Source organism: Staurois parvus, unplaced genomic scaffold (assembly GCF_062004578.1).
Source record: "Staurois parvus isolate SC_StPar_1 unplaced genomic scaffold, SC_StPar_1.0 ptg000204l, whole genome shotgun sequence".
Classification (NCBI taxonomy): Eukaryota; Metazoa; Chordata; class Amphibia; order Anura; family Ranidae; genus Staurois; species Staurois parvus.
In genome coordinates, this window is record NW_028318000.1 from 5,232,701 (window position 1) to 5,293,648 (window position 60,948).

A 60,948-nucleotide genomic window follows, 5' to 3' on the forward strand; every position below is an offset into this window, starting at 1 on the left:
GCTGTCAGGTGGTCCATTACAGATTAATTACTGGAACTGATCCCTTGTATGACTCTCTCTGCAGCACCCTCCCAGTGCATCATACATTTCCCCATGCTGCCCAAGCCCCCCTGTGTGTCCTCCCCCACACCCCTGCAGTGCTGCCGGCTTCCCTCCTCTCCTTCCCACCACCAGATGCAAGAATACAATAAGATCAATAGGATGGAGAGTGTGGGAAGGGTCCGTAAATATGTCACATTTACCAGACCTTCGTCCCCAAATGAACACAATGGTGATCGGTAGAGAATAACTCACTGTGTTCATTCATAACTGAAGCATAATAAACTGTGTTTATTTGGGGACCCTATTACATTGGCTGTACGGGGCCCCGTGGTTTCTAACAGCAGCCCTGATTATTCAGTATGTCTACATAAACAGTACATAGCATCTATATATTATTACGTGTGAGTGCGTGTAGGTGTACACATAAACACACACAGACTTTATAAACAGATTTTTTTAATGTGTAAAAGGTGGGCTGTGATTTGTTTCTGTGGGTCACAGTGAGTTCTGCAGAAAACTAGTTAAATGGATTTCAAGGACTAAAAATATTCTCTTTAGGCCCTCTTAATAAATATGGAGAGGTGAAAACACTCTGCGGAGTAGGCTCCTTCTCAGAAAATAGATACTACATTAACAATAATTTAAACAAGAGGCTAAATACTGTCCATATAATAGATGCTGCATACAGAATGCTGGGAAGAGAAAACAGGTCCAACACTGCTACAGGGAGCAGGCTAAAGTAACTCAAGATCTCCACCTAGGGACTGCCAGTGCAAACAGCACCCTGTGACATTTTTTTTTTTTTTTTTCTTTGACCTTTCATCTGTTTTAAAAAAGAACATACAGACTTTGTCAGCCGAGTGTGAAGACTTGCTTTAAGTTAAAATCCATCTATTCCCATCGCCCTCCCGTCCTCATTACAAACTCTCGAAGATGCAGGCGTGCCTTGACTTTGTGCACGCTAAAAACCAACTTGAATCATCTAAAGAGTGAAGTCAGCCGAATTCACTAAATAATTCATGGCATTAACAGACTTGTTGATAGGCGATAAAACCCTGGAGTGTAAATAAGGAAACCGCTTATACTGTATCCATTTAAGCAGGTAATACACGGCGGCAGCTGTGGTTGTCTAATTGGTCAGTGGCCAGAAGTAGTGTTAAACATCTGCTTAGAATAGTAGAACGTAGTCGCTCCGGGGGGAATAACGACGGGAAATGAGTCTTTTTTTTTAATGTAAATATTGGCATATTTTCTATTTGCCAAATCAGCCTTTTCATAACACAAATTTGTTGTTCCTCCAGCCAAGCCAAATCAGGTTATAAGTGATATGTAACACTTTCTATGGAAGTAGATGTGAACCCTCACCTTGTAAAACAACCATCCCCTTGTAAAACAGCTCATTCAGTCTAAAATAGAAAGGAAAGGCAAAACATTTGTGCGCATGTATAAAAAAACACAGTATAAATGCCGTTTTTTAATCTCTTTTTTGTTTTATAAGTGATAGCATATTCTCTGTTCTCAGCTGAATAGGAGGCTTAGAGAGCTGGAGGTGTAAGTCTGTTATTTTTCATCTTCCTTTAACACCTAAGTTGTCCAGATAAAGTGTCAGTTAGAGTGTTGAGACAAACCATGTAACACTGATAGGGGTGCTTACAATGGAAAGCTTTTATGCATTTATGAAAAACTTTTATCCAAAAAGAAAAAAAAACAATATTTGCTTAAAAAGTCTTAGCTGGAATTCAACTTTAACACTAGATCTGCTAATGCATCTAAAGCAGCCCATAGATTGTTAGCTCTAATGAGTAGGAATTGAATTTTATAGCAACTGTACTGTCTGCCCTCGTGTACGCAAACTGTTGGTGCTATATAAATCCTGTATTATAATAATAATAATAGATTATTCTTTTTTTTTGCTCAACCAGCAGGTTGAAAAAAAAAAAAGACTTGATTCCCCCATCCACACGTTTATGGTAGATGGGGGAATTCTCCCTACTGAGCCTTTGTGTTCTGACAGTGGGGAGACTTCCCTGCCATCAGAATATACTGATCAGCACCGCCAACTATCTAGAGGCAAAAATCGGTAGATCGACTTCTATACAACCATCCTGTCCATCAGAGGTGTATTTACCACAAGGTAAACAAGGCATTTGCCTAGGGAGGCATTTTTCAGGGGGGCAGCACCCTCCCAAGAAGAAGGGACATATGTGGGGACCAGGTGGGATCCGACAGAGGCTGCGGGCTGCTTATTGGTGTATGCAGAGCCTGACTCTTGTTCCCGGGGAAGCCTGTAGCTGTGAAGGTGATTGTCTTTCACTCTGTTGTCAGGGGACGGGGTGGGTGGGTGTTAGTGGACGGCTCTCTCGGGGGGGAGCAGGGGTGTTGTTCACTGTCAGGGTCTCTCCACTGGGGTAGTGGGTGGGGGGGGGGTCTGATGTTGGTCGGTGTCAGGCTCTCTCTGACGGGGGGGGGGGGCTCTCTGAATTTTGTGTTGCCTGGGGCAGCAGAAAACCTAAATACACCACTGCTGTCCATACATGGATCAAAATTTGGCCAGTCCTTGCTGAACAAGCTGAATTTTGATCCATGCATGGCGGACTTAACACCAGCTCCTCAGATTGACAATGCTGCTGTCCGAAGGGGTCTCCATTGCTCCTCCATACAGTGAAGACTCCCTAAGAGGTTGTTTCTGGCTGGATGAGTAGGTAAAAAGAAAAGGAAAAATATAAAACAAAAAGAAAACAAATGTAGCCAACACATTTAGGGATTGATAAGCTCTAATATATTACATTTTGGTTTTATGGTTTAATAGCACTTGATGTTTCGGCACAAAGAAAATCCCTACAGCTTCAGTCACATCCCTTAACTGCCCCCTTAGTACTGACACCATTTGTCTTTACACATTTCCTGTTTTTCATTTCTATTTAATAATATTTTGCCTATCACAGCAAAATACTGTAAACCAAAGCAACCAATCAGATATCTGCTATTTATTTCTTTAAAGCTGAAGTTTATTTTTCCATTTTTTTTCTCTTCCTGATTCTTCCATTCTGTCCTCGTCTACTTGTTAAATGTGACTGTGTTAAATAAACCTTTTCTGTTTTGATTACATAGCTTATTTTAAACCCAAATGTGTTATCACTGGGTCCTTGTGCTTCTCTTGGCAATGCAGGCAAATAGATGATACTAAGGCAGGGTGCTGTACATAGCTTCCTGAAATCCTCACAGTACCCTGCCCTAGTATGCCTCTCTTGAGCCCTGAGCCAAGGATTGGGCTGGCTGTTGGGATGAGCTATTATTATTATTATTATACAGTATTTATAAAGCGCCAATAGTTCGCTCAGCGCTGTACATTACAAAGGGGGACAGAACATGTGACAGAACAATACCAATACAGTGCAAAACATGAAGGGATCGAGGGCCCTGTTCTTTCGAGCTTACAATCTAGGAGGGAAATATCCATGTGCCTTGATGGGTGAATGTCAGTCTGGAGGAGTAAGAGTTTCTAAGCAGACTGTGATGATGAGCCTCTATCAGGGGCAGACTGACAACTCATGGGGCCCCCGGGCAATTGGGGATCATGGGGCCCCTGTGTCCTTGCCCACACTCAAAACACACCCAAAAAAGCCTATAAAAAAGGTACCAGGGACATTTTATGTGGCCCCCTACTGACCCTGGGCTCTCGGGCAGTGCCCGAGCGCTCGAATGGTCAGTCCGCCCCTGGCCTCTATCATTGAGAGAACTGAAAGGAGAGGACCAGGGACAGTCAGGCTGAGGGGAAAAGGCCTAGATATCATCCAGTAAGGAAATAAGGTGGACCCTCTCTGACTTGTTGCAGCTTCTAGAGCACACTGTGAGAAACTCACTGTCTGCAGAGAAATCAGAGTAAGCAATTTCAGTTAAAGAGCCTGTCCAACTGGGCAAGACTGAATGCATGGCTGGAGTTCAGACCAAATTATTTTGGTGGACAGACATTTACTCTGTGTCTGCTGTTTGTTTTTAAAAGTTCTTTTCAAAATATAAAACCCTCCGCCACAGCCCTAAACATACTATTAGGCCCCTTTCACAGGGGGAAAACTCTGTCCCGATTGGCAGGGTATCAGCTCAAAGATCCCCTGCTGAGCAGAGATGGAAGAGTACGGATCCCCTTCCATTTCTCTTTTAGTGGATTGGCTTGGAGTTAAGCAGGTGTAAATGGATACATATCAGTGTCAATCCACTGGTCCATAGGAATGCATGGACCGTCTGATCAAGTCCACCTGGAAAACTGACAATTGGACCTGATTGGAACAGTTGTGTGAAAGGGGCCTTATTGTTTTTAATTTATTACAGAGATAACTGGCATATATTCAAATCCCTATCTTTCATCTTACTCTGAATAACACTCTCCAGATCCTCATGAACCAGCGCTGACCAATCAGAACCACTCTGATCCATCCCTAGGGAAAACACTGGAAGAACAGAGCAGTTCTTAAACTCCAGGAGCATTGCACCAGGCTGCGCAGGCCGTGAAACTGTATCACCCATGGAGGCAAGTCCAGACACTTTCACCCCCTTCCAGTCCAGGCCAATTTTTAGCTTTCAGCGCTGTCACACTCTGAGTGACAATTAATTAGTCATGCAACACTGTACCCATATTAAATTTTTATCTTTTTTGAGACAGCTAGAACTTTTTTTTTTTGTGGGTTTTTTATTTTTTTCTATATACTTGAAAAAATACCAAAAATTTTGAAAAGAAACATTTTTTGCTTATTTTTTGTTATAAAATTTTGCAAATAAATAATTTTTCTGCTTAAATTTATACCAAAATCTATTCTGCTACATATTTGGGGTAAGAATAACCCAAAACAATGTGTATTGTGTAGTCTGTGTGAAAGTCTACAAACTATGGGATATATAACTTAAAATTGATCAGTTGAGAGCTAAAATGCCGGACGCTGATATGGGGCATGGAAGTGATCAGGATGCTTGTATGGGATATACCAGTGATCTGGATGCTGATATGGTGGTGATCAGGACGTTGGTATGGGGTATGGCAGTAATCAGGATGCTGGTATGGGGTATGGCAGTAATCAGGATGCTGGTATGGGGTATGGCAGTAATCAGGATGCTGGTATGGGGTATAGCAGAGATCAGGACGCTGGTATGGGGTTTTGCAATGATCAGGATGCTGGTATGGGGTATGGCATTGATCAGGATGCTGGTATTGTGTATGTTGGTGATCAGGACGCTGGTATGGGGTGTGGCAGTGATCTGGATGCTAGTATGGGGTGTGGCAGTGATCTGGATGCTAGTATGGCATACAGGGTGATCAGAACGCTGGTATGGCATATGACGGTGATTAGGATGCTGTTGTGGGGTATGGCAGTGATCAGGATGCTGGTATGGTGTATGGCAGTGATCAGGATGCTGATATGGCATATGGGGTGATCATAACACAGGTATGAGGTATGGCAGTGGTCAGGATGATGGTTTGTCATAAAGGGTGATCAGAATGCTGTTATGGGGTATGACAGTGATCATGGCGCTGCTATGGTGTATGGTGAAGATCAGGGTGCTGGTGGCATATGGCAGTGATCATGGTGTTTGTATGTTATTGTGAGCACTGGGTCAGGTGACAGGTGCTGGCTGCATTATTTATTATGACTACACTGGGGCAGTGATCAGGGAGACAGGGGCAGGCTGGTACTGCAGTCTGGGGGTATGCATGCAGTCTGACATGCTTCTGTAAACTCACAGGCTGCAGCATCATAGCAAGTACATAGAGAACTGATACTTACTTTCACTTTGCATTGTTTCCTATATGATTGCTGTGATCGGACACAGCAATCACATGGTAAAACACCATGTGACCACCCAGGCACAATGGTAATGTGATCTGCTGTGTCTGGGTGACACAAGGATTGCTGGGCTCCAAGGTGCATGCTCTATGAGTGTGCAGGAGATGCCGATGCAGTTTAATGTACAGGGACTTTAGGTTGCTTCAGTACTGCTTCCTGTCCGCCGTTTATAGGCTATGGGCAGACGGAAAGCGGTTAAAGCAGAAACAGATTACAATAAAAATGTTCCTATTTAACCCATTATTAACCATTAGTAATGCTTATTTGTTTTGGTAGCCTCAAATAAAAAAGTACTGAAACTTTTTTTTTTAATGGCTTTTTTAATTGGAAATAGGTTTGATATGCTTTGCACTAGACAATTTTAGTGTCATTACAAATGGGACAAAGGTTGGTTTTTGAAGCACACATTAGTCCAAAGAGCATCTTACCAAATAATGATTTAAAAGAGAACCATTTTTTATTTGTACAATCTTGTAAAAGACATAATTACAATTACAAAATATGGCAGTATCACCAGACATAATTTTACAATAAATATGTGAAGATGAGTCAAGCGTGTATTTGCACTTGACATGTTTTGAGACCGATCACAATCTCTTCTTCAGAAGTCCTCAAAGAGCATGATGCATGGCCCCATTCAGGGGCGGAGAGCATAGGAAGGACCGCCAGTGGGTTAAAATAATTATTTACGTGAATGCAGCCAATAATTCCATAATCTTCTAATGACAGAAGTGGAAAAGAGGGGAGAAACAGGGAAAAACAACCGCCACTTCGTCGTCTCCTGGAGTGGCCTTGCCACAACCACCCAGGAGCGGATGAAAAGTCTGTCTGGTCACCAATATTATTACAGATGGTATGGGGGTGCAAAAGGTGACAAGAGGTGCTTGGAGTAAATCGATGATGACTTGGTATCAAAAAATCCAATAAGGAAAAGATCTCTCTAGGATTGTATGCCAGGTATGGTGAGATACGGTGTCACCATGGCTGCATCCAGGGGCGGACTGACATCTCATGTGGCCCCCAGGCAATAGGGGATCATGGGGCCCCTGTGTCCTTGCCCAAACTCAAAAAAGCCTATGAAAAGGTACCAGGGACATCTCATGGGGCCCCCTACTGACCCCGGGCCCTCGGGCAGTGCCCGAGTTTCCATATGGTCAGTCCGCCCCTGGCTGCATCCATTCAGCTGCTCACACAGACATCTTGGTAAATTAGGTCAATGTAATGTGTGTGCTCTATTAAATCAGACACACACACACACACACACACACACACACACACACACACACGCACTCTTCCCTTTGATGCTGTTTCTGCATAGCTTTTTCCTGGGTTTATGGTCTCTTTTCTTAAGGAACAACTCTGTCTGCAGTCGCTTACTGAAGAAGACATACAATACAACACAGAGTTAACCTGAATCATGAATTCCAAGCCATCCTTATCAGATCTCTCCCATTCTGCTGCCTACCTTTATAAGCTAACAATTCATAAAACTGAAAGAAACATCCATTTGTGCTAACACATGGTGTTTGAGGGGCCCCTTAGCTACCTACAGTACTTTCAAAGCTGTATACTAAGACATTGTGCAGTAACCACAATAATTTGACCAACAGCAGCAACCCAGAAATAGATTTTCAGTGAATGGAGTAAAATGTTCCTAAGTACAAACACCATCTGCTAATTAAAAATAAAGAGAACAGTTGGAACATCATGAAAAATTGAAGAGTGCTTCCTGCTTTTTACCTGCTCAGGTCAGGTTCAGGTCCTTAAATACTAGAGGGCCCTTGTTCAGCTGCATAGTCGGCACAAACGGTGTGTCTGCTCCTGGCACTTTTATTCTGCACAAATTGTGCATCTATCCTTGGCTTTATAAGTCTTCACAAATAGTGCATCTACTACTGGCAGCTTGATCTTTTACAAATGGCGCATCTGCAACTGGTACTATAAGCTGTCACAAGTAGGGCATGCTCCTAATTGCATTTTTAATTTTCACAAATGGTGAATCTGCTATAAGCACTATGGGTCTGCACAAGTGGAGTGTCTACCAAATGGCACTTTGAATCTTCACAAATAGTGCATCTCCCTAATACAACTTTGAGTCTTTACAAACGGTACATCTACCTAATTGCATTTTGAGTTTTCAATGGTGCATCTGTCACCAGCACTATAGTTCTTCACTAATGGTGCATCTATTCAATGGCACATTGAATCTTCACAAATGGTGCATCTACCCAATGGTACTTTGAATCTTCACAAATGGTGCAGCTACCTAATAGAACTTTGAGTCTTTACAAAAAGTGCATTTCCCTAATTCCACTTTGAGTTTTCACAAATGATGCATCTGCTGAATGGAACGTTGAATCTTCACAAATGGTGCATATACCCATTGGCACTTTGAATCTTTACAATTGGTGCTTCTACCCCATGACACTTTGAATCTTCACAAACAGTGCAAATACCCAATGGCTCTTTAAGTCTTCACAAATGGTGCATCTGCCCTTTGCACATTATCATGCCCTCATGCCCCTTTGCAGTACATAATCAAATAACCATAACTGCGATCTTGACAGACATTGTCTAAAATTAAGATGGTCAGAGGTGTGTGTGTGTGTGTCTGTGTTGAAGCCTTACTGCCTGCTGACTCCATGACAGCTGTGTATGCTCTCATACTTAAACTTATATCTAAAATATCACTTATCTGCTATTTTGAAAATGTTCAGTTTGTGTTCACCGATGTAAACTAGAGTTGTTCCCTCTACAGCATATTATAAATATGTGGGTACATTTTAAGGATATTATATATCCCTAATAATAATAATGTGGGAAACAAAAGAAAAAGAAATACCTTGAAGCATAAGATGTAACTGTAATTCTAATAGGAAATGACTGTATGATATGAATGTGGTTAGAACTTTTAACATCAGCTCTCATTCTCATTGACAAGAGAATGCATAGGTGATTATTATATAGCACAGTACGTGTCACTCATGTATTATGCATTTGGATGGGTGTCATAGCATGATGAATAATTATTTATGAGAAGGTTATGACATTTTCTAAGGTGAGAATTGTCTGATTTAGTAGCTCAGTGGTGTATTGGCAGTAATAACATCTTTAGAGAATGTGCGTACCTTTTTTTTTTTGTAAGTTCTTTTACCATTCCACATGGCAATTTCCAGACAAGTGACATCATACACAATTGGGTACTGTACAGCATAAATATAAGAAGTAGTCCATGCAAATTTTAGATGTTATACGAATATTACCAAATAATTAAAGGGAACTCTGGAAGAACCCACTAACTCCATTTTTTTTTTATATTAACAATTTTTATTGGTTTTCAAGTAAATCAAGTGTTACAGAAAACAAAGGGAAAATAAAACAAGCAAAACATAGAGGTACATCGATGGCTAAGATTACATTTGGTCAAGACCAGTGGAGTCATATAGTAACAATGCAAGAAAAATAATGGCCTTACAATTTGGGCTGGCATAGAGGAAGAGAAGGTATCCCACGGGAGCCAAATCATCTCAAATACAGCAAACGAACCACTATGTGAAGCAGTCAAACACTCCATCTGTCTTACATCGGTAATAAGTTTATACAAAGTTGGCAATGAAGGTGGGGTAGAGGATAACCAACACATAGGAATACTTCTCCTGGCCGTGGTTAGCACATGTGCAGCAAGTTTTCTGGCTAGTTTAGATAGACCCGGGAATGGCAAGCCCAGCAAAAAATGCAGTGGGTCAAACTTGCAACAATGATTGCAACAAGGAGCGGACCTCTTCCCAAAAAGGAGCAATGGAGCTGCAGGTCCAAAAAATATGATAAAGAGAGCCAGAAGCTCTACTACAGTGCCAGCAGGCAGGAGAAGCACTCGGATTATAAACATGAAGAACTTCCGGTGTTTTGTACCACAACATCATAATCTTGTATATGTTTTCCTTAAAAACCACACAAATAGAGGATTTAGATGCATTATCCCATATTTTCTTCCACGTTAATAAGTCAATATCACGTTGTATAAATTGAGACCACCTACGCATATAAAGGTGAGCGGCACTGGACAAAGGGGGGGCCTCCATAAGAAGTTTATAGGTGCTAGAGATAATACCCCTTTGATGGGGACCTTCCATACATAGACGTTCGAAGGGGGTAGGTTTCCCCAAGCTCAATGAGGGTGATGGAGTAGAGAAAAAGTGGCGTATTTGAAGGTATATATATATATAGATGACGAGAGGGTAGAGAGGCTTTCCTCTGGAGATCCGAGAATGAATGTAACTTACGAGTCACCGGGTGTACCAGGTGACGTAGTTGAAAAAGGTTAGATACTACCCAGAGAGACATCCGGGACATGGCCATATTGTCTGGAAGATTAGGGTTATAAAGGATATTTGTCAGTGGGGAGCATTGAGAAGCCAATGTGAATTTAGCCTTACATTTCTGCCAAACTGTCAGGAATGGACTCAGCACTGGTGGTGGGACTCACCTGCCGTATGGGCTGCAGTACCAGGGCTGACCAGCGGGTGCTCTCAGCAGCCAGAAGCTCACTTCTGCAATCAGACAAACCTGGGGCTGATTGCAGAAAGGTGTATTTAAGGCATGACCAGGCCTGTGATCTGGGCCTTGGTGTATGTTTTCCCATGAGCCTCTGTACCTAGTATCCTGTGTTCCTGCTTCGTTGCTGACCCTGCTTGATCCTGACCTCTGCTGAACATCTCCTGTTGAACCCCTGGCTTGCCTGACCATCCTTCTGCCTGATCCCCTGTACCGTGCTGCCCGTGAGTTACTGAACCCGGCTTGTGACCTTGACCATTCTCTGCCTGCTCCTTTGGTACCTTGCTGCCCGCACATTGCTGACCTGGCCCGTCTGACCACGCTAACTACTCTGCCATCCATCCATCCTGCACGGATCCAGCCGTCCCTGCTCACACCTTCTGCCTCTTCACATCAGGCTTTCTACCTGCACATACCTCTGGCGGATCCCTCTACCACTAGCAGGTGTACTCAGGGGCCACGACCTGGTTCCTGTCTGCTCCAAGTCCATCCCCACCATCAGGGGCCCTGGTGAATAAGCAGACTGGGACTTAGACTCCGCACCCTGGGGAATCCTGTCCTGAGGACCGCTAGAGGTACCACCAAACGGTCATTACAGAACCCTACGGCCGGCCTGACCGTTCCACCTCTCCAGCCCTGACTATGTCTGTGTTCCTGCACCTCCTAAGATTAGTGGAAGGTTGGTTTGCTCACTGTGCGTTTACATATATATATATATATCTGGGTGGCTAATAATAAATTGTATTATACTGTACCTGAGGCCTGCGTTTCCCTGTGTCAGTACACACCTTTCTGGTCACTCCTAGATTCCTGACATCACACCAAGGCCTTTCCTGACCAGAAGTGGCTGCACAGGGAAGCCATATTGACTTGTTGTGAAGGATGCATCCTGATGAGGTTATATATTTGTCTATGCTAGTCTTTGATGACAGAGAATATGCCTATCAGACTCTGCGGGAGTATACCCGGGATCAACTACTAGAGTGCATACGGGTCGCTCATTCCCTAGTAGGTCAGGACCTAGAGCTCTCTGAGGTGCAACATTAATTCAGGCTTGTGTTGAGTTGGCTTCATCTAGTACCCCTGAAAGCAGGGATGAATTCCTTCCTCCATTCAGGGTGAGTCAAATAATATCACTGGTATGGTTGTTGGAGGATGATCCGGATTGCTTCTTGGAGCATTATTCAGCATGTTCACCACATGTGCTAAAGAAGTGTATAAACGCAGTGCAATCTTTGACCAGACAGGCCTTGCGTAAGCTGAGCATTGTCCAACCCTTACTGCAGACATGGTCAGACTTGTTACACCCAGCCTCAATCAGCTTGCAACAAACCAGTCCTGTTTCTCATCATTCTTCTGCTCAAAGCTCTTTTCCTGCATTCCTGACAGCACCCCCAGTGACAGCCCAGTATATCCTGCTATCTACCACATGTCAGTACCCTGCTCCCACTCGCTGTACCATCGTGCCAGTTGACTCGGTGCCAGTTGACTCGGTGCCCGCTGTCGAGCCAGTTGACTTGGTGCCCGCTATCGTACCAGTTGACTCGGTGCCAGTTGACTCGGTGCCCACTGTCGTGCCAGTTGACTTGGTGCCCGCTGTCGTACCAGTTGACTCGGTGCCAGTTGACTCGGTGCCCACTGTCGTGCCAGTTGACTCGGTGCCCGCTGTTGAGCTGGATGACTTGATGCCTGATGACTCGGTGCCCACTGTCGTGCCAGTTGACTCGGTGCCCGCTGTCGAGCCAGATGACCTGATGCCTGAGGACCCAGTACCCGCTGTTGAGCCACATGACCTGATGCCTGATGACTTGGTGCCCGCTGTCGTGCCAGTTGATTCAGTGCCCACTGTTGTGCCAGTTAATTTGGTGCCTGCTGTAGAGCTTGGTGACCCAGTACCCGCGGTTCTGCTAGATGGCTCGGTGCCCGCTGACATGCCCGGTGACTCGGTGCCCGCTGACTTGCCAGGTGACTCTGTGCCCGCGGTTCTGCTAGATGGCTCGGGGCCCGCTGTCGGGCCAGATGACTCGGTGCCCGCTGACGTGCCTCTGCCCGCTGCACTGCCCGACATGCCAGCCCCTGATGTCCAGCTAAACTGGCCAATAACTGATTCCCAGCCTGCTCCTGGAAATCCTGTGCCCAGTGACCTGCCTTCCTGGGTTCTCCTACACAAAGAGAAGTCTACCAGCAGGAAACCTAGCCAGCTGGTTTACTCCGGCAGTAGGATATTCAGCCAGTTACCTGACCCGGGCGGTGGAACATTTGGCCCACTATGGACTGTTTGGAGCATCCTGAGGCCGCTCCTTGAGGGGGGGGGTACTGTCAGGAATGGACTCAGCACTGGTGATGGGACTCACCTGCCGTATGGGCTGCAGTACCAGGGCTGACCAGCGGGTGCTCTCAGCAGCCAGAAGCTCACTTCTGCAATCAGACAAACCTGGGGCTGATTGCAGAAATGTGTATTTAAGGCATGACCAGGCCTGTGATCTGGGCCTTGGTGTATGTTTTCCCATGAGCCTCTGTACCTGGTATCCTGTGTTCCTGCTTCGTTGCTGACCCTGCTTGATCCTGACTTCTGCTGACCGTCTCCTGTTGAACCCCTGGCTTGCCTGACCATCCTTCTGCCTGATCCCCTGTACCGTGCTGCCCGTGAGTTACTGAACCCGGCTTGTGACCTTGACCATTCTCTGCCTGCTCCTTTGGTACCTTGCTGCCCGCACATTTCTGACCTGGCCCGTCTGACCACGCTAACTACTCTGCCATCCATCCATCCTGCACGGATCCAACCGTCCCTGCTCACACCTTCTGCCTCTTCACATCAGGCTTTCTACCTGCACATACCTCTGGCGGATCCCTCTACCACTAGCAGGTGTACTCAGGGGCCGCGACCTGGTTCCTGTCTGCTCCAAGTCCATCCCCACCATCAGGGGCCCTGGTGAATAAGCAGACTGGGACTTAGACTCCGCGCCCTGGGGAATCCTGTCCTGAGGACCGCTAGAGGTACCACCAAACGGTCATTACAGAACCCTACGGCCGGCCTGACCGTTCCACCTCTCCAGCCCTAACTACGCCTGTGTTCCTGCACCTCCTAAGATTAGTGGAAGGTTGGTTTGCTCACTGTGCGTTTTTATATATATATCTGGGTGGCTAATAATAAACTGTATTATACTGTACCTGAGGCCTGCGTTTCCCTGTGTCAGTCCACACCTTTCTGGTCACTCCTAGATTCCTGACACAAACAGTCAATGAAAAAAGCATGGGGCCTAGGAGTAAGTGGCGAAAAGAATGGACATCCACCGCCGAGGTCGACCAGAGAAGGGAACACAGATGAACTGGGGACAATTGTAAAGACTCGATCTCAGTCCATGTATTGGGAGGGTAGTGAATGGACCATGACATAAGAAAGCGAAGGTGGGTTGCAAAATAGTATGTTATTATATCCGGTGCTCCCAAGCCTCCCCTAGAACATGGGGAAAGCAGAACAGAACGAGCAATCCTGTCCCGCCCGTTGTGCCAAATAAAATGTAAGAAAGATTTCTGAAGGGAGTGAAGCTTGGACATAGGAACGGGTACGGGGGGGGTTGCAAACAGATATAAAAGTTTGGGTAGCACGGTCATTTTTAAGACATTAATACGACCGAGGAAAGAGATAGGCAAGGCATCCCAGTGTTTCAGGGAGCGAGAAATTGCTATAAACAGTGGGGGGAAAATTGGCCTCGTATATGGATTGGTAAGAGGAAGTAAGGTTGGTGCCTAAATATTTTAAAGAGTGGGTGCACCACCGGTAGGGAAAAGCTGCCTGAAGGGAGGAAAGAACAACAGGAGAAACATGTATTGGAAGTGCCTCAGTTTTGGACGTGTTGACCTTATAACCTGATAAAGCCCCAAATTGTTTCAAAATTTTGTGCAAAATCGGTAAAGAGGTGTGGGGACTCGTAAGTGTGAGGAGGATGTCATCTGCAAATAATGATAATTTGTACTCATGAGAATGGGATTGTATCCCCCGGATATCAGGATTCGACCTGATGGCAACAGCCAATGGCTCCAGACAGAGAATGAACAGCAGGGGAGAGAGTGGACATCCCTGACGAGTGCCATTTGACATCTGAAAGGGGGGGTGAAAGAAAGGAAGCTAATCTGACCTGTGAGAAAGGGGATGAATAAAGGGCCTTCAAAGCTGCTACAAATGAACCCCTAAAACCAAATCTCTCCAAAACCATGAACATGTAAGGCCAGCTTAAATGGTCAAAGGCTTTTTGGGCATCCAAGCTCAATAACACAGTAGGGGTAGAGGAACGGTTGACCAGATCAACCAGATCAATAGATCTCCTGGTGTTATCTGCAGCCTGTCTGGCAGGTACAAAGCCCACCTGATCTCTGTGTATGAGCTTGGAAATAATACCGGATAGTCGATTGGCCAAGATTTTAGTAAAAATCTTATAATCGGAATTAAGTAGGGCAATAGGGCGATAGTTATCTACGATAGAGTGATCCTTATCAGGCTTAGGAATAACCGAGATATATGCACGGGAGAAGTCAGTCTGGGGTATGATTCCCTTAAATAGATCTCGGTAAAGGGAGAGGAGATGAGGGGCCAGAGTACCAATAAAAGATTTATAGTAGGAGTAGGGCAGTCCGTCCGGTCCCGGGGCTTTACGAGAAGGGAGGTGTTTAATTGTATCCATTAATGTCCGCATTAAGAGCGTCAATGTCTGAGGGTGATACTCTCGGAAGTAGCAAGGGGTCAAAAAAATTATCAAACGATGGTTGTGTGAGAGAAGGGTGAAGGTCTGGGGTCAAACAGTTATACAATTTCCTATAGAATGAGCCAAAAAGGGTTGCCATGGCCCAAGGATCATAAGTAGGGCTTCCATCTGGCTGTATTAGAAGGTCGGGCATCGTGGAGGGGGACTGGGCTTTGAGATGGTTGACTAACATACGGTGTGGCTTGTTAGAAAATTCATAAAATTACTGTTTAACCCAAAGGAGGGATTGTGCAGTCTTACTGGAGTCAAGGGCTTTAATTCGGTCACGTAGAAATGTTACCCTCTGAAGCCCTGAAATAGATGGCTTATTCAGTAACTGACGTTCCGCCAACGAGAGCTGTTGTATGAGAGAGGCCCTAGCACTCACCGAGGACTTTTTTAAACGAAAACCCATGGAGATACAGAGTCCACGAAAAACTGCCTTGTGGGCCTCCCACAGAGATGAGGAAGAAGTTACGGAACCGACATTAAGAGTAAAGTATGTATCGAGTCCCCGTGACAATTCATCCCTAAGATGGTCTGTGGAAAGAAATGTCTCATTAAGGCGCCAGTGACACGGTTTGGGCATAGCAGGGGGAAAAAAAAGATTTAAGGTCAAAGAGGCATGATCAGACCAAGTGATGGGATTGATTTCAGAGGAAACCAGAAGTGGGAGCAAAAAGGCAGAGATGAAAAAATGATCTAGGCGGGAATAACTACGGTGAGGGTTGGAGTAAAATGTAAATTGTTTATGAAGAGGGTGTTTAATCCGCCAAGCGTCAAAGAACCGATGCTCCCTAATCAATTTACGGAAAGATTTTGAAGAGGAGCATTGCCGCTTCGAGGGGGTGGAGTCAAAAAGCACTTTGCTGTCTTTATGGGGGGAAACAATCAGATTAAAATCTCCCCCTACAATCACCTGTGAGGTAGTAATAGAGTCTAGATTAGCGAGCGTTTGGGATAGGAATTGCAGTTGACCTGTATTGGGAGCATATAAATTCAACAGAACAAGGGGAGTCTCGCCATGCATACACTCTAAAATAATAAAAACGACCCTGATGGTCAACCTTGGAGGAAACAACCCGAAGGGAGCAGTGTGACCGAATAAGGATTGCCACCCCGGCCTTCCCAGAAGGATTAAAGGCCGAGTAGGCTTGGGGGAAAAAATCTCGAGGCAAAACGAAAAGAGCCAGTTGATTTAAAATGGGTTTCTTGGACAAAAATAATGTCTGCTCCAGAGGATCGGAATTCCCTCAAAGCCATCCACTGTTTTTGAATGGAGTTGAGGCCCTTGACGTTATATGACAAAAACCTCAACGGCATTATGAAACAACGACAACTGACCTACATGTAATAGCATGAAAAATGAATGGAATACCATCGATGTAATATAGTGAAAAACAAAAAACATAAAACAGTTGAATAACACAGTACAGTGCAAAGTAATAGTATAAAAAACAAAAAACAGAGAATTAACACTAGTAAGTATCCGCAAGGATATAAACTCGGGGGTAACAATGTGACCCAAGTCGTCTAGGCCTATGGCTAGACAAAGTCGGGAGCAACACGACAACCAGGACATCGGAAAGGTCGTCAAGCCCGGCCAGAAAAAAAAACAATCAAACATGAAAAACACCCGACAATTTGGCCGGACAGATAAGGGAAACCTGTGGAAAAATTATGTAGAGACAAAAAGAACCAAAAACCCAGGAGGGAAGGTTCATCATTGGATTCAGAAGGGCGCCCCAGAGAATCGTCAAGCAGGTCGATCAGTTGACCGAGGAAGACGTGGACGTTGTGGGGTACGGGAAAGTCTCTTCCGACCTCTGCGAACTGGGGTCCAGATCTTGTTGGAGGTGGCGGATGGACGAGACGGAGTTGGTGGCAGTGGGGATACATCTTCAGACAGAGGTGGAAGTCCCAGGCATTTTAAGAAGGAGTCCGCCTCATGAAGATCACGGAGCACAACTTGGGTATTGTCCCTAGTTACGATCAGCCGAAAGGGAAACCCCCAGCAGTAAGGGACACGGTGTTGTTGAAGGTGTGTGGTGATCGGTTTCAGATCTCGTCGCTTAGCCATTGTAATCGGGGACAGGTCGCAGAAGAGTTGGAGTCTGTCCCCCTGAAATTCCAGAGACGTTTTATGGCGAACAGCAGAAAGTAGAGCTTCTTTGCTTTGAAAAAAATGAAAGCGAACAATAACGTCGCGAGATCTGGTGCCTTCAGCAGGTTTTGGGCCCAAGGAGCGGTGAGCCCTATCCATACGCCAATCTGCCTCTGGAACCAAGGGGGCAGTCGTGGTAAAGAAGGACAGAAGATGACGGTGCAACTGTGCATCTGCAATAGACTCGGACATACCGCGGATACGGATATTTTCACGCTGTTCCCTATTTTCCAGATCCTCTTGCTGGAGCTGCATTTGGGACATGGAATGCTTCAGAAAAGCGTTATCCTCCTCCAGCACGTGGACGCATTGTACCAGATCATCAAACTAATTTTCCAGTCTGTCCGTGCGGTCTCCAATCTGGGTAATTTCCCCTCTAAGATCCAAGGCCAGCTTTCCAATTTCAGCGGATATGGACGCGGTAATGTTGCGCAAAAATTTTTGTAGCTTGTCATCCAACGCTGACAATGTGAGGGAAGGTGACTGGGTGGCCTGTTGAGATGCCTGGGTGGAAGGAGGATGCTTCTCTGAGGCAGAGTGCTCTGCAGCCCCCCCAGTAGCATGCTGGGGCTCATAGTCCTCCAGCAGGGAGTGTGTCAGGGCAGAGGCTGGAGTGTCTGTGGGTGCAGTACCCTCCGCGACCACCGGGGGGCCGCGATCCCTCCCTGGGCTCCGAGTCATACTTGAGGCTGGGGATTGTGGCCTGGAGAGGAACCTCCGGAGCGGCGAGGGCCGCGGGTCACGTGGTTGCGGGGAGGCGGGCCTCCAGCGCCCTATCTTCCCCATCAAGCCTCCTCTCAGTTGCCGGGCCGGGTGCAGAGTACGGGTGACTCACCCGCAGCGGAAGAGGAGCGGAGGCGAGTGTCGGGTGAGTCTTCGCTGGCCGGGATGAGCGGAGCTCACTTAAAGTGCGGCCGCCATCATCCCTGGCTGCGCATGCGCCCCCCACTAAAAAAAACACATGTACAGAAAATCTGTCATGATGGGCTGAAACTTCAAACAACAAGGACATTTGTAAACTTGCAAAAGGGACAATAAATATTTTATATGGTGCATATTAAATCTCTGAAACATAATTACTTTAGCAGATGATATGAAATAGTTATAGAACGTGATAAAAACTGTGTTAATATCACCTTGAAAACAATAGATGAAATGCAGTCAAGATATTAAGTTAGAGAATGAAGAATGTAATTATGTTTTATTTTTTAATTTATCCCCACAGACTCAGACTGTGGTCAAAATTATGCAGTCAAACAGCAATGAAGGGTTCAAAAGGTACCAAAACCCTGATCCAACTGACTATTATTAGTCTACAGCAGTAGTTTTCAACCTTTTTCAGCCCTGAGGAACCCTTCAAATACCTTTCCGGTATCAGGGAACCCTTAATAATGATTACTATATGTACAACTCATGATACATTAGTGTGCTGGTGAGTGAGAATGCCCTTTACTTTTGTAAAGTTGGGAAGAATTACCCTTACAGATAGCTAAAAAACATCAATGGTGTCAGTGAGAACTTATCTGAGAGGCAGAAATTGCTCATTGCTCACAAACCCCTAGCAACCGCAGGAGGAACCCTAGGGTTTCATGGAACCCTGGTTGAGAAAACCTTCTCTAGAGTAAAACTGAAAAAACACAGAGCAAATTTCCAGATGAACCAGCCAAAAATATGGCAAATGATTGTCCAACTTCCCTCAATTGAAAGATTGAAGTAGCTGGGCTGAAAATTGCTAGCTGAACATAGGCTGCATACAATCAGACGCAGGCACTTTTTGGGCATTTGGCAGCTAGTTGGGCCAACTGTCAAAATACACTAGCCACAATGGGAGATTAACCCATCTATATATAGCATATATAGAGGAATCTGTTGGATTTTTTTTCTTTTCCACCTGCAGTTGAGCGGAAAAATCTCTGAATTTGGACAATTTTAGTCTTGGGTTCTAGGCAGGAAGCCACAGAAACAGTTGATGGATGTTTGCAAGTCTTTATAGATATGTGGCCAGTTAAAACAAAATCTGGATTTTGAAGAACAACCATCAAATGTTTTCCTATGACACTACAGTAAGACGATGAGGAGAAAAGAGGTTCATCAAACGTCAATTGGGGATCCCAGCTATGTTAAGGGAGCATATAATATTTAATTTCTTACCTGCCAGAGAAACAATTTTCTAAATTCTCTATTTTGCAAGTCTCACCTAAGGCATGAGTGCAAGCTCTATTGTCAAGTAGATTAATTGAATGGAAGGAAATGGCTACAACAACTGAGAGGCGCTGTAACTTACCACGTCTGCATGTGTTTCCTCTTTTGTCATGTTGCTTTAGGCAAGGATATGTTTTTTTCTGGGAACTCGAAGATTTTGCCTGGACTGCTATCCTGATCCTGAAAAAAAAAGCCGACACAACACTTCCATGTGATTTTAATCTGGGTAACTGCCAATTCACAAACCAAAGAGCTTGCTTGTGGGAACTAGGCTGTCATCAACATCAACATGATCAACATGAAAGCTAACATAGAGCAGCTAAATAGATTGCAGAACTGAAAGGATTGCACTTGTAGTCAAAAGCTTTCAAATGTCTTAATAGATTCTGAAGCCTTCCTGTGAGTTTTATCATATAGCCTAGGTTCAGTTCAACTTTAATTGCTAAATATTAACATGATTCAGAAAAGAAATTCACCCGCTAAAAATGAGCACTGTAAAATATCTATGATTTCCAGTTTCCATTTCTGCTTCATATTATGGAGAAGCTGGAAGGTCAGTGAGAACATTCCCTTTAAAAGTCATAATATAGGAGACGGTAAATGATCCTTTTTACTGCAAATAGGTCTACCTTAAAAAAAAAGCACAGCACATGATCTCTTATGCAGCATATTCTCAGTGTCATAAAAAGTGTGTCATCCTTGAAATCTATAGAGATGTGAGAAATAATGACATGCAAAAAGGACAAAGCAGAATTATCATTGTGGAAGATTGTATGACCCACATGTCTCTCAGGTCTTATGATAAAAAAAAAATCAATTCTTGTGGTTGCTTTATAACTCATTGCTGCAGAATGCAACATGAAAAACAAGAGCAGGATAGGATTCTGCACAGCCGAAAGGCACATTCTACAAGAATAGCAAATGTGCTATGCAGAACCACTCAACCCAGCGAAAGATTTGCTATTAAGCAACCAATATACAGGTGAAACTAAAAAAAAAAGAATATAGTGCAAAAGTTAATTTATTTCAGTAATGCAACTTAAAAGGTGAAACTAATATATGAGATAGACTCATTACATGCAAAGCAAGATAGTTCAAGCCGTGATTTGTCATAATTGTGATGATTATGGCTTACAGCTCATGAAAACCCCAAATCCACAATCTCAGAAAATTAGAATATTACATACAATCAATAAAACAAGGATTGTACATAGAACAATATTGAACCTCTGAAAAGTATAAGCATGCATATGTACTCAGTACTTGGTTTGGGCCCCTTTTGCAGCAATTACTGCCTCAATGTGGCGTGGCATGGAAGATATCAGCCTGTGGCACTGCTGAGGTGTTATGGAAGACCAGGATGCTTCAATAGCGGCCTTCAGCTCTTCTGCATTGTTCGGTCTCATGTCTCATCTTTCTTTTGGCAATGCCTCATAGATTCTCTATGGGGTTCAAGTCAGGCGAGTTTGCTGGCCAATCAAGCACAGTAATCCCACAGTCATTGAACCAGGTTTTGGTGCTTTTGGCAGTGTGGGCAGGTGCCAAGTCCTGCTAGAAAATTAAGTCAGCATCCCCATAAAGCTCATCTGTGGAAGGAAGTATGAAGAGCTCCAAAATCTCCTGGTAGATGGCTGCGTTGACCCTGGACTTAATGAAGCACAGTGGACCAACACCAACAGATGACATGGCTCCCAAAATCAACACAGATTGTGGAAACTTCACACTGGACTTCAAGCATCTTGCAGTGTGTGCCTCTCCATTCTTCCTCCATACTCTGGGTCCTTGGTTTCCAAATGAGATGCAAACGTTGCTCTCATCAGAAAAGAGGACTTTGGACCACTGAGCAACAGGCCAGGTCTGTTTTTCTTTAGCCCAGGTAAGACGCTTCTGACGTTGTTTGTTGTTCAGGAGCGGCTTGACAAGAGGAATATGACATTTGAAGCCCATGTCCAGGATCCGTCTGTGTGTGGTGGCTCTTGATGCACTGACTCCAGCCTCAGTCCACTCTTTGTGAAAGTCCCCAACACTTTTGAATGTCCTTTTCCTGCCAATCCTCTCCAGGCTGCAGTCATCCCTGCTGCTTGTACACCTTTCTTCCACACTTTTCCCTTCCACATAACTTTCTATTAATGTGCTTTGATACAGCACTTTGGGAACATCCAACTTCTTTTGCAATTACCTTTTGAAGCTTTCCCTCCTTATGGAGGGTGTCAATGATGGTTTTCTGCACAACTGTAAGGTCAGCAGTCTTTCCCATGATTGTGATTCCTACTGAACCAGACTGGGAGACCATTCAAAGGCTCAGGAACCCTTTGCAAGTGTTATGGCTTAATTAGCTGATTAGAGTGGGACACTTTGAGCCCAGAATATTGCACCTTTTCACAATTTTCTAATTTTCTGAGATTGTGGCTTTGGGGTTTTCATGAGCTGTAAGCCATAATCATCACAATTATGACAAATCACAGCTTGAACTATCTTGCTTTGCATGTAATGAGTCTATCTCATATATTAGTTTCACCTTTTAAGTTGCATTACTGAAATAAATTAACTTTTGCACGATATTCAAATTTTTTGAGTTTCACCTGTATTTGGTGTCTGGCATGGAGTGATTTTTGTTTTTTCCCTTCTATCCCATCACAAGCCTACTTCTTGCTTTAAAACAAAGAAGCCATAAAATACAGCCAAAACTTATATTTTTTTGGGTTACCCTGCAGGGGCAAAACCTCTTTCAACTTTTTATTGCTGCATAGGTTTCCATTTGGTAGAATATTCATCGAACAGGACATAAGGGAAATTCTCCCTACTTTAGGTTTATCTGACCATTGTCTGAGCAGGAAACAGGTGGAAATCTCTCTTACTTGGATATATACAGGTTTAGAAATGCCATCACGATAACTGAAAAGGAGTTTTTTCCCTGTCCATGTGATGGATGTCAGACCAACAAGTGAGCCAGGTCATCCTTGATGGATGTTCCAGAACAGAAACATAGTGAGCATTTAAAACCTGACTGAACAGTCTCCTGAATAGAAACACACAGGATGTGAACCCAACAGAGGTCCTGACCCTTCCTCATTCTGTGCAAAATTAAAAAAATGGTTGAGTTCAGTACAAAGCTTAATTTACAGAGAAGCATTGGATTCGAAAAAAATAAACAATCATACTCACCTATGTAGATGCAGCATTGCTCTGATACTGCGTCTGTCTACCGTTACCTTTACACTAAGAACTGAGCAAAGACCGCTGATCACTCAGTTCTTGGTTCCACTCTGCCCCTCCAGAACTCACTGGAGTTCTGCACTGTGGAGGGTGCGTGAACAGCTGGCTCAGGCTCTTAGAGGTGCTCTGGGAGGGTGAGCCAACTGCCAGTCAGGCATCTGGGAGGATCTCCACATTATTGTTGTGATCCCTGTAGAGCCTGGACCAGCTCTGTGACTTTAGCTGACAGTAGACTTTATTATTATTATTATACAGGATTTATATAGTGCCAACAGTTTGCTCAGTGCTTTACAATATAACGGGAGACAATACAGCAACAATACAGTTCAATACAAGAGGGATAGGAGGGCCCTGCTCCTTGGAGCTTACAATCTAGTTCACTGTTGGCCAAATCTGGGTCACAGGAGTGCAGAACTAAGTGCACTCCTGTAATCTATAGAAGTATGGCCAAAATAGCTTTGATCATACTTCTCCATTAAATCCTAACCTAATTTTTCTCATTTGTAAATATTTATCTTTTTTCTTGCTCCCCTCAGCTGCTTTTGATTTCTGCACCCATGTGGGTGCATGTTCCTCCTAAAGAAGTCAATGATGTTGGATTCCCATGACACACTTGGTTTCCTGTAGATTACCAGCTAAAGTGCTGGCATCCTTTATATCAGTACATCAACTTGGAGTCCACAGGGGAGTGCACACCCTAGGGTGACAACACTATTACTGTTTAGGAAGTGTGATCAACCTTGGACCAGAAGACCAGAAACTGGCAGAATCACTGGGTGAAAAAACAGAAAAACTAGAAAAGCTACAATTTCTGGGGAAATTGTGTGAAGTGTTCTTGCCTCCATCAGTAGTCTACATTCATTCCTATGGGACCAAGTTCACCACAAAAACGCCGATATTTCGTTCCACAAAGTAATAGCACACCAATCGGGAACAATCCGCACGTTTCGGTATATTACTGTGTATGTAGTGTAAAAACTGTGGGAGGAGTTAGGGTGGTAAATTTGGCTATAATAATAAGAATATATATGTGAGATAACAGTAAGTGGTCTTGCCATGCAAGAACACTTAAAAAGGAAAGAAAGAATGACACTGCTGAAATGAGCTACAATGTTATGATTTTTTTTTTAGGTTTAATTACGCTTTAAATATTCATCTAAGCCTCCTTTAAACTTTTGAATCATTAAGAGATAAAAGGAAAAACATACAGGCACATAGGCATGTTTTGCCTATTTGGGGGATGGATGACTGCGAGTAATAAACATCTAAATAATTCTAGCAGTTAAGATATTGCCAGTAGTACTGAGCCAGTTAATGGCAATGATCCTGGTTTGTGAAAGTATCTCTGGGAAGAATAGTCTCATGAAGCTTTAATGCCCCACAGAAACTAGTCAAATACTGGCATTCATTGTTTTATACTGACTGATAACAAGATGCCTATAAAAAAGTAAAATGAAAACTGGATTATGCATCATATGACCAACAGTTTTTCAACACCTTATGAATAAACTTGGGATTGTTGGGTATCCTATATCAAAACCATAAATGTAGCACCCTCCTAGATAGGTTGGTAGGTTGTTAGGTAAATTTAGTTTTTGCCTCCTCTGGAATATACAGTAGGTGTGGAGCAAGGCAAATGGACAACATGAATATGTATACTGTTTCAGCCAATTCCTGGGAGAGATGGCCAAGATGGTGGCTGGGAAGGTGTATAAATAGTATGAATTGCAGAACAGCGTTGTTTTCCTACCAAGGGATTCCACCTGTTCAAGTTGGGGATAGCTACCCCTCACCTTAAGTCACTGCTCATTAAAGTTTCAGCTAGGGCTTGCTGGGGGGACCTATATTTGAGTCCATCTTTGGAGTTACTTTGATCTCTGCTTCAGAATCCTACCAGAAGAGCTGCTGTTAAATTGATTGTTAACCTTTCTCTCACTGGAATATGTTCTGCCGGTATTGGAAGAAGGCGTCCAGTTACCCATAAGACATTGGAAGTACTGATCTGACCTGGGATTTTCTTTTTTTGTGACTGTGCACTTTTGGGATTGTTTTTCTATGTAGTTCCTCTCCTGAGGGGTACATACCGAACAGTCCCCTCTAGTCTGTGAAATACTGGATGCTAAGCCTGGGATAAACAGTTTATCTCCGGAGAGATTCATACTGGCAGCCTCTTCAGTGTTTTTGTGGGAGAACTGTTCTTTAACCTGAAAGTCAGCTAGTTCCTCTCCTGAGGGTTACATACCTCTGGCTTCCACTACTCTCTCCCAAGAGGATTTTGTTCTGAGTTTGGCAGAATAAATTTTTTTCCTGAAGTACAGCTATAGTAAGCATATCCTCATGTTTGTACATAGCTCTGGAGTCAATCAACCCATCCCTATCCAAGTTACTCCCCCCCAAAAAAAAAAAAAAGAATAACCCTAGACTGTTCACTGAGCCAATTGGAGTGACTGTCACTGTGTGCCTGGCTGCCTCTGCACTAATCTGGAAAAAGCCTTGGGACCGTAGGCCATTTGGGGGGTGAGCGATAAAGTTAATATGAAGTTGACTCCCTCTTTGTGGCTATAACACCCTCCAGTCATCAGAGAAAGCTTTTCAGAAGTTGGAAGAGAAGAAGGTTATAATTTATTCCATAGACGTTCAATAGCGTTCAGGTCAGGGCTTTGTGCAGACAACTCAAGTTCCTCTATACCAAACTCATCAAACTATGTTTTTATAGACCTGGCAATGTGGTTAAAAGCACAGTCATGCTGAAACATAAAAGGGCTTCCCCAAATTGTTGTGATTTGGAAGTCACAACTCTCGTTCTCTTTAAAATGAGACGGGGAAAAGCTGGCCATGCACCATATAATCTAATTGTACACTTTCTGTACAATCATCTTTGGCTTTACCAAAACCTAAACAATTCTTTAAATTAGTATCAAATAAGACTCTTGGACTACATAAATGAGAACACAAAAAAAAGTCTTGTGATGTCTTGTACTACATAGTTGATGGTATATCTCAATAGTGTATGGTCAGCATAACAAGTTCATATACTGTAGGTGTGATGGTCAGCTGTCCACAAACATTTGTTTATATATCATATCTAAAAAAAAAAAAAAAAAAATTATATATTTTATATATATATATATATATATATATATATATATATATATATATATTATCCTGCTCCTACATACTGTTTCTGTCAGGGTACTACAGCAATTGCTTCCTTAAAAACACTAGATGCTCCTTTTCAGTACGACAACCATATGGCTACATCTCTGACACCTTGTATAGTTGGGTAAGCACCTATTAATGTATGAGGGTTTTTGAAAAGTTGTTCTATTTTATGAATAGAGGCATGCCTATAAAATGACAAACCGCAAAATCAGTGGAGTCTGGCAGCACATTTATAATAGAACTGAGAAGATATATCTTTAAAAAGGAGGCCGTCTTGTATCTCAAAGTAAAGGTGACATGTCTCTCAAAAAGGCCATAAATGATAATATTTTGACTGACCCATGATTGCATAAGCCTAAGGCAATGGCAGCCAATTTGGACCTCTCACAAATCCTTTTTTTTTAAGATACTTTCAAGTGTAGATTTAAAATAACCCTTAGGTTATTAAACCATTGGCTTGCCAGTAAATAAATAGCACAGGGTTGATATTTACAAACTGGCTGTTTGTATTTGAAATAATCATAGTCTGACAGATAATTTTCTTCACCATCAACACCAATTCATATAGCAGATTGACATGTAGTTATTTTTTCCATGGAAGAGCGCTTTTTCATAGAATTACTCTTACCAAAAACAAGGTCATTCCTTATGATATATGATTTCTGGAGGCACCAGTTCACATGCTCCATATTAAAGAGTTTTCCACTGTTGTATATATGTGTATATTTACTGCAAGAGTACAGCTAAAGTGTCTTGGGCTAATACCAACAGTCAATGAGGCTGATCCATTGGTAGTAGTTCTAGTACTGTTTATTTTACACATTGTGCTTTAATGTGTTCACTTTATACTGTATGTTTTAATAAAAATGGACTGATGTACATAGGTGGGAACTTACAAGATATCATCCAGCAATACCTTATTTTTTGATTGTTTACTGGGTTTCCAGTTTGTATTGTAATATCACTGGTCTGGCCCCCTGCATAAGTCACGTGGGTCATACTGCGCATGGAAAGAGGAACAGGAAGGTTAGAAGAAGAGGGAGGAGTGAAGCATAAGGGCTGAGGTGCGCAAACAGAGTGCAAGTGCCTGGATGGGTTGGGACAGCAGAGGATTTTCAAACAGGGCCATGGGGGATACTGACGACTGAGGAAGAGAAAGAAAAAAGAGGTCCCCATCAGTGTGCTATACTGCTACTGCTCATTTATTGTCCAAGCAAGTTAGATGGATTAAAGAGAATTTTTGGCATTTTTTTGTCTGCAGTCACCCAAATGGGTATGTACTATTTTCAAAATTTTTCAGGGGTGAAGAGAGTTATACTAGCAAATTATTAAATTAAAATCCACAGATTTGGATTTTTTGTCTGGATTTTCTCTTTAAATAGTTAAGCATGCTTATAGGGGTACAGTCCCACTACTGAAGGGCCCAGTTGATCAACAGGGTAAGTGAGGTCCCTTCTTCATCTTGTCCTTCTGCTGCCCTCCGTTTGGAAGCAGTATAGACCCCAAATCAGTATGTTCAACTTTCCCAGTCATACACTGAACACAGCTGTCACAGATCATAATTCAGTTTACGTTTTATTATTGCACAATAACATTTGGCCACACTCATCATTCAGCATGGCATTTGTAGGGTGCTATGGTTATCTCCGCCACTTGCTCTGCCCTCTGATCCATCCCCATTCCCAGGCCTACAGATTTTCAAAAGCTCCTGGGTATGCTGATGCAAATGAAAATGATAGACTGTATAAAAATACATTTTTGAAAAAAGAAGATAGGGTGGACTTAGGGTGGAATTTTAGCATCTAGATTTTATACTGCTTGTAACATCATTATATACATACCTTTCTAATGCGTATTCACAGGAAGAGATATGTTAGAAACTAAAATTTCATCACTTGACTATTACATTTATGGTGCTAGTAGACCTCTGAGGACAATCAGTCATAAATATGTGATTTGACCGCCTTCAGCTACCTTGTTCATAAGGTTGTGTTAATGTACATCTTTCATAGAAGTACAGAGACTGCCACTGCTGTCCTTCTTAAATGCTAAGACATATTTAGGCTCATTGTAGGACTAATAGCTAATCCTAATGTCATAGTTCATGAAGCAGGTTCTCTTGGAGGGTTGCTAGTTGCCTGGCTGTGCTAAACATAATTCTATCTAAGTCACAAACCTGGAACAAAAATGTTGTAAAATGTTGTAAATGATTTTCAGAAATCTGTATTCTTTTTATATGTCTAATATTGTATATTTTTAGATATCTTTATATATGTTCCAGTTCAGTTACTCTGGAAGTTCTAAAGCCAAAAGCAGCAACATGACAGTCAGGGAGCTAACATACTCAAAATGAGAATTTAGTAATTGCAGCTTTCATAATTCTCTCATGACAGGCTGACTTTAAAAGAGAGACTGCAATGTTGGAAACAACAGTTCGTTTGATTGGCTAGTCCATGTGTGACTACTTACTCCCATATACAGTTGTGTTCAAAATAATAGCAGTCAGACATCACTAACCTGATCAATCACTGTTTTTGGTAGAAAAGATATTTCTACATAGCAAATAATTTACTAGCAGGTGTAGTAGAGTAATAGAAATCCAACAGACCCAACAGTCATTACATGCATGCTGCTGATTCTGTGTAATTGAATCACTAATTGAAAGGGGCATGTTCAAAATAATAGCAGTGTGGAGTTCTATTAGTGAGGTCATTAATTCTTTGAAAAACAGGTGGCAATTATTGCCCTTATTTAAGGAAGGAAGGCAGCAAAAGTTGTACATGCTGGTTACAGTGCATTTCTCTCTGAAATTCTGAGGAAAATGGGTCGTTCCAGACATTGTTCAGAAGAACAGCGTACCTTGATTAAAAAGTTGATTGGAGAGGGGAAAACGTATAAAGTGGTGCAGAAAATGATAGGCTGCTCAGCTAAAATGATCACAAATGCTTTAAAATGGCAACCAAAACCTGAAAAACATAGAAGAAAGCGAAAAACTACCATTCGAATGGATAGAAGAATAGCCAAAATGGCAAGGACTCAGCCAAAAATCAGCTCCAGGAAGATCAAAGAAGGTCTAAAGTTCCCTGTGAGTACTGTTACAATTAGAAGACGCCTATGTGAAGCCAAGCTATCTGCAAGAAGCCCCCGCAAAGACCCACTGTTGTCAGATGACCCCCAAACACTAAATTCAAGCCACAGTACACTGTGAAGACAGTGAAGCATGGTTGTGCAAGCATCATGATATGGGGATGTTTCTCATACTACGGTGTTGGGCCTATTTATCGCATACCAGGGATCATGGATCAGTTTGAATACATCAGAATACTTGAAGAGGTCATGCTGCCTTATGCTGAAGAGGAAAAGCCCTTGAAATGGGTGTTCCAACAAGACAACGACCCCAAACACACCAGTAAATGTGCAACATCTTGGTTCCAGACCAACAAGATTGACGTTATGGAGTGGCCAGCCCAATCCCCAGATCTTAATCCAATAGAAAACTTGTGGGGTGACATCAAAAATGCAATTTCTGAGGCAAAACCAAGAAATAGAGAAGAACTGTGGAATGTAGTCCAATCATCCTGGGCTGGAATACCTGTTCACAGGTGCCAGAAGTTGGTTGACTCCATGCAACACAGATGTACAGCAGTTCTCAGAAACAGTGCTTATACAACTAAACATGAATTAAGTGATTCAAAGGAAAGCAAAATCTTCAAACATTTTTCAGTTTATATAGTGAATGTTTGAGTTTGTAAAGAAGAATACAAACACTGCTATTTAATATTCTAATATTCACTTTTCTTCAATTTTTTTAGCGGAACAACACAAATTTGATATATTTTTCTTCATGTTTTGATTTGGAATAGAATGTGTAGTGTTCCCAATGCATTTGTGTGTATGGAAATAAAAGCTAGAAGGATTTTGAGCTTTATTCACTTTTTTTAACACACTGTTATTATTTTGAACATAACTGTACATCTATGTATATGCCATATACAGTAGGTGATCTGGACATACCAGGTAATTGTCATTTCAAATTCATAAGCACATTTATTCATTTTAGATGAGTGGCCACAAAGTGCATTTTAATCCCAATAAAGATTTGAAAGTGTATCTAAAGCCAGTTTTGATTTTTTTAATTGGTTTTGGTTAGAGTACTGATGTATTAGAAACCCATCATGCTTTATTGCTCTCTATGTTCCAAATAGGGAGATTCAACCTCTCTTGGTCATGGAGACAATTGTGAGGAAAATTCCACAGGAACAGAAATAGATTGGAAATCTTTCAATGTGGACGTATATTCTAGTGACAAGATGGTGCTTGGACCTGACCCTCTCTTAGACTATGTTTATGCTCTTATACCTTCCACTGTGTCCCCACTACCTCCCCAATAGCTTTCCCACTCCACCTTCACAGTTCATTTTTGCAGTTACATATAAAATGTGGTAAACCTTGTACCCTTTCCTTATACTGGCAGGCAGGTCTCCATGTTGCTACAGCTATGTCACTTGGATCTCCTCATGAGAGACAATGCTATTTCAATGCCTCTACACCCCTGTCTGCTTTTGCTTCACTAAAGATTCCTGGCATTTCCAGACCATGCTTAGCTAAACATCTTTTGGACACTGACCTGGGCCTTCAGCAGGCCATAGCCTCTTAACCCTTTCATGGCTGTCCTACAACCCCCAAATGGATTTTTTTTCACTATAGAGTGACCACCACAACCACAGTGTGGTTCTTTTGGCCCCCTAGCAGAGCCATACTGTCCCACCTCCATTTCCTTTCACCTGCCCATCTCTGTGTTAAAATCTAGTTGCTTCTCAATGTCCTATTCATATTACTCTGTAATGTTCACTCACATACAGTAAGCGTCACATAAGATTACTGTATCTCTTATAAAGTTAGAGACATGGCCTCTCCAACTAAGAGGTTTGCATTTTTTTCAGGAAATTAATCACATCAGAGGTAAGATTTTAAGTATTCAGGAGGCAAATATTTCACCCTCTCCCCACCCCACCCCCGAAAAAAAAATCCTGTAACTTAGCTAAAGGCTGGTGAGAGGGAGCAAACCAGACTAGAGAGAGTTAATCTAAATGAAGTTCCACTTTAATAAGCTCCAAAAGGTTCTCTAAAAGCCTCATCATACTGGCAAATGGCTTTAAAATATGCCTAAACTCTCTTATAGATACAGTTGTGGCCAAAATTATTCAACCCCCACTGAAATTGAGTGTTTTGGCCAGTTTGACATTGCTTTTGATCATTCAGTCATCTTGCTTACATTTACATTAAAGAGGCACTTGTAGGTCAGACAAATATAACATAACAGTTATAATGAAATAACCACAAATGTCTTTTCTGTGCTCACAGCATTATCAGTTTTATTCAACCCCCAAGTGACATTCAATCTTAGTACTTAGTACAGCATCCTTTTACAGTTATAACAGCTTTTAAACGTGAAGCATAGCTTGACACAAGTGTCTTGCAGCGATCTACGGGTATCTTCGCCCATTCTTCATGGGCAAAGGCCTCCAGTTCAGTCACATTCTTAGGCTTGCGCACTGCAACTGCTTTCTTTAAGTCCCACCAGAGGTTCTCAATCGGATTTAAGTCTGGTGACTGCGATGGCCACTCCAAAATGTTCCAGCCTTTCCTCTGCAACCATGCTCTAGTGGACTTGGAGGTATGCTTGGGATCATTGTCCTGTTGAAAGGTCCAACGTCTCCCAAGCCTCAGGTGTGTGACGGACTGCATCACGTTTCCATCCAATATCTCCTGGTACTGAAGAGAATTCATGGTACCTTGCACACGCTGAAGCTTCCCTGTACCTGCAGAAGCAAAACAGCCCCAAAGCATGATTGACCCTCCACCATGCTTCACAGTAGGCAAGGTGTTCTTTTCATCATAGGCCTTGTTCTTCCTCCTCCAAACATAGCGTTGATCCATGGGCCCAAACAGTTCTAATTTTGTTTCATCAGTCCACAGAACACTATCCCACAACTTTTGTGGTTTGTCCACATGGCTTTTGGCATACTGCAGTCGACTCTTCTTATTCTTTGGAGACAGCAAGGGGGTACGCCTGGGAGTTCTGGCACGGAGGCCTTCATTACGCAGTGTGCGTCTTATTGTCTGGGCTGAAACTTCTGTACCCACATCTGACAAATCTTTTCTCAGTTCCTCAGCAGTCACACGGGGACTTCTCTCCACTCTACGCTTCAGGTAGCGCACAGCAGTCGAAGTCAGCATCTTCTTTCTGCCACGACCAGGTAGCGTTTCAACAGTGCCCTTTGCCTTGAATTTGCGAATGATGCTTCCTAAGGTGTCTCTTGGTATGTTTAACATCTTTGCAATCTTCTTATAGCCATTGCCCTTCCTGTGAAGAGAAATCACCTCTTCTCTTGTCTTCCTGGACCATTCTCTTGCCTTCACCATGTTTGTAACCACACCAGTAAATGTCTAGAAGGAGCTGAGTATCACAGTCATTTTAAAGCTGCCTAATTGGTGCTTATTATGCTTGATTGCTGCTCGGTGACATCCACAGGTGTTTTCAATACCTGATGGAAAGCACCTGTATGAACCTCTGTTCTTCAGAGTGGTAGTCTTTAAGGGGTTGAATAATTGTGGCAATGAAGAAACCACATAAGAACCATTTACTACTGTATTACATAAACAATTGATGTCATTTTAGTTGCATTTGGGTAGTTACAACGTCCTTGTAGGATTTGATTCTGAATACAATTCCAAATGTACACTATAGTCCCTAAACCCCTTTACAGCATTGGGGGTTGAATAATTTTGGCCACAACTGTATATACAATGGCCATTCCTCATGCATCTTCTCTGAGCTGAACAGGGTCAAACACACTTTGCATCAACTGGAGCTCCTGGATTTGAGGAGAACTCAATCCACATATTCAACCAACTCTCAAATTTTAAAATCAACTTACCAAAATCTGAAATTTTAAACATAGGGGTAAGTCTTACTAAGGCTGCCCAGTTACAATTACAATTTCCATTCACCTGGCTAGATGAAACCTTTAATTACTTAGGCATAGATTTAACAACTACCTACTCAAACATTTTAACTTTGAACACAAACATGCTGACTATGAATTGTATTACATAATTTGGGCAAACTGGCTACACTTCAAAAACTCAGCACCCTTTAAATCTTTCTTGGAGATGCTCCTAGACCATATAATATGATTTTTTACATTTTGACTTAACCACTAACAACAATAAATACGTAAAGACCTGCTGAATACAGTCCACAAAATAACATAGCCTTACTAATAGCACAGAATTATAAACCTCCACTCCTGTTTCCTTGACTTTGGGACTTATTGTTTGAAACTTTGTTTACTTTTGCTGTTCTGGGACATTCAATTCCATGCTTCTACCACATAGCTCTGCCTAAAAATTATAAAAGCTCCCGTTTTGGTGGAAATACATATATATCTGTTTTGTTATTTATATTAAAATATCAATAGAACTTTATTGAGAAAAAAAAAAAAAAAGGTGGTGGTGAGGAATTTCTGCATTGCTAACATAGGCCTAAGGCCACCCACAAACCATGTTGTTCACTCTCAGTACAGTACAGTACTGTGTATTGTAATGTGTGAAACAAATGTTTCTGCTTACCAATGCAATCTTGCAGAATCCTTTACAGTCCCTTATCAATTTGTGCATTGTTAGTGCTGGGAAATTTGCTGAAAGCTTTCTCACCCCAACTCAAAAACCTAAAAACAAGCAGTAGAAGTATAGGTTTGATAGTTTGCCCTACTGTTCTAGCCACCAGTTCTAGATGTACTGACTCAGCCTTTGGATTAACGTGGCAGAGAAAGAAAATTCATCCAGATGATGCGATAGTAGTTTGAGGCCATGGGGAAATTAACTCAACTTTCGAATTTGTTCAATAATTCAGATTCAGATAATGAATGGATCCAAATTTTTTTCTATTCTTTAATTCGGACGCACATGGCGCTAGCCAATATTGTCCAATAAGCTCATGTAATTTTTCTTAGTGTATTTAGACTAGCATCCAAAAATATCCGTCCGATTTAATAATATACTGAATATATAGCAATTTTCCAGAAAAACTTCAATTTTTTTTGCGAATCCACCCGGACCAATGAATATACAGAATACTTGCTGAAGATAATGAATTCCAAAAGCAAATTGATTCAACATAATGAATATGAAAAAATGAAATTCTTCAATGAACAAAATTCATCCGAAGCAAAAATTTTCAGCGTTTACATGTCTACGCATGGCACGCACATTTCCAGTCTTAAAGTATAAGAATATCTCTTGTAACATCCTTTTCAAATCTCCCCTTCTATAGACAATTGGATCTGGACACACTGGTCACACCTAGTAGATGCACTTAGTTATCTACTAAAGATGGGCAAGTCTTAATTTGCTCTTCTTTGAAAAGCTTAGAGCTGGCCTTGCACCTTGCAATCTGAATGTGCAATCTCCATTCAATATCATGAACGGCAGAATGTAGTTGAAGCCCTTCTTAAAAGATCTACTCAATTTGTATTTAGTCAGGTAGGCGTTCATACTACATTTCTGTTTGTAGATCTAGAGAAGACTGTTTAGATTGCACGGTATATGACCCACGTTAAGCAGCCCATAGATTATGCAATTTTCTTTCCTTCCACCATGGGTGGAAAGAAAGAAAATCGCTCTGCTCCCCCATCAACAAAGTCAGTGTTGATGGGGGAATCCCTCCCGCAGTGCTATTGTGTTCTGCCAGCGGGAAGCCTAACCTGCTAGTATAACACAATTATCACTGCTGGTGGCTATAACCTTTGGCATTGATCGCATGAAAAAAACCCATCAGGCTGCCCATAGATATATTGAATTTCAGCCGGTCCCTGCTGAACCGGCTGAGATTTGATACATCTATGGCCATCTTTATAGTAGAGATCAGATAAACATAGCAGAACATTACTGAAAAATGCTTATTTCCTGTTGCAGGGAGAATTTCCCCACCGTACTTACATTTTGTGGAAAGTGGGCTTCACAATGCAATAGCAAGATCCCCTAGCAGTAATGCCATGGCTTAAGAAAGATTAATCTGTCAGTTATGTCTGTTCATACTTGACATTTTCACCTAAGTTACTTAGGGATTCAGTAATGAGTTGCAGAATCATTACTAGATGTCTATCCCTGAATACCTGAGGCTTCAAGCTTGGGTTTGAAAGGTTTTATTAAATTCCTAGATCCGTGTGCATCTAGTAGCTACTAATATATTGAATAGATTAGATTTCCATGTATTTGTGTACCAGCCCATGACACATATATGCCATTCCATGATCCCTTATTGCTTCTACCGCTATCATTTTGTTATTCATCTTCTTTTGTGTTGGCCATGTTTATTCAGCATGGCAGTGAAACGTGCTAGACTTTTCAGTTACGATAAAACTGGGACCCTCCTAATTGGATGGTGGTACCTCTAAATAATTCCTCTAATCCCTTCTGCTCCTCTGTGGACAGCTGAGATCTCCAGGGTATAGGTCAACATCACATAAAGCATGTAGCTGAACAACATTCCTGTGGGATGCCCGGCCACCATATCTATTGTCAGCTTTTACCATTGTAATTGCTATTTCGTGTGACTAATACATTAATTGCAGATCATGACCTCATGCGTTTCCGTAGAGCGGCATCACATAATTGGACACTGTTAATGTTCATTTTTTTGCCTAGAATAAAAACCATAACATTGCAGCATTCATTCCGCTATCTGTATAGAGGAGAAAATCACTTCCTTTTAACAAAGGTCATTTTTTTTATTTTGTATTACTTGCTCGGTGAACCCACCAGTGAATTCCGCGCTCATTACTGAACATTGCTTATCGAACCTTTGTGAATGAAGGCTCCAGCTGCATTGTTTTATGATAAGGGATAACGGAGTCACATGCCTATAACGTAATATTTTCAACTTAATGGAATCTTTTTTTCTGCAAAATGCATCCCTGGCAGAATAAAATGACACAGCCACATACTTCATGTTACCGCAGCTGTTGACAAGCCTCATGACAGACTGTGACGGTGTACAGGCCCCGTACAGCTGTGTGGAGATAAGTAACAGACTTTTGCCGCAAAGCTTATTTCAGAATCTTATTTAAATGGGCTGCAAGTGAGCAACATTAATTTTAAATAAATCTCAATTTTTTTTTTTTTTTTGCCCTGTCGACATGGCTGCGTTGCTTTCGGTGGCTGTAACCTTCTGCTGTTAATTAATACGTACTATATATCAAAGAAAGACTCTGATGAACATCGCTTGTATCTGAAATTGCTATATAACATAATCACTTAGAATTTTAGAAAAAGTCAATGAGGTTGATTTATTAGAGCGGTACAGAAAGTTCGCTTAGCAAAGTGAATGTTAACCTAGCAAAGTGAATTTTCAGTTAGCATAGAGAAATATACTGAAGCTGTGCTCAATTCTGATACTGCGGGAATTACAGAAAAAAAAAAAATATTATGCATTACGCAGGATTTGGCGATTGAAGTGAAAGTGGATTCACCTTATTCACTTAGGGCTAATTCACACATACTGCATTGTATAATGTCTGTCATCACAAGGACACACAGGAAACAATGGTTTCCTATGTGTCCCATTCACACTGCAATGCAGCCTATGGCTGTGTTGCAGCATGCAGAGATAGAATGCAGACATGCTGCATTTTATCATAGCACATGTGCCGAATCGCATGGCAATGTATGACAGCGCAGTGCATAGCGCTGCGGTACATTGCCATGAATTAAATATTTTGTACACTTAAAGCTCAGCTCCACCCAAAAGGGGAAGTTCCGCTTTAAGCCTTTGTCCCCCGCTCCCCAAAGGTACCAATCTGAATTTGACAGGTACCCGCTCCCACTTCCGCTGTGATTGCCTAGGCGATCGGAAGCAGAAGTTGTTGTTCCCCTTCCTCCCTGTAGTCTTCTGAGACAGGTCCCAGAAGACTACAGGGCCATTCACAAAGCACAGCTCTTCTCACGCATGCGCAATGGGCAGCCGGCTGTGAAGCCGCAAGCTGTCACAGCCGGGTGCTCACAGTGAAGATGCTGGTGCCAGGGAGAGAAGACGGCCGGTGAAACCAGCGGTGGTGAGGACATCACTGGACCGAGGGACAGGTAAGTGGCTGTATTTTAAAAATCAGCAGCTACAGTTTTTGTAGCTGCTGACTTTTTCTTTTCAGGTGGAACTCCGCTTTAACATAAAATTTGTGCAAAAAAATGGGAGCCGTGTGATGCGGTGAATCACATACCACACAGCCCTCCAATGCAGCCGGCAGCTCTAGGTTTCTGTGTGAACACAGCCTCAGGCTCCATTCAGAGCCAGTTCACACTATGAATTGCACAGGAATGCGCTGTGAGATTCATATGTGGTGCAGTGCGGTGCGATTTGAACCCATCATTTTGAATGGACTCAAATTTCACTGTGCCGCACCAAAAGCACTGCATGCACTACATTTGGAAATGCACTGTAACCATATTACATGGTACTTCTGTTATTGGCCCATTTGATTTGACCAATTTTTGACTGCAGCTGATTGGAGCTTTTTCAAGCCACCCTAGCTGTATTAAATTCGGGCTAATGGGCTCATTTCTTTGGTCACAGCCATCAAGCATTCTTCTTTGAACAGTGCATTTGGGCGGGGCCCCTTCAGGAGGCATTTGGGTGGCATTTTTCATCCACTGGTCTCAGTTTTTTCTTTAATAATTTTTGTTTCATCATTTTGCCTGAGATATATGAGAAATCCGTGGCTGTGTTCACATAAAAATGTGTTTTTAATATTACCTGGCGGTTTTTACCTCACATGGAATCATGTAAGTGTATAACCATATTGGAAAGTATCAAATTGTTTACAATAATTGTAAGTGCGTCATGTATATTGATATATATGTTTGTTATATTCATCATGCTTTCTTGAGCACTTCTGAAGAAGAGATTTTTGTTCATCTCGAAACGCGTCAAGTGCGAACCATGCATGATCCATGATTAGATTTGTAATACCATCTCTGATGACACCGCCGCAATATGGATTGTAGCTTTATATTTATTTTTGAAGATTGTAAAAATAAAATGTCATTCTGTATTTATTAAAAAATCTCTTTTGAATTGTTGAAATGTATCGTACAAGTAAATTGTGCCATCAAAAAAGGACTTTTCCCTCTTTTTTTTGTTAGGGATGTTGGCACTTTGTGTATTATATCCCTTCCTCTCTATGCGATCCGGTGCAGGAAAACACACTTCATTTGCATATGTTTGGTGTGGTGTTAACTTAACATTGACACCCACTGCAGATTGCAACTGCGGTGCATTTTGAATGCAGTGCAGGCAGGGGCGGACTGACAACTCATGGGGCCCCTGGGCAATAGGGGATCATGGGGCCCCTGTGTCCTTGCCCAAACTCAAAAAAGCCTATGAAAAAGGTACCAGGGACATCTCATGGGGCCCCCTACTGACCCCAGGCCCTCGGGCAGTGCCCGAGTTTCCAAATGGTCAGCCCGCCCCTGGGTGCAGGAAATGCGCATCGAACACGGGTTTCTTGCATCGTGGTCTGGTGCCCCAGATGTGGTGACACTTTTTTTTTTTCAATGTCAATGCAAGGACCTGGAAAAAAAAATATGAGTAAGAGCAGTGCTTTGCAATGATATACACTGGTTCACAGTGGAAAAAAGTAGGAGTGTATGAACGCACAGGGGAAAGAGCAGGTCAGCACAAGTGGCTTCTCTATCATGCTGTAGACCCTTTGCATGTTTCTGGAAGTGAGAACAGTACATGTAAATGCAATGCAGCAAGCCAACTTATGTCAACGCAGTGCACGTTCATGTGCGCCCAACGCACACGTTGCAGTGTGAATGGATCCTTAAAGTATATCTAAACCCAGGAACGAAGATGTAATATATTGCAGTTTGCCAGTCCTTAGATGTGGAGGCTGCTTTAGATTTCTTTTTAAAGCTAAGTATTTTTTCTACAAGTACAGAAAATACATGTTGATCCTGCCAGAAATCCAAAATGCCTGTGTAACTTCCTATACACGGAGTTTAAATCTCAAACTATGCCTTCCCAGTTATCACCTGTGGACTACAGAACATCTCCCTTCAATGTTACAAAAAAGAGGAGGAGGGAGTGTGGGTTACAATATAGCAAGGCTGTCTTAATGCATGGGCACCCCTGGGCACTGCCCGAGGGCCCCAGTTTCATGGGGGCCTCATGATAATTTTGCATTACATCATACTTGCCACCTGTCCTAGATTTGCTGGGACAGTCGTGCTTTTTACTAAGTTTCCTGGGACGGCTGGCATTAGACTTTGATTTGTGGCACATTTTCTTATTGTTTAAAATAGATTTTTATTAAAAGTAATAATAAATGTATGTTTAATTCTATCAACTATTTATACTTCCATTCTTGAGAGCAGGTGTGTAAATTGGGGCAGGCTGGTAAGGGCCCCAGTGCATTACTTTGCCCAGGGGCCCATGATGCTAATAAGATGATGCAATAGAGTAAGTGATCGTTCTTACCCTAGAACAGGAGTGCAGTACTAGCAGGATCACCAGATATAAGAAAATAACATAAACCTAAAAAAAACTTAAAAGTGGTTCTTAAGGCTGAATTTTTTTTACCTTCATGTATTCTATGGGCCCCCCCAGGCCCCCCCCAATCGTTACCTGAGCCCCCTCCAATCCCGCAACGTTCTCAATGGTCTCTGCTGTCTGGGGACTCTTCCTCCTCATCATCTGAGACAGCAGCGGGAGCCCCTCAATCACAGCCAGCTAGCCAATGAAGAGAGAGCGGGGGGGGGGGGAGGGGCACAGTGCTTTGTATCTTATGGATGCATAGAGCAGTGGCTCAGGGAAGAGCATGCAGTGGTGCCCCCAGTGAAGGCAGCTTTTGCTAGGAGCATTGCTTGAGGGGGAGGAGCCAGGAAGATCGGGGCTGTCTGTGTAAAATCCCTGAGCAGGTAAGTATAGATATGTTTGTTATTAAAAAAAAAGCTTTAGTGCCTCTTTAAACTAAAAGTAATCTAAGGCCTTATTTACATGGGCATACTTATGTGTACATCTGTGAGAAGGGTTGTCTTTGCTGACACTGGATGCACAAATATTCTGTGCATCCGCATGCAGACCAGGGTGGATAAAAATCAATGATTTAAAAAAAAAAAATTTCGGATTTTTTTTATTTAAATCGGATTTTTTTTTTTTAAATAAAATGCTTTTGAGGAAAATATATTACCATCCAAAGGTTATTCCATCATGAAATAAAGATTAGTTTTTTTAATTTTGTAGAATAAGGCTGTATAGGTTTAATTTTTTTGGTAAATAAATTCCATGAATCCATTCACAATGTCATGCTCTTCCAGAGGTTTTTGTAAGATTATTGGGCAGTTTCTCTGCCTACAAGATATGATCACAGATGTTTGGTATACTTTTGCAGTTCTCAAAACTGAATTTGACTCAGCGGAGATCACATGCCTCTTCTTCACAGCAAAAAATGTTATAACATGAACAGAGTTAAGAAAAAGACCTTAATCCTAACTTCTACAAACCTATGAATACAGAATCAACCCCTTCAGTGCTAAGTTTCAAGAAGTTCAGTGAATAGAATAGAAACAATATTTTTCTGATTGTTTGGAGTGGAATAGATCTGCACAAGAAGAAAGTGAAACTAAGTGTGAGGAGGAAGGGGCTGACAGTCTACGTTTCTTAAAATATATATATTTTGTTTAGCCAAATTAGTTAACGAACATGGATGTTTGTTTAAGCAAATAACATATGCTGGAATGTTATTGTTTCAGATGAATAAATCTATTTAAATTGTTATTATTAAGGTAATGATTATTTTTCTCCTTCCTAAGTACAACAGAAAAGTTGTCCAAATATGAATGATTAACCTATTAAACTGGGGATAAAAAAAACGAATATGAAAAGTTGTTATACTAAAAATCTTCATCTACTTGCATATTAAAGTTATACCAGCAAGAATTAGTCTTTATGTAGAAAACTAGGATTTAAATCAAGCCTTACTGACTAGTGATTTAAATCGTGATTTAAATCAGTTTGATTTAAATCAAATCCACCCTGATGCAGACTGTCCCATTCATGCCTATGGGGACGCAGCGGCTGTATGAACACAGCCCTTGGCCCCAATTTGACAGCCATGCAGGTGCGTGTGCCCGAACACAGACAGTATGCATTTGGGAACATGCACTCATATGTGCCACTACAATTTTATTCTTTGGTTTCTATATGCTTTATCTTTGTTTTGCTAAATGAACACCTCGAAGGGTGGCTTCATACCTATGTGTGCACATTTTACAATGCAATACTTTGCATTGTTATGTGCATTAATGAGTGCTACAATAATACACTGTGTATATGAGCTGTGTTGCATTGCCCTTCATTTTCAATGACACCCCAATGTGTGTACACATAGTAAACAAATGCATCTGGCCCTCAGCAGTACTCTTGATAAAGACTAGTGAGAAAAAGTTAATGGCAGATGTGTTTTCTTGGTATATGGGCATGCACAGAGGGCCCACTGAATATGCAGCTTGTATTGATGAACCAGCATAGATGTGAATGGGCCCTTAAAGCTGAACTCCAGACAGAACCATCCTCCCCACTTCTCCCTCCTGTTCTCTAGCTCCCTTGTCACCCATGGTTGACTCCAGGACTTCTCCAGAGCTTCCCCCATTATCAGGAACTCCCTACCCAAACCTGTGAGGGCACTTCCTACTCTGTGTACAATTCCTTAAAGATCATCTCTTCAAGGATGCCTATTCTGCCTCTACCTAACAACTGAAATTTTACTTTCTCAAACAACTTTGTATTTTTTGACTTGCTTCTCCTTTTTAGATTGCAAGCTTTCCCGGACCAACAGGGTCCTCCTACCCCGCTTGTATAGACTTATATTATAACTGTACTGTATCCCTTTAAATTGTAAAGCTCTGTACAAACTATAACTTCTGTACAATACTTTATATAATTATATACTGTATGTTCCATTGTAATTGTGTACCCTATAATAATTCCTTGTGGTTTTCATTTTGTACAGCAGGCATTGAATAATTGTGCTGTAGTCTTCTGACTCCCACGATTCACTATCCTTCATATCTTGTTCATAAGATTGGCCCCCTTTGCACTCCCTCCTTGAGCCGGGTGACTGGTTGCGTGATCCTTCCCTCCAATGGTCAGACGTATCTCCAGTTTGAGAGGAGAAAGGATGACATATGGCATTTTCAAACAAATTTCTTAAAAATAGATTAAAAGACAGAAAAAAGGTATGCTTGTTTTTCTTGTGCATGGGAATGTAAATTTCTATGGAATATGAGTGAGTATCTTCAAGTTCAGCTTTAAAGCCTTTAAAGCCGTATTAAACTCAAAAATGTGTTATATTGCAGCTTACCAATCATAAGATATGGTGGCTGCATTAGTTTTCTTTTTTTAGTTTTTTCCCCTCTGTTTTACCTGGTGATCTGACAGTAACACACCTTCTGTATTAGAGTGCCCCACTCTGGATAAAGGAGCACAGGAACACCTGTGGATAATAGCATTGTCAGTCTGGGGGGGGGGGGGGAGTGTTAAATGTACAAGCACTAACAAATTGAAGACAAACTGCAAACTTTGTAAGCAGCTGCCTTTTGTGATAAAAGTTTTACAAAAATAAATAAAAGCTGATAATTTTAAGCACCCACCGTCTGGATAACCAGATGAAAATAGAAGACAGAGCCTAAAAAAGAGATTGAATACAGACATCACATCTAAGAATTAGTAAACTGCAATATAATTCGACATGTGCAATTTGTTTAGTTACAAAACAAAATTCAGACAATAGTAACACATTTCAATGAATCCAAAATAAATGATAATGAAACAATTAAATTACTTTGTTTAATGCGGATGTTTGAATCATCCAAAATAACCAGTAATCCGAATTCATTTGTTAATATTTGGTTTTTAAGGAGCAAGCGGCCGCCTGACCGCCACATCCTTCACAACTATGCAGGATTTCCCACTGTCAGCAGAATGTAAACAAAAGAATTTCTGGCATTGTTGGCATGGATTTTGAGGGGAACCCCACTCCAAGATGTAAAAAAAAAAAAAAAATGGCATGAGGTCCCCCCAAAATCCATACCAGACCCTTACAAGCATGGCCAGGAAAGGGGGTGGTGGTGGGATGAGTGAGCCCCGCCTTCCTGAACCACATCAGGCAGAATGCCTTTAATATTGGGGGGTGCTTTGGAGGAGGGTGTTCTCCCTCAAAGCACCCTGTCCCTTTATTGATGAAGACTAGGGCCTCTTCACCACAACCCTGGCCCATTGTTTGTGGGGATGTGGGGGGGTGGCTTATCAGAATCTGGAAGCCCCCTTTAACAAGGCGGCCCCAGATCCCTGACCTCCCATGTGAATGAGCATGGGGTACATAGCACTCGCTCATTCCCCCTTTCCTGACCTGCTGAACTACATGCTCGGATAAGGGTCTAGAATGTTTTTTTTTTTGAGGGGGCTACAATGTTTTTTTGGCATGGGGTCCCCCTTAAAATCCATACCAAACCTGAAGGGCCTGGTATGGAACTCCCACAATGTTTTTCTGTAATGCCTCTTTTGTTTACATTCTGTCAGTGTGAACCTAGGTAAACCACTTGCCCTCCAGAGGATTTACCCCCCTTCCTGACCAGGCCATTTTTTGCATTTCGACTCTGCATTACTTTAACTGACAATTGCACGGTCATGCAACGCTGCACCCAAACTAAATTTACATCCTTTTTTCCCCACAAATTGAGCTTTCTTTTGGTGGTATTTGATCGCCTGTGCATTTTTTACTTTTGTGCTAAAAAAAAAAAAGACCGACAATTTTGATAGAAAAAAAGAAATATTTTGGACTTTTTGCTATTAAACAAAAAAATTTTAAAAATCGAATTTCATCATAAATTTAGGGAAAATGTATTCTGCAACATGTTTTGCTAAAAAAAAATCCCAATACATGTAAATTAATTGCTTACGTGATTTTTTTTCTACTAGTAATGGCGGCGAACAGCGACTTTTAGTGGGACTGCGGCGGACATTCTGAGACGGGGGGAACTAACTTGGTGTCACTGACATCCCCAGTGACACCAATACAGTGATCAGTGCTAAAAAAAAAAGCACTGACACTGTACTAATGGCACTGGGCAGGAGGGGCGATTAAAGGGTTAACTATATGGAGTGAGTTTTTACTAGGGGCGGGGGGTGTGTGCTTCACTGTAAGCACACTGCTGGGATGGCTGTGATGTGCACAGCCATCCTGAGCAGTGTGCCCGAGCTGACAGGGAGGAAGACTGTTTGAAACAAAACAGTCTTCCTTCCCATCAGAGATGCTCGGTAATCACCAGGCGCCGGCGGATAATTATCAACAGTGTCTGTGCCGGCAGGTAATTACCGCCGCAGCCACAAATATATGAAACAAATCCAAATAGATGAAACAAAATCCAAAAATGAGTCATTCTAACATAACGGATATGACAAAAGTAAATTGTTGACTTAACGAATGAATCTGAAATGAAACAAAATAAATGTTTTCATTCTGCACATCTCTAAATATAATAAATTTTGGCTTTTGTGTCTAATTATTGCTTTAATCCACTCCCTTTCTTTTACAGATACTTTCATGGTATCCTTCTGTATCAATGAACAGAAACATATGTTTTTTACTAAATCATGTCACTAAAATCACTAGAGCTTACATGCGGAGAGTAGCAATCAATACATTGATGGAACAAATAGCTCCCTGTGATGTGCGTCACACAATGGTGGGTTGTCAGGGCCAGCAAGACCTTCTCTGCTGGCCTAAACTATCAGAATCACTGATTTACATTTTACTAGATTTTGTCAATGAATGTTTATTAAATTATTCTCAATAGTCTTTTATCTTCATTTCAAGCTTTTCTCTTGGTTGCTCTGCTTCCAGTAGTGTATGTTTTGTTAGAGGTTTTATTCAACCATATATAAACCATGCTACCCATCATGTGTTGCCAGGGTCAAAGAAATCTGCCTTGAGGTCTTCAGAATCAACAGTACTAGCTCCTGTAGTAGGAAAATAGCAATGAAACTGTTGCTTTAACTAATCAGATTTTGAGTTGGCGACACTGGGTCCGTCTAGCATGGGGGTCGGTAGGAAGTGCTACCTTCACAGTGTTGTGTGTATGTGGCGGGGGGGATGATGTGAAGGGGACATTGGAGACACTGTTGGACAAGGACAGAGTACACTACAGTGGGAGGTGGGGGATTGTGATGAGAAATGAACAGAAGACATTGCTTTTGGAGATGGGGAAGCAGAGGACACTGTTTTAGGCAATGGGGAGACAGAGAGTACTGCTTTCAGGGGGCAGAGGGGCATCAGACACTTTGTGGGGGGCAGAGGACACTGCTATGGGATGGGTACAAAACATTACTGTGGGGGGAGAGGGACAGAGGACACTGCTATGGGGGGCAGAGGACACTACAGTGGGGGGTGATGTGAAGGAGCAAAGGACACTGCATTGGGGGTGTACAGAACACTGCTATGGGGGAAGGGGAAAGAGGGGGGTGATGTGCAGGGGAAGAGGACACTACTGTGGGGTGTGATGGGAGGGGGGCAAAGGACACTACTGTGACACTTTTTATTGGGAGCTTGATAGTTGTTTTTTTTTTGTAAAGGGTATCGCCTAGTAACCCCCCGCCCTACAGGGATCTTTTGTTTCATCCGTGTTGTTCAAGTAGATCTCACCCTTTGAAATTTTGCCTACCTGTGGTTTAGCAGGAGTACAATAACTTATGCCAGAAGTCCTCAAGGCAGACTTCTATGGCCCCAGCAACACATGATGGCTATCATGGTTGAACTATGATTGGATAAAAGCTCTGAGATAAACATGCACCACTGGAAGCAGTGCAACCAAGAGAAAAGCTATGAAATGAAGAGAATATATTATTGGAAATAATTTAATACACATTCATGGAAAAAAATATATTAAAATGTAAGTATCCAACTGGACAGACTCAACTTTCAGCATCAGCCTCCATGACGATAGAAAAGAACTTATTGTTGGACCTGAAACACAGAGATAACCAGTACAAGAGAGTAATTAAACTCTTCTTGAGGAAAATCGATTTTGTGTACTGATAATTAGTAGTTTGGGTGAGTATAATGCATTATTTACATTTTTGATACAGTTAACCCTGGATAATCCAGACCCACCTTATTTTAAGGTTACAGCCAAAAATTGCTGGATTAATTCAGATAGGGCATCACTGAAGGCCTAGGTGTGACATGCAAGGACTGCCACTGATGTTACACAAGAGGCATGTAGTATTGATTAATTGCGCATATGAGCATTGTGTGATCATATGTATTGAATTGCTTTTATATGCTATTAGTGTAGCTATCACCATAAGAAACAATTTGCTCCATTGATTGCTACTCATAGGGGTATATCTATAAAAACTTTGCAAAGCTATTCATCCTGTGAGACTGCATGTACATACTGTATGTTCTGTGTGAACAGGGGCAAAATCAAATGTTGTTAGGCTATTTTCTTTCCAGGTCAAATGTTATTCATTCATAAAACAGAGTGGTTCAGGAAAATACCGCATTATGGACATTGGAGGGGAAAATTCAATTGGAAAATTTCCCATTGATTAGTGGCTGTAGCCAATCAGCTTCATTCCCTAAACAGTGTATTCTGACAATGGCAGGCGCCCCAGTGTCGGGGAGAGATCTTTTAAACTGGTCATGCACTAGTGGATTTGCGAACAAATGTTTAGAATGTTTTTATTTGTACAAATATTCATATGACAATTCCCATGAGTACATTCTATGACTAATGTAGTTTGAAAATAGTTAAAAAATATTTGCTTTTAACATTCGATTTTGCAGTGAATTGACTTTCCCCAAATAAAAACCACATTCGCTGTTAGAAACTCTATTGTTTGAGAGAGTTTTCATCCTGCTCCTTAACTTCTTCTCTTCAGTTGAAAACAGACATTGATTCGTCCTTACGGATGATAAGAAAATCAAGCAAACTTAAAATGAAAAATTTTAAACAAAATTCTGCTAGTGTATGGCCAGATTTAGGTTTTATTTTGTGTCTGGCCAGCTTTGGGTTTCCATTCTGTAGTAAGAACGAAAGCAATATTACCCTCAGTTTTTTCTAGGCACTTTCAGCAGCTGATTTAATCACATTACTGCATATGCAGCTTCTTCATCTTTTCCTTGTCTATGTTTCAGTTTAAGTCTGTGCCATGGTTTCTTGTTTCAGGGTGGCTTCTTTCTTTTGCAGCATCTTGGGGAGCCACCCTTGTATGCAAGGACTAGAGTTATGTCTCCCCACACTGTGTGAATCAATAGAAACACACAGCCCCATAGCATAAGACAGGGTTTCTCAACTAGGGTTCCATGGAACACTGGGATTCCTCCAGTTGCTAAGGGTTCCTTGAACAATGTGCAAATTCTGCCTCTCAGATAAGTTCCCATTGACACCATTGATCTTTTATCTATCTGTAGGCTGGTAATCCTTCCCAATATCCACAGGTGTAAGGAACATTCTTCCCATTGACCATCACACTAATTTATCAGGAGTTATAGATGTAGTAATTATTAGCAGAACTTACCTGAGACAGTTTTTTCACGTTATTTCAAGGGTTTCTCTGGGTTGAAACAGATGAGAATGGCTGGCCTAGGATGACAAGGCACTTCCATTGCTCTTCCCTCCCCCTTCCTTATCTTTCTTCAAACTAACAGACTGCTCTGTCCACTGTTAACTCTTTCCTATTATAACCATGTAGCATCCACCTAGAATAGAGTAGGCTGCTAGGTAAATTAAATTTTCTCGACTGTAATCAGAGGGGCAAGGGTTGATTAGCCACTTCAAGTCCAGACACTTTCACCCCCTTCCAGTCTAGGCCAATTTGCAGCTTTCAGCACTGTCACACTTTGAATGACAATTGTGCCGTCATGCAACATGGTACCCAACTTAAGTGTTTAGCATTTTTTTAGACAAATACAACTTACTTTTGGTGGTATTTATTCACCACTTGGATTTTTATTTTTTTGATATATAAATAAAAAAAGACCAAAAACTTTGAAAAAAAAAGTGTTTTTCTTATAAAATTTTGCAAATAAATAATCTTTCTTCCTAAAACGTAAACAAAATATATTCAGCTATCTTTTTGGTAAAAAAAAATAACCTAAATCAGTTTATACTTTTTTTAAAATTTTTTATATTATTATTTTATGTATTTATTTATTTTTACATACTGTCACCCTAGCAGTAAAGTGTCACCATAGTGACACTGTACTACTTGTGGGGGGTGATTTTTTCATTTATTCATTTTTTTTTACACTGATTGCTTTTACACCCATAAAGGCTGTAAAAGCAATAATTTCTCCTTCTCTCTGGCTGCATTCCTGCAGCCATTGAAAAATACTGTGAGAGCTGTGATTGGTCACAGCTTGTCACATGGTGCAAGACTGTTGTGAATAGCCTTGTACCATGTGATCATTCACAGATTTCAAAAGTAGTAATGAATGATGTCAGGAAGTGACATCTTGTTTACTACTGTTCATATGATCACTGATTGGTCAATCACTGATCACATGAATCAGGACCTCACACAGTGGTCTGTACATCGATCTGTGTTCCACTGTGTAAGGTGGACACAGTGGGCACAGATAGCAGTGCTGCGCGCTCCCATGGAATGCGCACAGGCAATGAATGCGTGGGGACATTTAGAACCGTCCCCCTGCATCAGCAATGCTCCCTTCTGGCCTTTTATTGGCATGGGCCAGACAGGAAGAGGTTAAATAGGGTTGCCCAGTGTCTCATAGGCTGCTTCTCTTTTACTTCCCTGTCTTCTAGAGCATTCTCGAATCATAGTGGGTGAAAGGATAGGGCATGCTGCCTGAATATACAGTATATGGGGCTCCAGCCAATCCCTGGGTAGGTGTGCCCAGTTAATAGTGAGAGAGCCCATAAATAGTCTGAGGCCTGAGCAGAAGGGTGCAGAGTTCCTGGGGCCAGCCCTGCTGAAGGATACCCCTGTGGGGGAGAGAGAATCTGCCCCATAGGCAGATTTATACAAGAAGCCATTAGGAAGACACCAAGGTCCTAGATAGGCTTAGCTGGGGGCCTATTGATAAGCTTGAGTCCAGGGATCAAGTTGCGCCTGGAGAAGCTCACTGGAGAGAGCCAGGAGGAAGTTGGTGGGAAAGAGTCTAGCTGTCCTATGGTGGTGTGAGTCTACATCTCCTCACTAGGAAGAGCCTGTTGGGTATTGGCAGGAGGCAACCAAAGATCCTGTGGCTATGTGGGTAAGTGACCCTAGTGCTGAAGAGTTAGTAAGTGTGTGTAACTTCCAAACTCTGGAATGAGTTCTAGTCACCATCAGCATAGAGAGTGACATTCCTTTTTCTACTATTCAGCCAGAAAGTTTGAGTCCTCAGTCAGTTATACAGTTTATTGGGGTATTCCATGTTTCCTCTCCCTATCCAAGTTCATTGTTCCTAATAAAAACCTAAAAAGAAACCCCTAGACTGTTCATTGGAGCTAATGGAAGAGTGCAAGCAAATGCTGTGTGCCTGCTTGTGTGTGCTCTGAGGGGCAAGTAGGACTGCATTCACCTGTGGCTCCTATAGGGGTGGGATACAACTGGAAGCTAAGGGATGTAGTACTGAGAGAACAGGAGCCATCAGCTTTGAAAGTTGGAAACAGCAAGTGTTGGGGTAAGAATTTTAACAAATATTTACTGGGGAATGTTAAATTTATTGTGCTTAGTGTGTTAAACTAAAAAACACTGAGGTTTTAATACTTGTTAATTACTCATTAAACTTTATTGCTTTCCAAAATACCCCAAAACATTCATAATTCAAACAAAGAGCTTCCATTACAGCATAGAGTATCTCATGTGCCCTTTAAAAACTAGCTTCAGCCTTACTATGAAGCCTAAGGAGAATTTAGGAGAGGAACAGAAATGAAGATGATTGGAGAAATATATCAGAAAATGCAATTCAGTGCTTGCTGTACCTATCTCAGTGACGCTGTTTATCTTCTGAGACATCAAATTAAAAAAAAAAGTTGTTTTAATTTGCGGATCTGCTCCTGATGTATTTTGGTTAAAAATGTTGAACTCTAAAATTAGCTCATTTTACAGTCTCAGTAACGAAGCTGAAATGTGGGAAAACAGCACAGTTTTTGCTTTCATTTAGAAAAGCGTTTGGTAATGAAAAGGAGCCGAGTCTGTAGAATGAGATAATATTGCTAATCGCTTCATGTACTTTACTTACGATGCACCGGTGAAGCTGGCACTTTGCCCTTGTGCCTGCATTTATCTGTACATCAAGTATACCGCGTTCTCATTGAGCATTATCTTGCTACAGTATTTTGTTGATTTTATTACCAGTCGCACAGTTTATTATCTCAATGACCCACATGTCACATTTTTTATGTTACAGCGGCCTTTTGTCTCTGATGTATAAAAACATTTTGAGACCTGCTGACAGCTTGGAATGGTTTCTTTGGGGACCGCTTAGAAAAAAATGACTGAAAAAAGAAAGAAGGCACAAAAGTGGAGTTTTCCATAATGACCAATCATGGTTCATCTTTTGTTCCTGGGAAAATAAAAGAAGGGGTCTGATTGGTCACTGAGTGCATCTCTGTGCTCTACAGGGCTGCCTTTCTTATGATGGAAAGCTTCTACTCTGCACCAATCAAAAATAAACAAATAAATACATCAAGTATAAACGGAATTCATATAAAATTACGATAATATAAATGAAGCTGCTGCACACACCATAATGTATTCCCAGATCAACTTAAGATAATAAACAAGTGAACAGTGTTGTGCTGCTCCTTTCACAGTGAACACAATATATTTAATCAATATCACTCACATAGAGGGTTTTTTTTCTCAGAGAAAAGGTGCAGGAACTCAACCATGCCCCCCCCCCCCGCAAACAAATAATAAAACAACCCTCCTCCCTCCACACACACAACCGCTAAGTGGCATGAGGTGTGGCAAAATTTCACTAACAGTTGGAGGGTCTTAAAGGGGCATTAAATCTCAAGCATGTATTAGGTCCAAAGTGCAGAATTCAGGGGTGCATTACACACAGAGTGCAGAGTTCAGTGGTGCGTTACACACAGAGTGCAGAGTTCAGGGGTGCATTACACAGAGTGCAGAGTTCAGGGGTGCATTACACACAGAGTGCAGAGTTCAGGGGTGCATTACACACAGAGTGCAGAGTTCAGGGGTGTGTTACAGATTGCAGATTTCAGGGGTGCATTACACACAGTGTGCAGATTTCAGGGGTGCGTTACACACAGAGTGCAGATTTCAGGGGTGCATTACACACAGAGTGCAAAGTTCAGCGGTGCGTTACAGAGTGCAGATTTCAGGGGTGCATTACACACAGTGTGCAGATTTCAGGGGTGCGTTACACACAGAGTGCAGAGTTCAGGGGTGCATTACACACAGAGTGCAGAGTTCAGGGGTGCATTACACACAGAGTGCAGATTTCAGGGGTGCATTACACACAGAGTGCAGATTTCAGGCATGCGCACTGTGCTCAGAGTGCAGAGTTCAGTGTGGAGAGCGAGTGTGAAGTCTCAGACCAAATTTCAAAATAGATCTTATATTGTATCATCCTACATTATATCCATGCCAGTGCTCCACCTTTAATTGTGTGCTCTACCACCAATAGAATTGCTTGCTCACCTGAATATCAAATCTATATAGAAAATACAGGTCAATAGACATTTAATTCTGTGGAATGATGTCCCATCAGCACGTCACCAGTTACACTGCAACACTGGATACAGGTAGGCAGGGCCCCTTTAAATGTTCCATAATCCTTCTGTGCAGTTATGGGTTAATCTCATTGGAAATATGATGTGAATTTCTTTGACTGGTGACATGTACCTAGGTCTTCATGCCTATATTCCTTTGAATGGCTCCCTGTACCATGCAACCATCAATGACCTCTTCAAACTCTTCACCAGTGAAAGCTGCAAGGTGGATAGTTGATTCTAGATTCTGACAGCCAGGAGGAATAAAGCTGTACAGCTGATCTGTAAACGAGCATACTGTGTTTAGTTGTGTTTACCTGCATCAAGCGCTTTGGCATTTGTTCATTTCGTTGACCAGAATAATAATTTTCTGGCCACTGAAATGGAAAAACATCCATGTGCTAAACACACCTAGCGATAACGAGCTTTTAGTCATATTTACACGTGTTTTTGCTACATTTGACATTTTTCTGCCAAAACACTCCTCTTCTGGACATCTTTTTATGTCCTTTTCCATCTTTATAAAGTTCCATTACCTTGTTAAGCAGGACTTTTGACAGTTCTTTTCTGATCCCCATGGCTCAGTATCTAGCCTAGTCAGTGCTTCCACGTAAGAGCTAACAAACTCATTGACTATTTATACACTGACACTAATTGCAATTTAAAAAGCTACAGATCTGGGACATTAACCTCTAATTGGCATTTTCACCAATGTGTGTCACCTTGTGTATCTGTACCAAGGCCAAACATTCCAGGTATGTACACTTTTGATCATGGCCATTTGAGTGATTTCTGTTATTATTGTTTAAAAAGGAGCCAAACAACTATTTGATAATAAATGGCTTCATATTATCATCATTCTTCAATAGAAGAGCATTTTTTGGCATGATCAGTTATATTTTCAATATCAATGCCAAAATTTCACAATTTTGGTCAGGGTATGCAAACTTTTGAGCACAACTGTGTATAGTATATTTAAAAGTTGATTAGTCCTGATGTACTGATGGCCTATCTCATTTCTTGCAGCCCTAAAGTGCCCGGACAGTACAAATACCCCCCAAATGACCCCCTTTTGGAAAGTGGACAGTCCAAGGTATTTACTAGCTATTTAAGTTGTAACTTGTCACTTTTTGGAAACTGAAGAAATTAAGTAAAATTTGGGTTTTTTCAAATTTTTTAAAACATACTGTCACCATTGCAGTACACTGTCATCACATGACTGATGTGGCAGTGACCAAGGATATTGACTAGTGACAGTATGTAAAAAAAAAAAAACGTAAATAGTTTTTATTCAATTTTTTAAACACCTTATTTAATTTTTTTTTTACAATTTTCTTTTACATGCTGTCACCAGAGTAGGTCACTGTACTACTCGAGGGGTGATCAGGAATTTTTTTTTATGCTGTTATTGCTTATAACAGTGATCACCACTGTTATAAGCAATAACAGTAGAAAAAAAATAGTTAACTGAAATTATTATTATTATACAGGATATATAAAGCGCCAACAGTTTGCGCAGCACTTTACAAAATGAAGGTAGACATTACAGTTACAATACAATTTGGTACAAGAGGAAACAGAGGGCCCTGCTTGTTAGAGCTTACAATCTAGGAGGAAGGGTTGAGTGATACAAAAAGTAATAGCTATGGGGGGATGAGCTGATGGAGAAAATAAATGGTGGTTTACTAGGTAGAAGCAGGATAGGCTTCTTTAAAGAGAAAGGTTTTCAGGGATCGTCTAAAGGTGGCTAGATTAGGAGACAGCCGGACAGATTGGGGTAGGGAGTTCCATAGGATGGGAGAAGTCCTGGAGGTGTGCATGGGAGGAGGTGACACGGGAACTAAAGAGCAGAATGTCTTGAGAGGATCGAAGAGAGCAGTTTGGTTGATATTTTGAGACCAGGTTGGTGATGTAGCTGAGGGCAGAGTTGTGGATGGGTTAAGTTGATAGTATTTTAATTTTATTCGTTGGGTGAGTGGAAGCCAGTGGAGGGATTGACAGAGGGGGGAGTAGCAGACACTGAACGATTGGAAAGTTGGATGAGCCTGGCAGCAGTATTCATGATGGACTAGAGGGGGGATAGCCTATGTAATGGTAAGGCAATGAGGAGGGAGTTGCAGTAGTCAAGGCGAGAGATAACCAGGGAGTGAATTAGGAGCTTTGTGGTATCATTGGTTAAAAAGGGGCATATTCTGTAGATGTTGCAGAGGTTGAGGTGGCATGATTTGGATAGGGATTGAATGTGGGCCTGAAAGGATGGTTCACAGTCCAGGGTTACACCTAGCACCCTGGCATGCAGGGATGAGTTGATAGTGGTGCTATTGATCCTGACCGAGAAATCAGGGGAAGAGGCATGTGGGGGAGGAAATATTATGAACTCAGTTTTTGATAGATTGAGTTTTAGGAAGTGTTGTGACATCCAGTATGATATGTCTGTTAGTAAATCGGTGATACATGAGGAAACTGATGGGGTGAGCTGAGGAGTAGAGAGATAAATTTGTGTGTCATCAGCATAGAAACGGTATTGTAAACCATGGGAAGCTATCAGCTGACCCAAGGAAGAAGTGTAGATGGAGAATAGGAGAGGTCCAAGGACAGAGCCTTGGGGGACCCTGACAGTAAGAGGAGTAGGAGAGGTGGAAGTAGAGTTGTAAGTGACACTGAAGGTGCAGTGAGATATGTAAGATTCGAACCAACGGAAAGTACAGTCACGAAGACCAAGTAAATAGAGTTTTTTGAGGAGGGGGTGGTCAACTGTGTCAAAGTCAGCGTAGAGGTCCAAGAGCAAGAACACAGAATAGTGACCATTGGTTTTAGCGGTTAGTAAGTCATTTGTGAGTTTTAGGAGGGGTTGTGGGCAAATTCCAGACTGATTGGGATCAAGAAGGTTATTCTCAATAAGGTGGCAGCTCAGCTGGTTGTAGACTAGACGTTCAAGGAGTTTGGAGGCAAAAGGGAGTAAGGAGATGGGTCTAAGGTTGCTAAGTTTGGTAGGGTCCAGTGAGGCTTTAAGTATGGGGGTGACTAGCGCAGGTTTTAGAGAGTTGGGGAAGATGCCAGTAGAAAGGGAGAGATTGAAGATATGAGTTAAAAAATGAAGGATAGAGCTAGAGGGTGACCATAGTATTTGCTAGGGAGCAAGGTCCAGCGGGCAGGTGGTTAAGTGGGCTTTAGAAAACAGTTTACCAAGCTCCTCTATAGTAGCTGGGTTAAACAAGGGAAGTATAGATTGTGCAGGTGGACAAGGAGTGTAGGGTGGGGGAGATATCTGTACAGTGGAGATTTCGTCACAAATTGTATCAATCTAATTTTTTAAGTGATTAGCGATCTCCTGGGCAGTGAGTTAGTGGGTGGAGGTAAAGAAGGACGAAGTAGAGAGTTAAAAGTAGAAAAGAGTTGATGGGGATTGCGTGAGAGGGTGTTAATGAGAGTGATAAAATAGGTCTGTTTGGCAGTGTGGAGACAAGAATTGTATTTTTGAAGGGCAGATTTATATTGGTTGAAGTCCTGCTGAGTCTTAGTCTTACGCCATAAATGCTCCAAAGCACGGCTACGTCTTTTGAGGCATCTGGTATTGTCTGTTTGACAGGGCTGTAGTGGTCAGGGCCTAATTCTGTGTGTAGTGAGGGGAGTCAATGTGTCCAGGGTGGATGACAGTGAACTACTGTAGACAGAAGTGGCCAAGTTGGGGCAGGACAGGGCTCAGATTTTGTCATAGAGACAATCTGTTGCTGGAAAAAGAAGAGAAGGGTTAAGATAACGAAGGTTTCTACGGGGAACTGTTTGGTAGTTGGAAGCCAAGGAGGAGGAAGCCAAGGAGAGAGTAAAGCTAATAAGGCAGTGATCAGAGAGAGGAAAAGGAAAGTTGGTGAGGTTGCAAGGAGTGCATAGGTAGGAGCTTACAAGGTCGAGGCAGTTACCATTGGAGTGAGTGGAAGCATGTGTCCATTGTTTTAAGTTAAAAGATGTGGTTAAGCTCAGAGGTTTAGCAGGAATGTTAAGATAACAGGGATGTTGAAGTCACCAAGAATGATAGTGGGAATTTCAGAAGAGAGAAAGTAAGGTAGCCAGGCAGAGAAGTCATCAAGGAAGCTTGATAGAGGTCCAGGAGGCCGATAGATCACAGCAATTCTAAAAGAAACTGGAGAGAACAGATGAATACAGTGAACTTCAAATGAGGAGAGGTACAGAGAGGGAGGAGAATGAAGGACCTGAAAAGTGCTTTGAGGGGATAGGAGGATTCCAACTCCACCTCCTTTCCTTCCACTAGGCCTGGGAGAGAGAGTCCAGAGGAGACCACCATGGGAGAGGGTAGCAGGAGAGGGAAAGTCAGATTCATAAAGCCAGGTTTCCGTAATTGCAAGCAAGTTAAAGGAGTTTGTGATTAAAACGTCACGGAGAGAGGTGAGTTTGATACAGACAGAGCATAGCAGGCTTTCCAGAGAGCACAGGAAAAGGGAAGGCTGGAAGAAGAAGAATAGTAACTAGATTGTGTGGATTGCGGCTGCTGTCGGAGGATAGGGGGTGCCGGGTGTATTGATCAAAGGAAAAAAATGGCGGCCCGGGATTTGGGGAAATGCTCCAGATGTTAGAATAAGCAGAAGGGTGAGGGAGGTAATATGGGAGTATGACTTATATGGAGGGACAGGTTCCAATGTCCTGGAGGTTTTATTACTATGTGGGTTGAGAATTAGCAGGAGTTGATGACCACAGTAATAAGGTGAAGACAGGAGTAAGGGTGATATATATACACTGTAGGGTTAAGAAGAAGAGGGGTGAAGGAGAGATAGTTTGAGGAGTGAAGATGCAACTGTGAGAAGGAGGTGTAGGGAGTGCATGTTACAGAGTGGAGATGAAGCAGACTGGATAAGAACTGAAAGAGCTGGATGGGGAAAAGGTCACCTGTAGTCTGATTAGTATTTGAAGTGTAGAGCCGAAGTGTAATGTTCAATACTTAATCCAAGATGAATACTTTATCATTGGTGATAGCTGCCAATGCTGCCCCTGGATGTGCTTCCCCTAAGGAAGGCTTACATTTATACTGAGATGGAGGGGGTATTGCCAATTAATCAATTAGGAATGAATAGGAGAGAAACATGGCTAGCAGCGCAAATTTCTCACACCAAAGGAGGACTACAAGAGACAACAAGAGAACAGGAGAGCAGAGTTGTAAAGATTAGGATCAGCTTATAAATTTGGGTTAGACAATAAGAGCAAAATAAACACCACAGTAATATGGACCAGAGTTAAAGATTTTTGAAGCAGTAAGAATGACCAATAAGAACATTGATAGTTATAAATCAGCTTCAGTTAGAGGTGGATTTTAAAAACAGTATAGATTACCATATAGCAGTGCAGGGTGAATTAGCATTCATACATGACATGGACGATATTACAGATGGATATTGCTCGCAGACGTTTACCTGAGATGGGATAGAGAAAAGTTTTTCAGATGCAGATCTGAAGTGTAATGCTCAATACTTAATCCAAGATCAATACTTTATCCATGATGATAGTTGTCAATGCTACCCCTGGCTGTGCTGCCCCTGGCTGAATTTCCATTCATGACAGCTTACTTACTGTTGGCATGCTGTCATTGGCTATAGCTAATCACATGGTACAGGTTCCATCTGATAGCAACAGTAAGCAAGCAGTCATGAAGCAGTCTGGTCATAGCGATCACATGATACCCCAGCTGCTCATAGCAGATAGATACTGAGTGCCATGGTCCACCAGATTCAGTAGCCACGGGATTGTGACGCTGCACTTCCCAGAGGACGCGTCAGTGTGAATGTACTCAGCAACATACCAGTACTTCACTGAGCCTGTAGCTGCCACCCACTCACAATAAAAATACTGTGGCTGGGCGGCAAGTGGTTAATTAAACATATATAAAGAGAACTGTAGCGGGGCTAAGGAAATACAAACCAAAAAAAAAGTGTGTAGTACAGATTAGTAAGAAATGACAATGCAGAACTATGGAGTGTATGGCATGTAGTAACAGGGCAGTCAGTGAGCAGTGTTTAGTGGCAGGACATTCAGTTAGCAGTAGTGATGGGCTAAACACCCCCCTATCTGGTTATTGATCGAACATTCAAACCTAACGAAGGTTCAACTGCGAACTTCAAACCGGGATAATTCAAGATATCTGAGTATGCGTTAGATACCACACAGCATTTTTCCAAAACAACCTACTAAAATAAAGCATGAGTTATTTTATTAAGTCATGTGGTATTTTAGTAGTGAAAACATGCTTTAATGTTTCATGTAAAAAGAATTACCCGCAATTAAAAATTTAGCAAAAAAAAAAAAAGGCATGGGGTTCCCCCCCAATCCATACCAAACCCTTCAGGTCTGGTATGGATTTTGAGGGAAACCCCCCATGCCAAAAAAATAAAAACACCCCCCTCGAACCCTACCAGGCCACATGCCCTCATCAAGTGGGGTGTGCTTTGGGTCAGGGGGGGCTTCCCCAAAGCACCTTGTCCCCATGTTGATGGGGACAAGGGCCTCTTCCCCACAACTGTGGCCAGTGGTTGTGGGGGGTCTGTAGGCAGGGGGCTTATCAGAATCTGAAAGCCCCCCATGTAAATCAGGTGCATTGCTTTGGCCAATCACAAAGCACTGTCAGAGAGCAGTGCATTGTGGGGCAGGGAGGTCAGTGTGCAGAATGTAGTGGTAGGGCAGTGAGCAGTATGTAGTGGCAGACTAGGGAAGTATGTAGTGGCAGAGAAATTAGTGAGCAGTATTTAGTGGTAGGGCAAAAAACAGTATGTAGTGGCAGGGCAGTCAGTGACCAGTTTATAGTAGTAGGGCAGTAAGTCAGCAGTATGCAGTGGCAGGGCTGTCAATGAGCAGTAGGTAGGGGCAGGGTAGTCAGTGGGAAGTATGTAGTGGCAGGACAGTCAGTGAGCAGTATGTACTAGTGGAGCAGTCTGTGAGCTGTATGTAATTTTGATGCAGTCAGTGAGTAGTATGTAGTGGCATGGTGGTCAGTGAGCAGTATGTCGTTTTAGGGCAGTCAGTATGCAAGGTGCTCAGTGAGTGGTATGCATTGGCAGGGTGCTCAGTGAGCAGTATGTAGTAGCAGGGTGGTCAGTAGGCAGTATGTACACTGCTCAAAAAAATTATAGGAATCATTTTTAATAAGAGTATTGCATCAAGTCATTTAAACTCCTGGGATATTGATCTGGTCAGTTAAGTAGCAGAGAAAGTTGTTAATCAGTTTCAGCTGTTTTGGTGTTAATGAAATTAACAACAGGTGCACAATATGGGCAACAATGAGACAACCCCCAAAACAGGAATGATTTTACAGGTGGAGGCCACTGACATTTTTTTCTCTACTCATCTTTTCTGACTGTTTTTCACTAGTTTTGCATTTGGCTAGGATCAGTGTCACTGCTGGTAGTATGAGGCGATACCTGGACCTTACAGCAGTTGCACAGGCAGTCCAACTTCCAGCATGGCACATCAATACCATTGCCAGGTTTGCTGTGTCTCCCAAAGCATGGAGGATATTCTAGGAGGCAGGCAGTTACTCTAGGAGAGCTGGACAGGACTGTAGTAGGTCCTTAACCCATCAGCAGGACCGGTATCTGCTCCTTTGTGCAAGGAGGAACAGGATGAGCAATGACAGAGCCCTACAAAATGACCTCCAGTAAGCCACTGGTGTGAATGTCTCTGACCAAACAATCGGAAACAGACTTCATGAGGGTGGCCTGAGGGCCTGACGTCCTCTAATGGGCCCTGTGCTCACTGCCCGGCACCATAGAGCTCAATTGGCATTTGCCATTGAACACCAGAATTGGCAGGTCCAACAGTAACAGTACAGTGTGCAGTATGTAGTGGTAGGGCAGTCAGTGAACAGTATGTAGTGGTAGGGCAGTCAGTGAGCAGTATGTAGTAACAGTACAGTGTGCAGTATGTAGTGGTAGGGTGTTCAGTGAGCAGTATGTAGTGGTAGGGCAGTCAGTGAGCAGTTTTTAGTGGCAGGGCAGTGCGCAATATGTAATGGCAGGGTAGTCAGTGAGCAGTATGTAGCGGTAGGGCAGTCAGTGAGCAGTATGTAGCGGCAGGGCGGTCAGTGAGCAGTATGTAGCGGCAGGGTGGTCAGTGAGCAGTATGTAGTGGCAGGGTGGTCAGTGAGCAGTATGTAGTGGCAGGGTAGTCAGTGAGCAGTATGTAGTGGCAGGGTGGTCAGTGAGCAGTATGTAGTGGCAGGGTGGTCAGTGAGCAGTAGGTAGCAGTAGGGCAGTCAGTGAGCAGTATGTAGTGGCAGGGCAATGCGTAATATGTAGTGGCAGGGTGGTCAGTGAGCAGTATGTAGTGGTAGGGCAGTCAGTGAGCAGTATGTAGTGGCAGGGCAATGCGTAATATGTAGTGGCAGGGTGGTCAGTGAGCAGTATGTAGTGGTAGGGCAGTCAGTGAGCAGTTTGTAGTGGCAGGGCAATGTGCAGTATGTAGTGGTAGGGCAGTATGTAGTGGCAGTGCGCAAGATGTAGTGGCAGGGTGGTCAGTGAGCAGTATGTAGTGGCAGGGCAGTGCGCAATATGTAGTGGCAGGGTGATCAGTATGTAGTGGCAGGGCAGTGCGCAATATGTAGTGGCAGGGTGATCAGTATGTAGTGGCAGGGCAGTGTGCAATATGTAGTGGCAGGGTGGTCAGTGAGCAGTATGTAGTGCTAGCGCAGTCAGTCACTTACCGCATGGCTGAGGAGATGGAAGACTTTCTGGGCTGCTTCATTGTGCCCCCTCCTCCTTCCTTATCTTCAGCTCCGGGATCATCCAGAATGAAGTAGCCAACTGTGGGAGAGGTGGAGGAGGCCCCCAACCCTGCCCACGAACTCTGGATGCCTTGGGAGATTTTCAAGCTAACTCAGAGGACAGGGATGAGCTAAAACAGCTTCCCCCAGGACCTCCATGTTGACTGAATCAGCAGCTCAGTAAATTTAGCTGCAACCAAAGGCACACTCACTGCAGCTGTCCCTGTGGCTGAGATCTCGGGACAAAGCAATCACAAGACAGCTGTTTAAAAAGTGTTACTTCCTGGGAAACACAGGACTGTTGGCAAGTATGAGATCATGTTGCAAGCAGTGTAGTCAGTGAAATAACGTCCCATTGAAGGAGAGGGCAGGAAGAGGGTGCCCCTGTTAGATTATCTTTAGTGCAGCTAAGCCCAGAAACTTGAAGTTAACACCTGCTACACCAGAGATTTA

At 42.4% G+C, this 60,948-nt stretch overlaps 1 long non-coding RNA gene across 1 annotated transcript; it reads right to left on the reverse strand.

The window, feature by feature from the left end:
- Window positions 1–19,623: 19,623 nt before the first annotated feature.
- LOC149461395 (uncharacterized) lies at window positions 19,624–60,637 on the reverse strand. Its single transcript, XR_016312876.1, has 3 exons — window positions 60,436–60,637; window positions 57,078–57,157; window positions 19,624–19,721 (listed from the first exon to the last, which is right to left on the reverse strand). It is a non-coding gene; the product is annotated as an uncharacterized LOC149461395 (long non-coding RNA).
- Window positions 60,638–60,948: the final 311 nt, after the last annotated feature.